This window comes from Symsagittifera roscoffensis, unplaced genomic scaffold (genome assembly GCF_963678635.1).
Source record: "Symsagittifera roscoffensis unplaced genomic scaffold, txSymRosc1.1 SCAFFOLD_314, whole genome shotgun sequence".
NCBI classification, from domain to species: domain Eukaryota; kingdom Metazoa; phylum Xenacoelomorpha; order Acoela; family Convolutidae; genus Symsagittifera; species Symsagittifera roscoffensis.
Window position 1 is genome coordinate 1 of NW_026971290.1, and position 67,964 is coordinate 67,964.

At 35.0% G+C, this 67,964-nt stretch overlaps 1 protein-coding gene across 5 annotated transcripts; it reads right to left on the minus strand.

Annotated features, from left to right (window-relative positions):
* Positions 1 to 13,915: 13,915 nt before the first annotated feature.
* On the minus strand, positions 13,916 to 54,941 carry LOC134856300 (reversion-inducing cysteine-rich protein with Kazal motifs-like). Of its 5 annotated transcripts, none has more exons than XM_063872653.1 (19): positions 54,587 to 54,941; positions 44,991 to 45,817; positions 41,872 to 41,994; positions 39,000 to 39,115; positions 23,965 to 24,119; positions 23,540 to 23,670; positions 22,956 to 23,171; positions 22,550 to 22,698; positions 21,165 to 21,337; positions 20,333 to 20,614; positions 19,908 to 20,077; positions 19,418 to 19,612; positions 18,453 to 18,725; positions 17,977 to 18,130; positions 17,577 to 17,729; positions 16,772 to 16,990; positions 16,038 to 16,171; positions 15,343 to 15,587; positions 13,916 to 14,811 (listed from the first exon to the last, which is right to left on the minus strand). In XM_063872653.1, exons 2-19 carry the CDS (start codon positions 45,097 to 45,099, stop codon positions 14,470 to 14,472), a joined length of 3,339 nt encoding a protein of 1,112 aa, XP_063728723.1. In that variant the 5' UTR covers positions 45,100 to 45,817; positions 54,587 to 54,941; the 3' UTR covers positions 13,916 to 14,469. The 5 variants fall into 5 exon arrangements, with proteins under 5 accessions (XP_063728723.1, XP_063728724.1, XP_063728721.1 ...); XM_063872654.1 differs by lacking the exon at positions 54,587 to 54,941 and adding an exon at positions 47,123 to 47,145; XM_063872651.1 differs by lacking the exon at positions 54,587 to 54,941 and adding an exon at positions 46,091 to 46,325.
* Positions 54,942 to 67,964: the final 13,023 nt, after the last annotated feature.

Consider the following 67,964-nt stretch of genomic DNA (forward strand, 5'->3'; position numbering starts at 1 on the left):
CTAAGCAGACTAGGTGCAATCCGGAAAAAAAAATTAAACAAAAAACAGTAAAAATGATTTCAGAAAAGAAAACACAAAGAGAAAATGCTTCAGTTATATTATGGGACAAGTTTCCGAGAACATTTGTTTCCGAGCAAAATCAAATCTTAAAAATGATAGCGCTTGCTAATCACATGCTCAAAATTTCCAGCAAATTAACCACGGCAGCAAAAATTTCAAAAAAACTAACAAAAAAACTTTTTCATTTGAAAATTTTTCGTTAAGACTTTTTAAAACCAAGATAACATTCTGCAAAAAAAATTGTAAGTCAATTACCTCTACCAATGGGGTCTTAGAAAAGCAATCACAAATCTAAAAGAAAACTAAACCATCCAAAAGAGCTCGGTGCAACGGGAGCTCAGCCGACAAACAAAAGAAAAACATTAGTCCAAAAAAGTTGAAAAATCTAGTTTGCAAAAAAATAGGTCCCAGCTCAAGTCGAATTTTTTTGGTAACTTTTTTTCCAAATGATAGCAAGAATCCTAGCTGGAAAACTTTGAATAATGTATATTCAAAAATTTTTAGCAATTTGTGAAATCCAGAGTTGAGCATAAAAATTATATTCCCTTTAAACGACTCAAAATTAGGACTTTTAGCCGGTAAAAAATAGTCGAAATAAGCCAATGAAAAATAGCCGAAATCAGACGAAAAGTAATACATTTAAATAGAATAAAAATTTTAGGAAAAAAAAACAAAAAAGACAATGTACAAGTTTAGAGTTAATGAAAAACACAGCAGAAACAAGTCGGAACGCTAAAAGCAACTACAATGTAAATAACGTACAAAAAAATCAATTTTACGATGTGGCGGCTAAGCCAAAAAAAAACATTAAGCAAACAATAATAAAACAATAACTTTTTTTTGAAACGGGAATACATCATGTTTACAAAAAAACTGGTTCGGTCAGATTCGGACCCAGACCTTTGTAGTCCCATGCGTATGCGTCAACTCAAGACCGAGTTTGCTGGAAGACGCAAGAAATTTAAATTTAATATGAACCGATCTTAACTTTCCCCTTCTAATGTTGACAATTTTGGTAACAAAGGTTTTTACAGGAAAAAAAGTTTTGTATCCGATTGCCATATCCTTGCTTTATCGGAAGGGTAAACAACCCGAGAACACTTTTATATAATGTTCCAAACTAAATCAATTGTAAACAAAAAAAAAACATTAATTTATAAAAACAAAAAAAAAACAAATCTGTAATCGTATTGTTAAAAAGATTTGTCCCGACTGAAAACTCTTATACCGCAACAAAGCAGCACTTTACCAACAAAAGCGAGAAAACAGTTAAATTAGCTCAGAAAAAGCAAAAGAAAAATCGAAAAAGAAAAAGTATTGCAAACTAACAACGCTAACAATTTTGTCATCTACCAAAATTATGAGATTATGCGCCTCATATCTGCTAGGTTGCAGATGTTATAAAGAAACTATGGAGCAGGGTCTGCTTTTGCCACCTAGTTTTGACAGCCTTAAAGAAAGATCGTATAGGGTCATGTAACTAATCATATAAAAACCCTACTGCTGGTGATTCGAATTCTGAAACGATTTTTAAAAATACTGTCGTAGTACCGAAAATAAATGGTTTGATTTTGGTCATTTTTGCGACTAAATTAGGCAGAGGCTGCAGAGGAGACCAATTAAAGGCTCAAATAACTCCTCCTGATAATAATTTGTTTTAGCTGATAATCACTACCGTGAACTTTTCTAATATTTCAATTGCCAATTCTAGCATCATATAATTATACCGCACAAAACCTTATTATCTGACCACTTTTCGAAATGATAAGAAAAAATGACGCAGGGGCGATGTTTGGTTCTTGTAACTTTTTCCTACAATTTCTTTTTGCAATGATAAATGTGGCTTAGAGATTTTCTGCTACTTGCTCAGCATTCGCTGACATTTTTTGATAATAAACAGTGAATTAACATAATATCGAATAGAATTCAAAGAAGAAAAGACCGGAACTGTCAGTAAAATGCAAAATGATTTTAAATAATAGTAATTTTTAAAGTTTTTTTTCCACTTTTACGTTTAATTGCATTTTGTAACGGATTTGAACTTTTTTTGTGCTTCAGTTCTTCGAGAAGGGAAATTTTTTTTCAATTTTTATAAAACAAAAATTTTGAAAAAATAAATTCAAGCAAGCAAGATCAAAACGACAAAACCCACAAAGTAGGCAAGAATTGCCATTATAAAAATGATTCAAAGTCTTTAATGCAATCAGTATTCGGCTAAGTCGTTTATATCAGTTATCGGCTAACTCGACCCATTCTAGCGAATTGTATTGATGTCTGACTTTGCCTAAAAAAATGAAATAATGAAAAAATAATACAGACCATGACCTCAAGTATGTTTTAGTTATTCAATTTTTTCCTCTTTCATCACTTTCTTCATTTTCAGTAGCACAAAAATTTCCTTGAACTTCACCCAGAAATTCAAATGACTATAGTGAATTTTGCAGAATCAAGACAGAAGCGAAGCTTCACTTCACGAGCACAGGCGAGAAATTGGCAAAAAGGCTATAATTAGTCAAAACATAGCTAACTGACAAATGAAAAAGAAAATTAAGATTCGAATTTTAGTTTAAAAAATTTTATGCTTTTATAGTTTGAAAAAAAAATTAGGATCGGTGTTGTTTGATAAAAGTAACCCAATTTGAATAAAAAAAAATGGATCAATAGGTAACTTTTTTCTTCTACCAAATCTGAATTTTAAACTCAGAAAAATCTGAATAGAATTCGAGCACGTTTTCGTGACCTTTGCAGTGTTTCTGTTCAATAGTTGAGTTTGTTTTTCTCTAAACGGGAACAATGAACTTAGCCTGAAAAGAAATCATAAATCAAACCGCAAAAAATCAAATTTGAGCGTGAACAAACTTTAAGATTTTTTCTTAAAAAAGGCAAAAAATCACCAAGACCTAAAGAGTCTTCTTTACGTTCATTACGATTAAAAAGAGAAAACGAGAAAAAGAGGACTGTTGCAGCGCAAATGTAAGCGAGAGCACAAATGCATATAAACGCAAATATAAACGAGAGTATAAATGCATATAAAATTGAACCAAAATGTTAATGCATATAGGGCAGTAGCCAAGCGTATACAGCTCCGTCCCGGCGAGTTTGGCGCCGGTTCGAATCCCGACTAGATCATTTTCTTTCTAGAACTCAAATATGCCCCAAACTTGATGGGACGCTCCGTAACAAGGTTCGATCCCCCCCCCCCCCAAAAAAAACCTATTTTAACCGTCTTTTCGCTCTAATTTGGTTCAGTCTTGATTAAGGCTGACCTTTAAAAAGAGCAATTTGTCTCAAGGACAAATACTGGCCATTTTAGCAGCTTGCTTTGAGTTATGCAGTTATTATGGCTGTGACCGATGATAAAGTTTGTTAAGAAATATCATTGTTACCGAGTTATTTTGCCGATAAAATGGTCGAATTCAATTGTTTGAAATCCGATATTTTTACAATTCGTGGAGATTGACGCGCACAAGGACGAAAAAAAAACGTTAATTAGATTTGAAAAACGAAAAAAAATTGATTCTGAATCAAACATCTGACCGAGAAATTAAGAGTATCACGCTCTTTCACATGCGCCAGTGTTCTTAGAGATACTTTATACTATAAAACAAAAGCCATACAACACAAGTAAATATATTTAAGTATTGGGTTAAAAATTATAGCCTTACTTCACCACAATCACTAGCTCGAATTTGTAATATAATGACAAAATTGAAAACACAATTTCTTATAGTTTTGTTATTTAAAATAACATTGCAAAAAGAGCAAAACTAGAAAAGAAAAACAAAATCAATTCAGATATTTTCAGACATCACAAGTTTATTTAAGACATGAAATGAGTTTAACTCAGCTCAAAATAGTCTCTAGCTCATTATCAAAATTTCTCGGGGAGCAGAATGGTTCCTTTGCCACCAAAAATTGCCAATTGGATAGATCAAAAACATTCAACGGTCCAAAATCAGGCATTACGCATATCAAAGGTGCTTAGAACTCTTTATCTTGATTTTGTTAGTTAATGTTATCTTGCTATACGAATGCTATCATCTAGACGACAAAATCGCCGTATTGCAATCTTCAAATCATTCGGTTATTTACTTACGAAGTTTTTGATACGGAGCTTCTTTTCAGACCGAAATAGGAAAGAACATCACAGAGTTTCCTGGCGTCTCATATCGTTTTAAGTCTTTCTGTTGAGCACGTTGCCGACACTGTCTTCAAACTCCTCTTCCACATCACCTTTGGCGTCTTCTATACTAGTGACATTGGCGAAATGCGCTGTATTCGGTATTACTAGATTGTGCATGTCATTTGCGGGTCTCCACTCAACAAGTGACGAAAGATTGTCTCCTGGGTCGAGGTTCGCGATTTATCTTTCTACCAATTCGGCCAGAATTGGTACGTTTCGACCGTCTCGACCCAAATTGTCTATGTTTTGACCAAAATCAACCGAGGAAAAACATTCCGACCAAGTTCGACCGAGGAAAAAAGTTTCGACCGAGTTCAACCCAGGATTTTTTCGACCGAGAAACGTTTCGACCCAGAAAAAAAATCATTTCGACTGGGTTCGGTCAAAGGAAAATTTTTCAACTAAATAAGACTTTGATCGTGTTTGACCGTCAAATAGGTTTCGTACGCTAAAAACTGTTTCACGGTAAGTTTCAGCCCTTTGTAGTGAGCACATCCGCATATTTCACACTTTTAATATATATTGAGTCTGTGTAGTTTGTAGAGCCAGTAGTGAATCGGTTTTCCATCCCATCCCAGAGAAAGTTTCTCATGATTGTACGACACTGAAGTACAAACCAATTGATCAAAATAGTGAGTTTTTCACATTTTGCCTCACTCCTAAATTATATTTACTACTGGGGAGCGGATATATATTTTTTTCACAAGTCTATGCGCCGTCCAACCCTTCAAAACGTCTCGTTGTTTGATCAAAAACAGGAACAGGAAGACGCCTTTATAAGCAGCCTTGACTACCTGGTCAACCTTTGGGGACCAATTGAACAATCTTCCCCCTAAAAAATAGGGAGGGGATCGTTCTTTTGGACGGAAGTAATATACTTCAGCAAATCCGATTTGAGCATAATACATGCAGGCCATACTGCTTGAATGAGCAATTTTAATTTTAAGGTAGCTGTGGTGATGTGGTAACGTCTCTGCCTCGCAATCAAAAGGGCGGATGTTCAAGGCCAACCATGATCCTTTCTCGTTGCTTGAGGGTGAGGCAGCATTAAGCAGCCGAGAAGAAAAATGAACAAATGCATGATAGTAGGGCACAACAGAGGTTCTCCGTAAAGAGCTGAACAGCTAGTTTGCTGGTCATTTCCCTTGTGGATAAACTCTCTTAAACCAATTTTAGGGGCAAGATTGTTCACTTGATCTATTCTGCGGCGATATTGTTCGCATGGGCTACCTTTTGTACTATTTTTTGACATTTTTGATCGACCATTTTCAAACTTTTGGAGATAGTATTTTGAGGTTTGAAGTTCTAGGCGTTATGTGAAAATAATTGATTTTTCATTAAACTTATGAACGGCATACAAAATAAATTTCAAATAATATGCTCAAATATATCTGTTGTTGTCGATATCACCGATTTGAGTTAAAATGATGGTGATTCTAATTGACAAGTTATTAGCATGGAAAACTTTCTGTTCTGATTTGAATAGGGCACAATACTTTTGAACCAACTAAATCTAAGCGCATTGATAGAATTAGTGGTGACATACCAGAAAAGCCTAGTGCCTTAATTTTTCATTTGGTGTTTCGAGGCAAAACAGTGTTATAAGTTTAGATTTGATAACAACCTTTTCTTAATAAACAATCAAGTCATTCACCTCCCGGCTTGAGGTGCTCGATTTAAGTTTGGACTTTGAAAGTTGAGCAAGTGTAGTTTTGCGACACGATTTTGGTCGAGAAAGTCGAAACATAGGTCGAGCTCATATATCACTTCTTTTTTGATGTATAATTTAAGCAAGCGTTAAAGCTCGAACATTTTTCATTTCAATCAGTCCTGATTTTACGACTTCCATTTTCTTTTTTATCCCACTAACATATTCATTCGCCAATGTTTCAAACACCAATGCGATCAAAAAATCTAGCCAATAAAAACCAATCTTCAGACTTAATTCGAGGGAGGTAACTTAGTCGGACTAGAAAAAGGTTTTTAAAAGAAATTAGACAAAAAGATCAGTGTAACTAACTAAACAAATAGTTTGCAGACATTAATTTGGTTTACTTTTGGTTTTTTTTAAAATTCGAATTCATCCCTAGTCGATCAAGGGAGATATCTTGCAAGATATTGCAAGAATCTTGCAAGATTCCTTAAAAGTAAACTCTTTAAAAAATCTTGCGAGATAACCTCCTTTAAAGATAATCTTTATGTATGCAAGATCTTTGAAGACGTAATTTTTATTCGGAAAAACAGCTTTACACGCACACAAAGACAGCCTATTAGCGTTCGTGGAAGAAGGAAGCAGTCTTAGCTACGCATACATACACACAGCCCGCCAGGTGGTTACCCCCTGAAAGCTTTTTTGTCAAACTTTATGAAATAGGCGGTTGTCTATTTATTTTGATCAGCAAGTCATAGCTTCGTCCTTTTAAAAAAATATGCGTCAAACGAGAACACAAAGTAAATGACATTGCAAGCAAATATTATAAGTAAAAGCAAAAAGCACAGAAAGAAGGTTTTTGAATTTGATAATTTTTTTAGTTTTTTCGTTTTCTCAATTCCTTTTTCCGTTTTTTTGGCTTTACCTCACCATGCTGGTTTGGAAAATGACGTTTTTCTATTGTTTTTATCAAAAATTCTAGTAGCGGCTTTTTTGAGGAACTTTTTATCAAAAGGAAGTTCAGTCAAGACCATTTTTGATAATTAGGAAACATTTGGGTTGAAAAACTCCAATTACGCAATATAAAGCCGCCACGTAGCCACGATGTTATTAGCAATTAAAGTTGTCAGCTGGTGGATTCTGCATACTTCTTGAAAAATTTAAATAAAAACATTTTGAAAGATTTTTTTTTCAAAACTTTTTTTGTTTCATTTTTTTTTTGAATTTTTTATCCCGAATCTTGTTAATAAATTTCAATGGTATGCACGATTCATCAATTCTCTAACTCTTCTGATTCAAACAAATGCAAAGCCGATCATCTCAACACCTGCGAATAAATAAACACAAAAACAGAAGGAGTCAAAATATATGAAAACTACATTTTCTTACACTTGTCTCGGTAAAAAATTAATTATAGAAAAACATGCCAGGCAAAACCTTAAATTTTACATAAAGGCGAAGCTGCGCTTTGCAGAGACTAGAGAGAACATGAAAGAAAAGTACCTCTATGTAATACAGCAAGAAACAGTAGAAATAAGCCTCGAATTAATTAAACTTCAATTACGCTTCAGATGCGATTTGCGAACTGAAAATTATGACATTCACGCACTAACCACTCAGCCAGTTCAACGGACGCTGAGTAAAGCAGAAACACTAACACTAGCCATACTTAACGCAGAAAACAGATGCTATGAAATTTCCAATGCTGCAGATTGTGATTATAGCGAGAGCGCCGCCAAATCAGTGAACACTTTTAATGATTTCTTATTTGCGAATTACAATAGAAAAAAAGTTATACTAATGCACTTCTGAAAGTCATCTGAAAGTCATTGAAAGTCTATAAAAAATATATACTAACTGAAAGTCCTCCCGTTCCCTCAAGAAAATTTTGGATCGGCCCCTGGCTGAAATCTTAACCGATAAAAATTAACCACAGAATGGTAGTTAATGGCTGAAAAATCACCCGTTTTCTGTTTTTGACCAATTTTGAGAGTGCTCAATTGTTTCAATGAGTGAAAAAAATTGAAAAGCTGTCAATTCTGTTTTTCCATGGATGCTTTTGAGGGACAATTATCTCGTTTTCTCAATAGTTCGTTTTCACCCTCACAGTCCTCATCAGGAATAACAATGAGTGGAAAGTTTAGCGGATATCTAAGTTATTCTATGAACAATCAGTTGTATCAAATAAAAACGAGAACCTGTTGCTGCGCAATTAGCACAGAATGCAAAGCCAAAAAGGTTTTAAAAAGGCTTAAAAACACTTTACAAAAAAACTAAAAAAAGAAAAACGCAGCCGAAGTCACTTTTCCACCCCACTCTTGAAAATGATCAAAGCAATAATCGAAAATGTCCTTGATTTGGCACATATAGCTTGCTGGAGGAAAATTTGTGTGCCTAAATGCTGCTTTTGGATCATCGATGTAGGCGATTAGCAAGCATTATCAAATAGTGTTATACATTTCTTCAGGTTAACAACAAAGTTAACAAATTTAATTGAATCATTTGGAATCTTGGTTCAGGAAAGCACCATTTAGGTGTTTATCGGCACATATAGTTTAGAGAAGGAAACGCAACTGACGTAACTGTAAAAGTAACCCGGCTTTCTATTTAGTTTTACTTGTATCACAAGTGCGCTTAAGAGTTGCTGTCGCATCACCGATGTAGGCGTTTTGCAAGCATTGTCAAACAGTTTTATATACATTTTCAGGTTGACAGTTCATTTAACAAAACTAATTGAACCATTGACATCTTGATTCCTGAAAGCAACATTTAGGTACTAATCGGCACATATGGCTGAACGGAGGCCACGTAATTGACGTAAATGTAAAAGTGGACTTGCTTGCCATTTAGGTACACTTGTATCACAAAAATACCTTAAGGTTGCTTTTGCATCACCGATGCAGGCAATAAAAAAGAACAATCAAAAAATTTTAGAGACTTTTTTCAGGTTAACTACTAATTTTACAAAATTAATTGAATCATTGAAATTTTGGTTCTTGAAAGCAACATTTAGGTACTTATCGGCACATATGGCTGAACGGAGGCAACGTAATTGACGTAAATGTAAAAGTAGACTTGCTTGCTATTTAGGTACATTTGTATCACAAATATACCTTAATGTTCCTTTCGCATGACCGATGCAGGCGATAAGCAAGAAGAATCAAAAATATTTAGAGACTTTTTTTTCAAGTTAACTACTACTTTTACAAAATTAATTGAACCATTGACACTTTGGCTCTTGAAAGCAACATTTAGGTGCTTATCGGCACATATAGCTTAGTGGAGGAAACGCAATTGACGTAAATGTAAAATTGAACCTGATTGCCATTTAGGTAGTTTTGTACCACAATTGTACCTCAACGTTGCTTTCGCTTGACCAGCGTTGCTTTTGCACTTTTTTGTTAACAATTGATTTAACAATTTTATTTGAATTATTAGAAATTTTGCTTCATGAAAGCAGCATTCAAGTACTTATCGACAGATACAGCTTAGTGGAGGGAAATTTGTTGGCCATTTAGGAACGCATGTATAACAATTGCACCTATATGTTGCTGTCCCATCACCGATGTAGACGACTAGCATGCTTTATCAAATAGTTTTATAGAATTTTGTAAGATTAACAACTAATTTAACAAAATTATTTAAATAATCCACATCTTGGTTGGTGCAAGTAACATTAAGGTATTCATCGGCACATATAGTTTTTGCATCACGATGTAGCAAGCCTTATCAAACATTTTTACGGGATTTTTTCAGGTTCACAACTAATTTACCAAAATAATTGAATCATTGACATCTTGGTTCCTGAAAGCAACATTTAGGGACTTATCGGCACATATGGCAATTGACGAATATGCAAAGTGGGCCTCTGTGCCATTTAGGTACACTTGCATCACAAGTACACCTAAATGTTGCTTTCGCAGCACCGATATAGGCGATAAGGAAAATTATCAAATAATTTTATACTTTTTTTCAGGTTAACAATAACCTTAACAAAAAAAATTGAATCAACTATTACCATCTTGATTCCTGAAATCAACATTTAGCTACTTATCGGCACATATGGTTTATAGGAGGTATCGCAACTGACGTAAAGGTAAAACACGACTTTCTCGCCATTTAGGTACCCTTCTATCACAAATGTACCTATATGACTCTTTTGCATCACCGATGTGGGAGATAAGCAAAAATATCAAATAATTTGTTACTTTTTTCAGGTTAACAACAAATTTAACAAAAATAATTTGAACCATTACCATCTTGATTCCTGAAAGCAACGTTTAGCTACTTATCGGCCTATATAGCTTATGGGAGGTAAGGCAACTGACGTAAAGGTAAAACAGGACTTGCTCGCCATTTAGGTACACTTGTATCACAAATGTACCTATATTAGTAATTTATTCAACAAAATTAACTGAATCATTGACATCTTGATTCTTGAAAGCAACATTTGAGTACTTATCGGCATATATGGCTTAGTGGAGTTAACGCAATTGACTTAAATGTAAAAGTGGAATTGCTTGCCATTTAGATACACTTGTATCACGAATGTACCCAACTATTGCTTTCACATCACCGATGTAGGCAATTAGCAAGCATTATCAAAAAATTTTATACACTTTTAATCAGGTTAATAATTTATTCAACAAAATTAACTGAATCATTGACATCTTGATTCTTGAAAGCAATCTTTAGGTTCTTATCGGGACATATAGCTTAGAGGAGGAAACGTAACTGAAAAAACTGTAAAAATGGACCTGCTTGCAATTTGGGTTTAATTGTATCACAGGTGTGCCTAAATGTTGCTGTCACATTACCGATGTGGGCGATTATCAAGCATTATCAGTTAGTCTTATACATTTTTTTCCAGTTAACTATTTATTTAACAAATTTATTTGAATCATTGACCACTTGATTCCTGAGAGCAACATTAGGTAATTATCGACAAATATGGCTTAGTGGAGGTAACGCAACGGACTTGATTGCTGAAAGCAATACTTAGGTACTTAACTGCACATATAGCTTAGTGGAGAAAACGCAACTGACTTAAATGTAAAAGTGGACTTGCTTGCCATTTAGATACACTTTTATCACGAATGTACCTAAATGTTGCTTTCGCATCACCGATGTAGGCAATTAGCAAGCATTATCAAAACGTTTCATACACTTTTAATCAGGTTAGTAATTTATTCAACAAAATTAACTGAATCATTGACATCTTGATTCTTGAAAGCAACATTTGAGTACTTATCGGCATATATGGCTTAGTGGAGTTAACGCAGCTGACTTAAATGTAAAAGTGGACTGGCTTGCAATTTAGGTACACTTTATCACAAATGTACCTAAATGTTGCTTTGCATCAACGATGTAGGCGTTAAGCAAGAAATATCAAATAGTTTTTCACTTTTTTTCAGGTTAACAACTAGTTTAACAAAATTAATTGAATCATTGATATCTTAGTTCATGGAAGCAACATTTGGGTACTTTATTGCATATATAGCTTAGAGGAGGTGACGCATATATTTGTAAGACAAAAGTTTGTGGACTAAATCCGGTCATGACCTGATTTTCATGTTAGCAGATAGTTTCCCGCGTGAAAAGCATCTGTGTCGGACTTCTGATTGTCTGCTGATTTCTTGTTGGCTTAGTTGTCACATCACAAAGTTTGATGTTATTTTAAGTGTTCCACCATTATTGAAAAGCTTTCAATTTTTACGTCAATGTGCACGTAATGTTGTTTGAAACAATTTTTCTGGTTTTTATATATTTTTTTCAAGCTTATTGTATACAGTTTTTGGTATCTTCAATGTTTTTTTTTTTATAATTTGCAGTCTTCTTTGTAACAGAAAAAGCAATAAATGGCCCCTCTTTTGAACTTTTTGAAATATTTATTTTTTTTTTGCAAAAAATAATCATAAGCTAGTACAACGGCCTAAAAAGTATGTTCTGATTTTCCTCCTTGTTCAAACTGGTTCAGTCACCTTGTTTGCGTTTGTTACCCGTGTTTCTATGTTTCCTAGAGCTTAGAAAATGGCTAGATTGTATCACTTTTAAAAAACATGAAACATGTCGCTGTTTTTACAGTAAACTTTCAAGTTGTAAATTCTGGCAAATAGTTTTGTATCACAAGAAGTGCAAAGAACTAAATTTTCACGCTGTAACTCTGGCACAAGTTTTTATTTTAAATCACAAGTGGTGCAAAGTTGCGTTTTGCATCTATGTAGAGCCACTAAGTAATCATTCCAATCGAATTGAGGCACGCCAAGTGGTCCCAATTAGTTCTGTTAAAATCAATTGATATTTTTCATTAGATGTTCCTAATCAACTGCATGGATTTCATTGCTAAGATCCCATGGAGTGAAACAAAATTATAGTGTTTTTTCAGCTTTTTGATTTAACTTTTATTTTTAAATAAAAATTTCATCTGATGATTAACAGATTTTTTCCCGTGTGACAGACACCCTTTATACAGATATTTAACGGATTTCATGAAGACTATCGAATGTATTTTCGTAAATAATTAAATGGAGGTTATCGAACTGTACTTCCAGAACTGTACAAATAAGAATTACAGAGGTAAGCCTTCGAAGACCACTACCGGAATTGAACCTCGAACAACCACATCATGCCACTCCGGTTCTGCTTTCAATGCTGATCCATCCAGTTTCGTCTTTCATTAATTTCACACATCCTCTAATAGTAAATTCCAGGTTTTTGCAGTAGCGCTTTCATTAAGGGGACTGAAAATTTTCTAGGAAAACACACACTACACAGATATACAGTGGCGGATTTACGGGGGGGGGGGGGGTACGCTTCTCTCCCCTCAGGGATTCGACACCTAACACCCTACTACCCCAAAATTTCCCCCTTTTGTACTATTTTGATATATCCATTTTTGGCTGACAGACCCTAGAATTGTTCTTGAGGCGTCTGTGGCGCCAATATATTAATTTTGAGGGGGGAGTGCGCGCCGAAAAAACGCAATTTTTTTGATAAATAATAACCAAAAGTGCCTAAAAACGCCGCCTTTCTGGCCTGTTTTTCAAAATTTTGCCTGCGAAACTGTCTTTTTAGTGCTTTGGGACAGCTCGGAAAATCAATTTGGTCGACCGAAAACAAAAAGTCGTCAAATTTTTCGGAAGTTTTTTTAAAATCCACGCCCCACTCGAGAAAATCCTAGATATTCCCATGCAGACATCAGTCAACTATTTCATCTCATTTCATTTTTTCTCGAAAAGTTCGAGAAATATGTTTACCCATGTTCTACTTTTTGTTATTGAAAAGAATTCATCTTAATCCAATTTTTCTTCGGTACGTTCAAATCGCGTTGAGTTCTGCTATTGTAAACTACAATTGTCATATCTATCAGCCATGAAAAATTTCATTCGTCAGATTTTATCAAGTATTCGTCATGCAATACTGCAGGGGCGGATCTAGGATTTTCTCGAGGGGAAGGGGGTTCGAAGTTTTGTCGACCTTTTTTTAGGTCGACCAAATTGATTTTCCGAGCTCTCTCAAAGCACTAAAAAGGGCCTGTTCTGCGCCCTTTGAAAAAACAACTGTCCAAAAAGGCTTTTTTTTGGAAAATTTTGATTTAAGAAATCGCCTTTTTTTGAGGCCCCTGCAATATTACTGAGGCACCTGCATCCGCCCCTGCTATACTGGGTTCTCAGGCAAAAAAAAAACACTGTTTTTGATTAGTATCATTTTGACAAGAATTTTAACTGCTAAAAACAATTTGAAATTTTGGGGGCATGAAATTTCTACAATGATGATATCATTTTTTAGTAAGATGTTGGTTGCGTTAAGACAGTATCTTTGTATGTCCTTCATGGTCTTTTCTTCCATAGTGACAGAACTCTTGTCCATCATTTGACATTGAGTTATCTCGCTCCCTAAAACTTTTCTTTTCTACGAGCAGCCAAATTTTTGCAACAGAGTAAGAAAATCAGACCGAGAGAGTAAGAAAATCTCACGTTCCTTTCACGCATTTCACCTTTTCCTGATTTGGATCTCAAAAATTATCATTTGTATAGAATCAATTGTGTGGTTGGGTTAACGAGAAAATGAAGCACCAACTTTGTAGAAACGGACAATTGAGCAACTAATTGACGTCCTACATTTCAACACACAACTTACCTGCCCTCGTTTGTTTTCAGTATTTGGAATTAAACAATTTGAGGATGCAATTAGCTTATTTTTCTTCAAATCTTTTCAGTTTTTTTACAAGTAATCTGAAAATGTTTACACAAATGGACAAATTAGATTCAGCAGCAATTTGGTTGAATGATTCAGTGCTATAGAAACGATAGACATCGCCATTTATTTTCTAATTCGAACTTAAAATAGACCAAATAAAACACAATACAAATTTGATTGAATTTATTGCAAGTTTTTGAAAATTTTGAAGTATAAAACAAAAATATCGACTTTGGTATTCAAAAGTGGGATTGGTTAAAAGACCCTGTTTGGTTTTCAACTCGCTAATCAATTGATTTGATCAATTACGGCGCGAGTTTAATTTGTATAATTTTAATAGTCTGTCGGTCCAAAACTTGGTTTCAAAGGCATTCGGTTAACTGAACAGTTCGGCTGAGTTTGTAACTAGCAGTTTGTTCATCATCTGCATGAACATTAATGTCACAAAAAGTTTGGTCGAAATGGGGTTTGTGTGAATGGTGCTCCAGGTCGAATCAGTCATCTTGACGAATGACTGTTCGAGGTCAGCGCCTGCTACAGGGAACAAGTGGATATTGCTGATGATGGAGACGTCTCGCTTGGCGAACATGGATATAAGTCGTTGGGCCTCGTCGTTGCACGCCTGCACTTGGGACGACGAGGGGTCGCTGAAGGGCACTGTGAACAGGAGAGTGACTGAGTCGTCGAGGCTCAAGTGGCCGAACACGTCACATTGTGGCTAAAGCAGAAAAGCAATCAGATAACAACGGATTCCTTCTTTGTTGATCGCATCAACGAACACAGAAATAATGTTTTTTTTAAATCGATATGAGACAATTTTTGTAATTAAAAAGTGACCACACTGTTCTAACGACACTGTTATTTTGACCGTTTTCGGATTTCCACAAAAGTAAAAGCAGATATACAAGTGCAATGTCAAAACCATTTAAATAACCGACTGGATAATTTTTTCAAAATCTCAACAAACTTACAACTGAATACGAAAACTAAATTTGGTCCAAATGATGATTACAAGCAAAAATGGAAAAAAAAGCTTCCACTAAAGAAACATTAATCATATATAAACCAAGCGATGTAATAAATAAAAATTGTGGTTTCTGCGATTCGCAAAGGATCTATGCAAGGCTATCAGACCGGTCGACGCATAGACCGTTTCTTTTATTTCCCCACAATATATACTGACATCGTGTACAACTTTGACATCGTATAATAAAATTTACTTATATTTGTTAGTAGAACTTTAACGTACCAAGGTGATCTGTTGTCTGACAGCTAGCACTACGTCCCTCACAGTGTACTGGTCGGCTGGGTTGTCCGAATAGTTGCCCCTTAGGGTTAAGTGCACCATGTCTACCAAATCTGGCACTAGGATTAGTCTGGCTACTGACCCACAAATGGGACAGCACACTCCAAATGCATGCACCCCCTGACAGAAGGCGGGGAGGGGGGCACAGGAGTCGCCTATCTTGTAGCACTGGCGGGGCTCCTTGTCCGCTGAAAAGAAACCCAGTCATGGTCCTTATTTCATTAACATCCAGACAAACTATTGTCCAGAGGTAGAACGGAACAATTTTTAAATTTCTGTAAGGGTCTGAGAACTCAATTGAAGTTCTCATTGTTGCTTTTAGCGTTTTAGCATTTTAAAAATTCGGTTGAATCGAAATTTAATTTTTTTACATTGGTTGTCATTTTACCAACTCCAATAAATCTTTTTGGCCTCCTTTTGCGTCCTTTAAGAACCGAATAAAAATTTTGCGTGCCGCGTGTGAGTGTTTTGAGGGGGAAAGTGGACTTCAAAATTTTTATTAATTTTCCGTTTGGTTTTAATCATGGTCATACATTGTTGTATGGCAAGTGGTGCGAAACTCGCTTCGCCTCTATGTTAAAAAAAGCCTCGCGCCTTCAAAATATAAACTGACAGAGATATTGTGGGAGTGCACTCACTGATCTGGGTGGCGAAGTCCCTGCATCTGCCGGGGTAGTCGACCAACACTCTGTCGTAATAAGCGGCACAGGGGGAGGAGTAGGAGTGGCCATTAGTGCCACACACCTGTCGCAACTCACACATCTGGTCACACCTGCAACACGAGAAACAACAAACATCAACATGGTATCCTTTCAGTGAAGACTAATCAGCTGAAAGAAGACTCTGTTAGGAAAAGAAGACTCTGTTAAGCACTGTTTGGCTCTTTTACCTATAAGTATGATACCCTCATGCAACCATCAAAAGACTTTCTGGGCTGGGTATTGATGCTTCACTCTGAAGCAGCGAGGACTACTCGACTGTCAACTTAATTGAGAATTAGACTGAATCAGGATTTATTCAATTTATATTTATGGCATATTTCATGAGCCCAGTAAAGGAAGCTTACAGATAGAAAGTTTTTAGCCAAGAAGAAAAGCGCAAGTTTAAGAGGATTTAAAACTTTTTGTTTTTCGATTTCATTATGGAACGCGAGTCCAAACATGAACGCGAGCCCAAATAACTTATTTACCAGACTAAAAAATTAGAGTCATTGTGATAGATTTTATTTTCTGTAAGGTTTTTCGTCATTGATAAATAAGTGTAAATGGAATGACAAGCATTTTTTTCAGAGACTCCAATAGTTGAATTGAATGATACGCTTTTTTCGTATGGAGCTCAACCCGTGAATTGAAACACGAAGATAGATTCCTACCTTCCTGGGTACGATATCTCCACGGCCCTTCCCGAGCTGGAATGAGGCAAGTCCACGTCACACCTAGATGCATGTGTGTTGCCCTGTTCGTCACACACGTGTTGTCTGCAGTCGTCCTCCCTAACACATCTGTGTTGTATACACTCGTAGTTCTTCGTCAGACACACTTCCCGGTTGGTCACACATTTGAACCCCACAGGACACATCGACCTCCAACATCTAAACCATACAAGACCGTCAATTAGTTCATCAAATTATGTGCTCTTTCCTATTTGTTAGACTTTTCTCCTTATACAAGCTCAATAATTGCTAAGACCTGATCCGAAATTTTCTTGGTTTCGTTAAAATCAGAAGTCACATGGTTTAACTTATGGTTAAATTTGTTGTACAATTTGTTGGTTGATATGTTTCGATTTACTACGTAGTGCTACGTGACACCATTACAACCAGCCTCTTCCCTAGTACTTAAAAAATTATGGCCCACAAGGCTGCGATTTTTGTATTATGGCGTCTAAAAAACTGCTGGGGGTTATGATTATTCTAGAGTACAATTTTCTGCTCAATCGTACTTCTAAAAGGGTTTACAAGAATCGATGCTGCACTTCGCAAACACACAAGAAACATGGCTGCTCGTATCTAAGCGGAGCCCTGAATTTTCTGTCTGCCATTTAACTTCTATGAAATAATTTTTGGTTCAAACATTTGATGAATTTTTTGTGAAAATAATTATTTTTTCTTCGTTCTCTTCATTCCCCCACTTGTTTATAAATATGACCGTTTCTTTAAAACTTAGCAATTTACATACCTTTTGCGGGCCTCACAGGGTCCCAGCTGGTACTGCCGGATCCCGAGTGCCTCAGTGACCTGGTCGTTGGGATATGTCCTCCCATTGGATGCACATGACGCCAGATACTCGTCATCCGCATTGCTGGGCATTCCAGTGAACTCGAAGCCATACCTTCAAAACAACTTTCTTGAAACAAACTGAATTATATGGATGATCTATATCGAAGATATATGGAAGAAAAAAGAACTCAATAAGCTAAAAGCAACATTGAAAAATTATTTGTTGATTATTCGTACACATATATTAATGGTTTCAAATTATCGTTATCATCAACATAACGACATACATAAGTTCCAAGCAAAAACTAATGACGTACTCATCAATCACACATGAGACTTATTTAAAAAACTGGTCATACTTGTTGAGGTTGTCCAGTTTGTAGTCTGTGTGACAGAGTCGCTTGGTGCAGTAGCTGACTGAGTCGAGACAGGAGCAGAAGTTGCACTCGAACATGTAGTCTGTGGCGGCTAATGATGACCTTTTAGACCTCTCTGTAGCACTCACAGTCACCACTGCAACCAAAACAATAAGAACAATTTATACAAGTTTCAAAATTTTGTATTGTTTCAAAGCAATTGATAAGATCTTCGTTTCATAGACCAGCCAAAAAGTATATCTTGAATTGTGCGAACATTGAGTCGAATTTCAGGTAAAAAACGCATGCAAAATAATTGATTGAAAATACTTTTATGAGAATTTAGCAATATTTTTGAGAGTGTACAAAATAAAGCCTCACGCAGCAAAAATCTACGTTATTTAAGTCAAGTAAATGAGATTAATAAAAAAGAAAATTGAAAAAAAAAATGTTTTGAAGCAATGTCTTAAAAAACTAACTGGATTTATCAGTGGCTCCGTTGACTGCAATAATTTTATCACTGCTGTCTTTGGAAGGAATGGGACATGTTTTACGCAGTCCCAGCTCACACTTGGCCTCTATGAGGTGTTTGGGGTCCATGTCACAGTAGAAACTGGTCTGCTCCGGGTTGATGTGTTCCACGCAACGACACACCACACACTGTTTTATACCGTCAAGGTCGTTGTTAGTGATGACCAGGTCTCCCGGCAGAAACATCATGTGGATTGTGGTCCAGGCTTGCACACTGCAACCTACAATTAATATTCATTTACTAGAGGAGAGTCATACATATACAATAAGTTAAGACAAGTAATGAAACTGTATCATGCAAAAAGCTATTCAGCTTATCGAGGCATGACCCTGAAAAACCTAAGAGAGAAGTTGCGAGATAATATCGGGTTTGAACAGCGCGAATAAAAAAACTATTACATCGGTGTTATCGTTAAGATATAGACAATTAACATCAATTGTCCACAACCGCTTTCCAAAAAAAAATCTAACAAGTACATATGATATCGAAAAAACCATACTTTAAAGTAATGTAATTATCACAAACATTTAGGTAAAAAGAGGATAAACAAAGAATATTACTGTACTAATGAAAAACTTATCAAAGTTCGACTATTTCAAAACTATCAAATATTGGAGTTTATCAATAATTTCCCGTAGCAACGATTCTCGTTAAAATTTGAACGCAACTTAAATACTAGAGTAATTATTCTTGAATTATAATTTGCCATTTTTTCGTATCATAACTTTTTTGCGGATCATTACAACTATCAGGGTCATTTTGAAATGCCTTGAGCAAGTATATGAAACGATTGAAATTATGCGACACTGTTTTGTATGCGCCATAGCATAGTAAAAAAAACGATCTCAGCGAGCTTGAGGGAACTCCACCCATCAGCCAGATACAGTTGATGTTTTGTTTGACTCTGTGTACCTCTGTTGCACTTGTTTGGCACGGTGGAGGAAGAGTAGCGATTGAATGAGGTCTGCAGAGGGGGGCGGGACACCTCACACACTTCCCTGTCTGACTCACGACACATGTTGCTGCTCGAACAGGGGTAGGTAACTTGGCTCTGCGGGTAGAGAGTCAGTGGGTAGTCCCCGTTGCTACTCTTCTGCCCACGAATCTCTGAAAGACAATACATGCATTCGACCAAATCAAAAAAACATCCAAACAATTTTGTTTTACTGATTGTTTTTCAATTTGTTCATGAGAGAGCGATGCAATTTTCCAAAATCGGCTCTATTTAATCAAAATCGGTAACGCATTTCAATGAAATTAATGTCGCAAATTCTCTTTCTTGTCAAATGGCATTAACTAGATTATCAACGTTTGAAGTAAAAACTAATCAAAAGCGCCAAAAATTATCGAATCGAAATCGCAACTGTTTAGTGAAAAAAGTTCCTTTTTAATTTGCACTCACCACTTAGAGCGTAAATAGACACACACTCCTGCTGTGCAGCTGCCTGTTCATTGTTGAACGTGTCCTCGTTGACCTTCTTCTCTCCTAGTATCATGGTGCATTTCTTCTCTGCGTAGTCATTTTGGTCTGATGCATTTGCACACTTAGACAGTAGACGGTAGCAGTCGTCCCTAAAACAATCAGATGTTTCAGCCAATGACACAAATTATGTATTAGATTTTTCTGGTACTCTATCCAAGAAACATATCACTTTTCAAATACTTTAAGAAAAAATAAAGCAGAAGCTCATTGAAAAATTCGTAATGAAGTCATTGACAAATGAATGAAATTAATACAGTACGTTTTTGACCACTGAAGAAAATATCAACAATTTTAACATTTCCGTTTGGTATTTACAGAAAACTGTTCACAAGTTCACGGCTTACCAGCAAATTTTGGACGTCTGGACCCTGGAGCAGGGTTTGATGGTCAGTGCACATGCTATTGCTCTGAACACTTGTGGGTCACAATTGGATATATCGTTCAGCGGGATCTTCAGCATATCGTTTTGCTCTGTGGTCGCTTTCTTGCTAGAAGTGGTCGCGTCATCATCTGCTCCTTCTTCCAGGTGTTCGAATGAAATGGCGTTCTCCCTCACCCACTTGGCGAAGAGGGAACTGGCCGCCTGGTCTGCTTCGTCTGTACATCTTCGGAACGTGAAGTCGGGTCTAGAACGAAGACAAAATTTCAAAATGCTAGTAGATAAGATTATATATTTTACGGGGATGTTATGTTTAAAACAGTTTTTTTTTTATATTAGATTACAGTTTCTGAAGCTGGATCGCTGATTTTATAAACTTTTAGGTGGAACAAAACAGAAAAACCACATTTTGTTTAAGTTTAAGATCATTTATCCACGAGGGATAGGACCAACATACGAGCTGTACAGCCCATCACGGCGAACCGCTGTTGTGCCCCTGCTTAAGAACTACATGCAATTTTTTTTTTGGTTATTTTTTTGGGCTGGGTAATGTTGCCTCACCCTCAAGCAACGAGCACGGATCATGGTGGGCCTCGAACATCCGACCTTTCGATTGAGAGGCGGAGACGTAACCACTTCACCACTGCTCCCCTGTTCAAAAATATCGTGTTCAAAAATATCACAACTGGGTCTTTTCGTTTCAATAAATCTTAAACTACGAACAAAATGGTTGGTAAATGTTGACCAAATGTTTCCAATAGATATCGGCAGAGTACCCAACAGTGATGGTAACTAACTGATTGTTGAATGAAGAGCAGAAGTTCATGCGTGAACAACCGGGTCTGCACTGCCCGGCCACTATGTTCTGCACACAAGAGATAGCTGGACGAACAGACTCTTTCCGGCCACATTGCAGATCGAAATCTTCCGCCAAATTCTGTGCTCCTCTACTTGAATCCTTCGAGAAAATCTACAACACAAAGTTTCCTTGTAAACAGGAGCCGTTTTTTTCTGGGTAAGGGGGTGCCCCTTAATTTCTCAGGAACTCGATACCCTCGCCAGTGTCTCCAACTTGCAACAACTTTTCAACATTCACCGTCACCCTCAATCAGCACTAGATTAGATTCATCTTGCATATATGGTTTAGACAAATTATCGAAATTGATCAAAAATTGATTCCAAGCAGGGATTGGAATTGATGTTTACAAAAGATTTAAAATACCTATCTTGTCAAGTTTTCTTTCAAAACATATAATTGCGCGAATCGGATTTTTTCAGGTGGAAAGGTTTTTTACTCCAAGTCAAGCATTTTTTTGTGTCCACATTTAAAAAAAACTGTTGAAGTCTCGAATATTAAGTAAATTATTGAAATATAGAAACACCAAAATTTAATCTCAATGCCCTTAGAGACTCAACGTCACGCCTCAGGTTTCAATGATTCGAATTCAGTTGAAAAAAATAGGAGGGGCCGTCCAATTAAAACCATTTTCGTCTGAAATAGTAGTAAATTCGGTCTTGTCTGGGTCTTAGTTTATGTCAAACTGTACAATTAGTTTTCAACTTGTCATAACAAATGGCAGAATTTAATACATAATCATGTCAAAATAACTGTTCGCAGATAAAAGAAACATTTCGATGTTTTGATTGTGACCAGTAAACATGACCAGTTTCACCTCTGCATTCCGTCAAACTTATTCCAAATAAACTCAAATACCATAATCAAAGAAGGGAATTCAGAACACCTTTAATCGAAAAAAAATACAATTCTCGTAATCCTTATATCATGTTCATTGGGATCAAAGTCTATGCCGTGTTTTGACTAAACATAAATTAATGAAGGTCTTTTCATTTTTGCCATCATTGACATTTTTGCCATAAATAAAAAAGATATATGATCGTCTACAGCCCAAGGAAAAGAAACATTAAACGTCGACAAACACCCAGAGAATACACAAATGAGGTATCGCATGAAAAATCTTTGCGTGTTTGAATCAGATTTCATGTCAGAATACTTCAAAAATGTCGGTGTCGAGAAAAATCACTTAAAATCAAAATTTCGTTCCTTTATGGCATACTTTATACAGCACTATCTGACATTTTTGACAAAAAGTATATGTACCAAAACAATGATCATCATTTAAAATTTAATTTGTCTTCAAATGAGGCTAAATTGCTCTCTTACCACTCTGCACTTGTCGTTGCAGCTCTGGTCTTCTTTAGGGAGGAGGTTGCAGCAGTATAGCCCCAGTCCATTCATGGCCGGCAGCTGGAATGAGAGACTCAGGGAGGGATCAGTGGGCACTTTGCTACCGCGGGGGAACTTGTTTAGCTCTAAAATATATAACGAGTTTGAGTGGCTTATCTTGAGCAAAAACGCCCTGAAGCTACTGAAACTTTAAAATTGTGTTATTGTAAACAAAAACCATAAGAGTGCATATAAAAATTTGGATTCATATAGATTATTAGCTTTCTTTTTAACATTTCTGAATGGGTAAAATACCTTGATCAAAAAAGAAAACGTTTCATCAGAACGAAAATAAAATTTCTGTCCAAAACAAAAATATCAAGAAAAGTGTAGTAAAATTCACCTGCAACTTTGAGACAGCTCTTTAGGTGCAGTATGGCCTCTGAGGCATCGGACACTGAGAATGAAGTAGCTGTAGTCTGGGTGTCCACACAATTGGCCTCTAGATTAGCGTAGGATATCCTCACATCCAGGGTCTGCAGGTGTTCCTTGCATTTGGCCTGGGAACATGTCCATGACTGGTAGTTGCGGCTGGCGATCTCGTCACAGCAGGACGTGTCTAAAATGGACACAGCGTGTGTTCATTGTTAATTACAAGAAAATTATTTATTTTCTGAAGTCTGCTCGAAGCTCAAAAAGAATGTGTGATAGGTTCCATAACTATTGCATCAAGCATTGAAAAGGTACAAATCAAGAGCGTTATCAACCAGAATCAGTTTTTATTTGCGACCATAACCTTCGCAATGATTCATGTTCATTGCTAATTTCTATTGAACTCGTGCTTTGTTTCATGGAGACTAAGATTTCGCGATGCAATAATCGGTTCGAATTCGACACGTTTACTACATCGATCATAATTTTTCTATGCATTGCATATTGTTTTCACGTTTTTTTCTACATATCATAAACTTCAATTAAGTGACTTACATCGGGTGCCCTTGTGGTACTGTAGCTCCTCAAGCATCTCGGAGAGGTCTTTGCCAGATGCCTCAAGACAGTCTTCCCCAATACTCCTCACTGTCTTGTTCAACTCCTCAGTAGGCTCCGACACTATGTTGCTGCAACAAACACGAACGTACTTTATCTATTAACACTTTTTCTGATCCAACATTTCACAACTTGTAAACGTAACTCAAATAATAGTACATGAAACTAATTACATGAAACTAGTCACGAAACCCTAAAACCGAAAAGTTAAAACTAATCATGACACTAAAAAACGAAAAAATATTTTTTTTTTCAACAAAAAAGCGACCAAAATGGGCATGGTGCACTGCTACTACTCTGCAAGTCCATTGTCCTGAAACAATTATCCTATATTGTTTAAATGAAACAGTAATGCTCAATCTTACTCTAGAAGTTCTTGGCACAGTCTGATACATCTGGACTTGTTATTGGGGTATTTGGTCTTGGTGCAAGCTTTGTAGGCACTCTTCAATGTGTTCAGACAGTATGACACTCCCTCTTGGCTCTTACACGTGCTCTTTATTGTATTCGTGGCCATACCCTGAAACATATAAAGTATTTTAAGAAATTAACTAAAAATTTAGCACTTTAAATTTCAAGCCAGCAATTTTATATAGATAAAAAAAGTATTTACAAAAAAAAGTCATTTAGAACCAATAAAATGTAATCAATTTACTAAAATCAAAAAACCTAGGTAGTAACAAAGATTTTTCGCATCACAGTTATCACACGGGCAAATCGACAACCTGTAGCTAGCTAGCGTGCAACTGCTAGCAACAAGTTCAATTGTTTCTGGGAAGGATAATCGCACCGTAACAGTCTGTCGGATCTGTCAAAATTAAATTGAAGGTTCGACTTATTGTTTCTGAATGACTCTGCGAAACCAATCTCTCACGTACGTCAACCACTTACCACTTAAAATTGGTTACAAATGCAGAGTCATAGCTAGCTTTGGGTTCGAGACAGCACTGTATAGTAATCAAATTTAAAATGAGTTTCTCTACAAAATCATCGGAATGGGTCGAGTGATATACCAATTGAAGCCTATTCACTCGTAATTCGAACATCAAAAACTTTTCAAAATTTTTTTTGATGTTCTGAAATTTTGGTTTGAAGTTTTTGACTTTTATTTCAATTTCGAGCGAATACAGCGAGCAAGCAGTCTTACAACAGCCTGTTTATGCTTAATTTAAGCCCTGAAAACTCAATTTTAAGAAGGTAAATATAGTTTCTGGAATTTTTAGCGCCATTTTGCGAACCATAAATTTAAAAAATCAAAAAACCCTATATTTCTCTGATAATTTTGTTTTTCTAGTCTTTTTCTACAAATTTTTTTTCCAATTTGCCAATATTAGTATGACTGTCGAAGATACCTAAATTATAGTTTTACATCAGATCCTTTTATCCCACCACACTAATTTGAAAAAAAGGTTTTGTTGTTTTTTAAAGACTATAATCGGAATATTCTGTGCTACTGTGATACCCGACTATCCTTGTTTTTAATTCAAACTGAATGGTTTGATGATTGAAAGTCCTTTTTGATTGATAGTCATTTTCCATTATATTGTTTCAAAACTTAAGTTTGAATTTTTTAAAAGCTTAATTATGTTTTGCATCATTGCCAGAACCCACCATAACTAATCTTTTTATTGACGACTGCAAAAATTTAAAAAGATGCTCCAATTTAAAAAGAGCTCAAATTTAAAGCTGAGCTCAAATTTAAAAAGATATTTTACCTGTGATTATTTTTCGAAAAGTTATTTATGGGGGGGGGTTCGAAAAGTTATGGGGGGATTGCTAATTTGGTATAACTAACGCGCGACATACATTGTGCTATCAACGCGTAAGCGGAGAGTTAATCCGTCTTAAAAAATCGTTCCAAATTTAATTGAGGCATGCTATTTGATCTATTGAATAAATTGTATTTTTTTACAGCGTGTATAGGAATGATTTCTACAATGTCTTTTGAAAATTTAACCTCTTTCTACAAGCGAACGCTACACCATAGACCTTAAAAAACAATCGGAACATTCAGGGCTTCGTCCTACTACTAGCAGTCTTGTTGATTTTTTTTAGTTTCGGTAGAAAAAAATGATAATAATGAATTTTAATGTTTGAAGAAGCCCATTTAACAAAAAATCCTCTGCTAAAGAGATAAACAAGACTGCTTGTATGTAGTCTTCTGTCAGAGTGGCTGCAGTGAGTTTTGAATATAATTTCAATGAAGTTTTAAAAATTTGAAAAAAAATTTCTTAAAAAAATTTCTCTCTCAAACCCAATGTGAAGTACACAAAGATATATTCGGACAGTTAGTACTAGCTCATTATTAGTATCAATTAGCGTCAAATTATTCAAATTGGAAAACATTTCAAGCCAAATTAATTCGCAGCATTAAATTATGCCAAGTTTCTTTTTTTCAAGCCCCCTAAAATTCCCAAAAGGTCGAAATTGGTCTGAATAAAAATCCACCAAGCATAATTAGTGTCAGTTTCTTCGAAACACTCGGAACCATAAATTTACACGCAATAAAGCAGCATACTTTTAACGGCCATACTTATAATTGAGCCTACTTAGCATAATTTTTTTTTTGTAAATTCAGATCATTTTTTTTCTCTTATTCAACGAAGTTGATCAAACTTATTTCGTCTCGTTTGAAAATCTGGCTGAAAATTGTATGTAACCTGCATCGTTTTAAGTGGTCTTACCGATGCCTCAGCAAGCGAGCATTTGCATTCGGCGTCGGAATTTTTCCTCCAATCGCACGAACACACTTCAGCGCCGACAGCATTCCAGTCGAAACTTATCTCAGTGGTATCCGAAATCACATAGGGCAGAACTGATAAGAGGAATATAGTCGCCAGTAAAATAAAACTACGCGTCATAAATAGGAAAACCATCGCTTAAATCGAATTTAGTTACAAAGGTAAAATGAGGGTAATATAAATGATCTCCTTTCGACCCCGGATAAAGTTGAGCAAAAAAGGGGTAAAATAATTTGATTATTATGATTTGATTGTCGATTTTATCGTATATTTAAAGACGTTCGTGGAAGCGCCAGTTTAGAAATCTGTCTAAATTGAAATTGAACATAAGCTGTTGTTGCCGACCTTGAATTTTTCAAGCGATTTTAAAGGCCAAAGTTTTTAAGAATTCCTACGAATAACCAGAGAACCAGAAGACAACAACAATTTTTTAACCAAATGTGAACTCAAATACTTGGATTTGAACTCTGGAATTGTATCGATTTTAAATTAAGCCGAAAAAAGACCTACTTAGCTCAGCTCGTAAGTAGATTTAACAGCATTTTGACTGATAAGTAAATTTAAAACTGCGATTCTAATAAATTAGTAGACTAATAAACACAGATTTAGACATTCGAGTGATGGTTTGATTTAGGGTACACATTAAAATTGAGTACGCCCAGACATATGAGTTCAAAATTCAATCTTATTCTATGAAGGTTGTTTGAACAAGGAACAGTAATCACTTATCGAAATATAAATGTTCTGAAGAAATGAAGCGTTTAACTATGAAAGGTGGGCAGTATTCTTGCCAAATCGTGATCGATACAACAATATCGTTAACTAAACTAAACAGCTCAAAGATTATTAATTACAGGGTCTGCACTAGCAAAATTTGTTCAAAAAGTGTTATTTTTTTTCAATTACAAAAGAAAATTTTCAATAACAAAAAGCTAATACAGATTTTGCACATTTTGGCTACAATTGTTTTCTCTCTAAATAAGTCAGGAAAAGTAACAGCTCTAATTTAAATAGTCTTGAATATATTAGTTTCTAACTGGATCGAAGTACTATAAATCTATGACTAAAGACAGGAAAGATGACGAATAGTCAGGGTCCATTTGGTATCCGAAAAAAGGGTAAATTATATCCGATGAAAACCAAATGAGATTAGGAGCGAATATCTCTACTCTATTAAATTGATCCCTGAAGGTAATCTGAACATCAAGGGCCAATAAATATCGGCAAGGATGATTGATATAGTCCCAGACCAGAAATCAGCTGGGAATAACCTGACATACAAAAAAAGTGAAACAATTGAAAAAAAGAAAGCTGACAAAATTTGAAAATGAAAATTTACCGTCAAAGATTTCCTCAGGCAACTTCAAAGAATTGAATCTGATAAATGATTAAATATTTTAAAATAATTTTTGATTTGCGACCAAAAGTGTTCAAATATTCAAAGCTGAAGTGATCAATTTGAGTTCTTTCCTCCCCGCGAACGTTTTCATGTTTTCATTTTTATTCACTCTTTGTTCTTTGTTTTTTAAAAGCCCTGGTTTGTCAAAGGGAACTTCAAAGAACTTTCTTTGTTTGTTCAAAACAAACTCGGACCGCCAACCCTTTTAGCCCGCAGATTATTTTCATTAAAAACTTACTTTAAACTGGCCTGTAACAACAAGAAGAAAATATGGGCTGATTCATTATTTTTTCCTTGATAAGTTCTCATGACCATGAAACTTAAAAGTTATAAATTTGCGGGCTCATATTAAAAGATAGCACCCTTTTTAAAAGTAAATCCAATAATAGCCATTTTAAATTAATCAAAAGTTTATTTGTACGGAACTATCCTATTTTTCTGAAGCAGGTCTTTATAGTTTTAGCGTCTTGCATGAATTGCCTAATTTCAAATATTTCAATGAGACTTTTAATCAATAAAAAAGACCACCCTCAAAGGGCGCACTTCACCAAAAATTTTCTCCTAAGCCCCCCTGAAAGTAACGCGATTTTTTCGAACCACCTCCCCTCCTACGGTTAAGGCAAATTTTGATTTGGCTCTGCTTTGTCGCCCTGCGATTTCAGAAAGCCTCAAGGGAACGCCTAGCGATTTCCGAGTCCCAGAGCTGACTGGCATAGCGCCTCTAGTACTATTTCACTACATCCGTTTTGATTTCACTATAAAAATTGGATGTACTCGATGCTTATATATTAATTCGCTAAACGAGAGACGTCGTCGACTTCACATACCACTTATACTTAAGATATTAGTTTAAAAAAATAACCATTTGTTATTCAAGTACCATAGAAAGTTCCAATGGTAGTTATATTTTCAAAAAACTCATTTTTTTTCTGCACTTTCAACGTATATATTTTAGAGTCTAGAGTCATCATCTCAAGGTTAATTAACGATTATATTTTTTCTACCATAGAAATTTCCAATGGTAGTTACATTTTCAATAAAAAATTTAAAAAATTCATTTTTTTCTAAACTTTCAACGAACTTATTTTAGAGTCTAAGTTCATCGTCTAAAATTTTAGAGTCTAAAGTCATCATCTCAAGGAATGAGTCTAACAGCCTAATTGACGATTAAATTTTTTCTACTTTACGGAATTGAATTCATCAGTTCTTCGCTTTAAATTGATCTGAATATCTGAAACATGTCACTGAAAGTTTTCCGAATTTGGTTTATTGCAGCTTGAAGCCAAGTAAAATGGCTTCAAAATGATATAAAATCCGGCTTTATCTAGCACTTGTTTATGCTGCCTGACTTTTGTGGAAAAAAAGTCTCTGGACACTGACACAACCTTTGCAATTTTTTATTTCGGCATCGGAATCACGACTAAAAGCGCTTTAATATGATACTAACTTTGACTGCGTACGAGTTTTTTTTTGAGTTACCGATAGATTGGGCTACAAAAACCCACCCTGCACCGTAGCTACTTCATGACGTACTCGGAGGAACACTTCACAAAAGCTGTAATTTATAAAGAAAATAAAATCGTTCTCATACCATTTAGTATGTTGTGCTATCTCTGCATCAAAAGAATAAACTGACAAAAATAACGTAGTTGAGGACTAAATAATAAATCTTGTTTTTTTTTCTTAATTGCAACCAAGTTTGTCTCAGAGTTATAGTTCCGAATCTCAGAACAGAACTCTGAGAAACACTTCACTGCAATTAGGAAAAAACAATAATTTTTTACTCAAACTTCGATTACGTTGTTTTTGTTAGCTGAAACTTTTGATGCAGCGATTGCACAACATGAATAATGGTATGAGAATGATATATATACTTTTAAAAATCACAGCAATTGTGAAATGTTTTCTCAAAGCGATTAAGAAAAAGCGGCTAACAAAAATATGTTAATCTTGAATTTTTTTAGGATCTTTGCTTCAATTTAATTCCAAAACCTTAAAACACGTACATTAAAAAACAGGGTAAAGTCAAACATTCAGAACATTCCGTACTACAATGAATTACAGTGTACACTGAAACTTTTACTTTTTAGTATTCAGCCATTGTTTCATTTAAAGAGTGTTAAGTCCTGACCTGATTGATTTTCAGAAAAAATTATCTATTTTTTTTGTCGAGAAAAAAACGTTTAAAACTTTTGATAGTGAATTGATCAAGAAAAATAGATCACTGAAAGACAGTACAATAATAAATGTTTTATTATGGTTTCATTTTTTTGAAGTTTATTATAATGTTTTCATTCAATCAACAGAAAAGAACAGAACAATAAATATAAGCAGGGGAGGCCGATTACTGCGCAAATTGTTTTTTCCAAATAGCGGCAAAAAAATGCAACACAAAGAAATCAATCAGCAGTTCAAGACTGAGTCTCTTTCAGTTTTAGCTAAATTTGAGTCTGAAGAGCAAAAATTCTGAAGGGAGGGAAAAAACGCCACAGTTCCTTCTTAATCTGCGAGAATGGTCGGCACAAAAATGTCAAAACCTTAAAGCAAAAGAATTTAAATATATACAGTGGTAAGGCGTTCACTTTGAAATCGTTAGATCTTGTATTCGATCCCATGACATGGTAATGATAGTGTGTGAGGGCAAGTTCTCACTTGACCTCCAGCTTCAGGTCTACCACAACCTGACCAAATTTGGCTGCAAAAGTGGTACCACGTAAAAGTTCTATACGCAAAAAAAACGGCCTTGAGTCGCAAAAAACAGCTTCGCTCAGCAAATTAACACTGTCTAGAATGTGGGGAGATAATACAAATGGACTATCCTCGACAGGACTGTTAAGGCCTACTGATAGCTCCACTGCGATTCGCAGGAACTACAATTATTATTATTATTATGATTATTATTATTATATATTTAAGATATATAATAATAGATATAAGCTAAGATATATATTTAAGCTGTGGTCAAAACACTCTGTAGTTTTTGCACAGTAATCAGGTCATCTCATGTAAATCTCGTATTCCTAACATTCCGACAGCATCAACTGCAAAGAAAACATAGCCAATAAACAGTTGGAAAAAAGGCAATGAACGTCAATGAAAAAATCAAAAAGTAAAAACCTACTTATTATTTTTTGAAAAAATCTCAACTTTAAATTCCAGAACAATTTTTTGATTGACATTTTTTTGATTAAATTAACCCAACTTGGGAAAATTGGATCAATAAATAAATTTGTTATTCCTCTGGAAAATCTCAAAATTTAAATACCAGTTTCGAAACTAAAAGTCGATCACGTTTTTTGTGACTTTTTGATTTTTGCTGTTCGATAAAGGAGTTTGCCCTCCTTTTAACAATGGAAATGAACTGAATTTAAAAAAATCAAGAGTCAAACTGCGAAAAAGTGAATTTGAGCCTGAACAAATCTCAAAACTTTTGCAGAAAAAAAAACGAAAACAAATCATCGCGATCTATATAAAAGTGTCAACTAAGTTCATCGACTTTTAAATATTTTTTAACATTAATATTGTGTGTGTGCCTCTTTGTGTTTCTCTAAATACAGAGAGAAATTTTTTAAAAATCTTTCCTAAACACCGATTACGACTGAATGGTTTTTATAACATCCAACGCTTTAACCACTTTCGAACTTGAACCTTTTGAGGTTCCAAATAAACGAGAAAAAATACACAATTTCAGTTCCCCTTTCAGTCTCTTTGAAAGTAGTGAGATCGAAAAAGCCTGTTTGTGATGTCATGACATATATTGCCAGTCATGAAGTTTTTGAGAATAAATAATTCACTAACAACACCGAACTTGATTAAAATGTTTGATACAGATTATTCGGTGTGGCGGGTATTCATAACTCAGAAAATGAAAAATCGGTTTGAGAAAACCCTAAAAAAGCAGTCGCATCAGTTCCAAGATTTGATCAATTGAATAAAGACTTCTAAGCAAACTACTTGAAAACAAGGATAAAATCCCTTGCGCGAATGGAATTGACATGTACGAATTCGAACGGAGATAGGAAAAAAAAACATTCGAAATGACCACAAGAGGCACTGCCTAATGGTCATAAAAACTTGACTTGACTTGACTTGAATGGCCTTATCCGCGAACTAATTGATATCGAGGAGTGCACAAGCTGTGAAACATGTTGGTTTAGTTGGTGATGCATAGCCTCGAAATTTTTGACAGGTAACGCCTTGGTTCTTTCCCATTATAGCATCCCTAGCAAATTTTAGCCCTCATAATATGACTATGATACTCCTGAGGGCTATGTTTTTTTTTGCTACTGGGCTGGGGCTATGATGAGAAAGAGCCAAAAGCTCAATCGTTATATTTTTGTTTTTATGTCTGAAAACATCTTAAATAATAAGTTTAAGAATTCCTTTTGGCTCGAAATTTGGGCAGTAAGAATTTGAAATAAAAAAATAAAATAATAAAGAATTATGGCACTGCCTTCTTTCATTTTTGGTGCTATGAATGTTTGGAGCTATGAGAATTCACCGATTATTCAGCCAAAATCCTCCAAAATTTGCGGAATTAGTTTAAACAATTGTTGGCTTGAATTTTACTTTTGCTGGAATAAATCTCGCGTAATTTTATGAAAAAAGAACTATCTTTTCACAGTGAAATTTTTTTTCATTGGGTGTTATCAAAATGTTTGGCATTTTTAAAAATTCAAGACAACCAAATAAAATTCTTAGCAAAATTTTTACTGGGAATCGGCAACAACAAACAAACTTTCAGCAGGCCATCGACAAAAGAAGGTAATAAAGCTTCGATTCGAGTTTCAACTGTAAAGAATGAGAAAAAAAAGAGGTTCAACTGTCTGAATTCTGAATCCGAATGAAAGAGTACAGATGCCGATAACAGAAAAAGAGGCGTGACTAGTCCGAGAAGGTTGAATTTTCAATTTATCACGCACACATCAAAGGGAATAATATTGTGCTCTATTAAAAAATAACTGTCAAGGATACAGAGATAAAAAAAAGTAATACAGCTATGGGAGCTGCATTTTTAGATTACTTTGGATTACAATTGGTTTTTGCTGTTCCAGATTTCTGTGGTCCAGTAAACAAAAAAGTACAGGGAGGGAAAGCGAGTATAGGAGTAGGAGTTATTTTCAAATTATGGGAGTACCGAGTCTTTCTTTGAGACGCTGCAGACAAAAGACTTACTCTATTCAACTGGTTGGAATTTCAGATACAAAAGCTAACTGAGACAAAGACCAATAGAACGTAAATGATGCTACAATTTTTTCAGCCGACGAGGAGCAATAAATCGCGACAAAAGAATCAATAACTGAAAGGCGTGTGTAATGTTTTTCGCAAGTGTGACAAAATATACGGTAGGCGGTGCTCATGTATCAAATGCAAACAAATGTATGCGCTTAGTTTTGCATCAGCCAGCTTTAGTTTGGTTGAAAAAATAAATCAAATATCAAGTTTTCGACGTTTTATCAGCACGAATGCAACAATTTATGATGTTTTGTTTGAGTTAAGCTGTCATAAATAAATAGAATTTAGAACAAAATTCGATGTTTCGCTCTCAAAATTGACAGAAATCGGGGTTTTGGTCCTAGGGTTTTGTGGTTTTAGCAGTCCAAATTGTAACTGAGACTCCTGGTAATGTAATTAGAATTCGCCTCCAAGTCCAAGTTGATAGAGAGAGAGAGTGAATTTCATAAATTATGGTCCGAAAGCCCCACCCAAAATCAATGGCAGAACCGTCAGCGGATTTGGAAACTATTTATTGTTGCTGCCTGGTCGCAAAGTTGTTATATCACATTGCACAAGTTAGTACCTCAAAGGGAGTTTGAAATAGGATCCGGCGAATTCCATACAAACGTGACGAAGTCTGTTTTGATTACGGAAAATTAATCGCTCCCGGGAGTTATAATTAAACGTAAGGCAGCACTCCCGCATAAATTATTTACAGATTAAAATCCAGACAAGGAAGAAAATCCTATAACCTGGTACAACCCAGTCTATATTACGACGACTTTGACCCCTCCAAATTATTGGTAAGTCTAAATAACATAGCTTGCTCTTCTCAAAAACATAAACAATACAGGGCCATATACTCCACAATAAAACTACTACGGGTTAATTTATATTCCGCATTTACAGCCTTTTTGGTTGTAAAGTAAGAGGCTATGGCAAATGGTTTGTGGAGTAATACCAGCGATAGGTTTGACTTGTTTTGCCCCTTGAGTGTCTTAAAATGTTTATGGTCCGGCAATGAATTACCTAGCCCGCAGTTCCTTGAAATCCTTCCGAACCATATGTGTAGCATTTGAACATATAATTAGAGATTCACTCTGGTCTTAGACTAAGTCTAAGAGCCAAATTAAAAAAAAGTAGGAACGCCCAGAACCACCAAAAACAAGAGAGAAATCTAACTTCGATTTCACAGATATGAATTAAAGTAAAACAAAAGATTAGCTTGAAACAAACAATTTGCGAAAAGAAAAATGAAATGGCTGTTATCGCGATTTGTTCACTAGAATATGTGAAGTCCAGGCGTTCAAATCTACGACGCGTAAATTATCATATTCATGCCTGAGTGACCGCTTCCGGGTTCTGATTGAAAAAATAGCGGCGGCAAATTCAGAGACAATCTTGCTTCAAACAGAAAACCTGCCAGGTTGACTCGCTTGAATAAGTTGCCTGTCATTAGGAGAGGTTCCCACCAATTAAATGCATAAAAATCCAATGATAATATTTTGCATTAATGCCAAGTGTTCCACAAAAAATACTGTTTTTGCTTTGCTGCAGCCCTGAACAAAGTCTGAACGAACATGGGATTTCACTTTGAAGTTGCCCAAAGTCAACTTTTTCTAGATCGGAATTTATGCAAAACTTCATAAAGATAAAGGCCAATTATGAATATGAGGAGGAGGAGCTCCTGCAAGATTCCTGCAATTCAAGTGTAAATTATTGCCAGAAATCAAATTCTATTTCACTTCCATAACATGTTACTTAGACACAGAGGCTTCACAGGAATCAGTAGCGATTTAAGTAATTGTAACTCTGATTACTTTCAACTTCGTCAAGAGTTTTAAGTGAGGCAGCTTCAAGGTGACAAAACAGTCGAATTTGAGATGAAAACCATTTTTTCAGGTTATATTGTGACTCCTTTGATATTTCCCACGAAAATACAAATCAAAGCTCACAGTTGAAAATTTAATTCACCTGCAAGCCTTTTTTTGTCAAGTTACGGGGGTTTCAGAAAGGCCAATTAGGGATGACAAATAAGTGCAAAATTTCCAATGACATTTTTTAAAATATATATCAGGCCTACTAAAAAGAGTCAGACCACCATTCAGGGCCTCGCTCCGACACTAGGAGTCTTGTTTTACTTAAGAACGAATTATGATATTTTCTAACAATTTTGTATGCGACTTCGTAAACCGAAGTTATTTTCTCCTGTTTAAAACAAATGACACACGTTTAATTAACTACAAACTAAGTCTTTTCTTTCGACATTGAAAATGGATAGGAACTTTTGTCTTCAGAATTGTTTTAAATTTAGATCCGACCATTGAAAATGGTATTCGAGTAAGTGTTAGTTTTTTTCTTCAATTGTTTTGTTCCACAAAAAACAGGTACGACAAATAATCATCAGAATGGTTCGAACGATAAACTGTATTAAGGCCCTTTAGCCGTGATTCGAATGACAATTTAAAAATAAAGTTACCAAAGTCAAAAAATCGTTTTGAATTTTCGAATTTTAGACTAAATTCGAACGAGTCAACCGAGTTTAACTTTGAGCGAATGTAATTTCGAACGTTCGTTAAAAAAATGCTCATTTAGGCTAAAAAAATTAATTCTACTAAACAAAAACTAGTTTTAGAAGCTTCGATTAGCGCATCGTCGACAACAAAAGGTTTCTAAAAAAAATTACAAAATTATTGTTAAGAAAATATGGATTCATTTTAGGAGACAACTGTTGTCAATTATGCCTAATTACTAACTTTCTACGCGATTGACTAGTTCTCTCATCACATCACGCACACAAAACGTTATTTATTTGAAGAAAAATTTACCTATTTTTTGTACTCTTTTGAATGTGGTCAGAACATTCTGTGCTACTTGCACATCAACCGGCTATTGTTGTGTTCCTTTTTTTATTGTTTTCCACAATAAATAGGTGCCACATAAATAATCGGAGTGGGTCCCTTTGATAAAAAACACTTTTGGTCGGAATTCAAACGATTAAAAAATTACAATAAAAAGGTCGAGAAAAACCGGTTTATAAACTTTAATTTTTAGTCTTATTTCGAGCGAGTTAACAAGCTAGTGAGATCTTATGAAAAACTTAATGATCTAAATTTTAGCAATCAGAATAATTCGTGAAATATTAGTTTACTCCAGTAAAGTTAAGTTTCCGAATTTCTCTAAGCGCCTCTTCAGAGAACTTTTTTGAAAAAAAAATTAAAAGTTTTCTGCAAAAAAGTAGAAAAGTTTTTAGAATTTTTAGTAATTTATCTATCGAATATGCCTAATTTAGTAATAATATCATATGTAACTAAATTATAGGCTTATTTTTAGTTTTTTTATGAATGATATTGTAACATTTCGTGCTAATTGCACAACAACGGGTTGCTCTTTTTATAACGTCTATTTTTCGATGTTGTTCATGTGTTCCTAAAAAATCAGAAACAAGTAGTTCTGAGTCGTTTTTCTTCCGACCACTGTAAACATTTCGAAACAAATTTGAAAACTCAGTGTCGAGGAAAACTGGTACGAAATTTTTGCTTTTTCTTCTTTTTACTACAAAGAAAACTACGTAAATAATCCAAAACTTTCTGATTTTTTTCCGAAAAAAGTAAGCTTAAAATTAAAAAAACTGAAGAAAATTTGAAAGAGTATTAGAAACCACTTTGGATTTTTTTTCATTTTATTTAATTTTAGAAGACATCTGTAGTCGTTTAAGGGCAACTCCAATGTTCTAACACAAAAAAATACCTAAATTTAAATAAATATGGCTTAAACATTATGTAATACAACCGGCTACGTTTGATTAGAGTTTTAAATTGTCACACAATTTGTTAGCATTTTTTTTACAGATGCTATTAAAAGTTAGCTATTGCACGTAAAAAACCTTTAAAATTTCAGCAGTACGATATAAAAAGACTGCTCATATATGATGATAAACATTTTATTGCTCCAAAGTCCCCATACGATATAAAAAGACTGCTCGTATATGACGACAAAAATTTTGTTGCTCCAAAATCCCCTAAAGCTGAAGAAAAGTTATAAAATCGATAAAATAATCGACAAAAAATGGGAAAAATGAAAATTGTTTTCATTTTAGTTTTTGTTCCGACTTTGTAACAAAATTAACGGAGTATTTGTGCTCGGGTGATTTTTTTTCAGATAAATTCCGACTTTTTAACTAGCCATTTTTGACGAAAATTTTAAAAAATCATTCAAAAATAGTGTTGTACTGAGCTTAAATTTGAAAAGATATTTTACTTGTGATCATTTTTCGTCTAATAAATCGTTCCAAATTGGTTGAAGTAAGCTTATTTGTCATGATTGATTTCTTCCTAGGAGTGAAATCTATCTATTTATTTTATTTTATTTGGCGTGTGGGGGGATGATTTTCACAGAAAATCTCAAACTTAAAAAACAATTTCATTTTTTTATTGCAATTCATTTTTTCAAAGTATTTCTGCTCCATAGACCTCTAAAATCAGTCAGAACATTCAGGGCTTCGCTCTGATACGAGCAGTCTTTTTTCTTTTTGTCTTCAACCAAAAAATGTTAAATACAAAGAAATATAATTAACGTTTAAGAAAGACCAAATTGTTGCCTTCGTTTCAATTTGGAATGATTTAACTCGCCGCTTACGCGAGTCATAAGAACGCGACATATCGCGCAATAATTATTCCAAATCAATCAAACTTTCAAACCCCCCATAGTTTTACAAAATTATGTGAACTAATCCCTCCCTCACTCCCTCCTCCCTCCCCCTCCCCAAACGAAGTTCAACCCCCTCACCATCACTTTCCACGACATGTTTATAACCGCTTGAAAATAGTTTAAATGATATGAAAGCCTGCCCAAGATTCTCCAACAACTGATGAACACCAAAATTCATAAACTCAAAACTCAAAACGTTCTTCCACAGTGAAAAAAAATCACTAAAAATGATGCTATGAAAGCCGACTTTTTTCTGTGCGTTAATTGAGAAAAACAACAATTTTCGGTACTCAGATACAAAATTAGAGCACCAATCCGGGTAATTAGCTTTCTTCTCGACACACAAAGAAAATAAACTTCAGTCGGTCAATTAGTTGCGTTATATGCAAACATTAACCATCTGCTTGCGTTTGATAACTTCGTTTGTAGCGTTTTTGCTTGGGGGAGATGCCTCAATTGGTCATTAAGGGGGGGGGGGGAGATTTTTTGAAAAACTGTCAAAAACGTTTTGTTTAAAGTTCGACTGAATAAAAAAACCACCCGCAGCATAAATATTCCGTCACTTTCTTCGAAAGTTGGAACAAAAGTGTCCTTTAGATTTTATAAGGAAAATACATCGTTAACCATTCGAAACTTTCTACGAACTTCGGGTGGAAAGGACTCCTCGTAGGAACCATATAAAAGTTTGCATAGGTGCTTCTAAAATAGTTCTAAGCTAAGCTAAATTAGTTTCATAAATAAATCATCGTCATAAAGCTAATGACATCTTTGTCACTTATAAGTCAACTTTGCTATCTCAGAGTTCAATAGTTGACAATCTGAAGGCTCGCCAGATAATGAAGCCATACTTCACTTTTTCGCGACTGCATTTGCGATTCATCGATGATAGCAAATGTCATTAAAATAAATGATCATAAAGAAACAACTTTGATTGATCATGCTCTCATTAGATGAATTGAAAAATGCCGACAGCAAGTAACTGATCAAGAAATTTGATGCAAATCGAGTTTTCAGCTACATCATTTTAGGCAAGTCAAAGCATCTATGCCCTGGCCAAAAAAATGACGTAAATAAGTCGTTAAAACATTGATAATATTCGACATAACTACCTGTTGGCTAGTTGGAAGGATACATAGAGCAATGCAAGAAAAGATCGAAAGAAACAATCGGAAGCAATGCAAACCCGCGAAATATGAAAAACAACCGACAAAAACCACTCAAAAGAGAAACTCGAAAACGTATCAACTAACGCCTCTGAGAACAAGGAGGTGTCTAAATAAAGAATGATGATGATGATGATGATGATGATACTTTGAATGGGTATTGATCTTACCTGAGAACATTGGTCGTAGCAGCTTCCCTTTTTGGGCTCGGAGGGTTCCACCATAGCCGACATGCAGCATTTGGCATAATTGTCTACCATCAGATACATCTCGGGTTCCTTATTTGCTACATAAACGGAAAAAGTTTGTAATTCAAATGTATGTTTAAAACAACAATTTTGCACGTTTTCTCAAAAAATGAGTGGCCAAAACGCCCTCTTTTTTTATACGTCAGAGGATTCGGAAAATCAATTTGACCACCAAAAAATACTGTCGACATTTTTAAATTGTTAGAACATTCACTCGCCATGCAAAAAAAATTCGAGATAAATCTCTGATATTGGCTCTTCTACAGTTTCCTCCACCTATAAACTTGATATTTTAAAGCTTTGTTGGAAATTCAGATTGTCATGAAAGTTGGCATGTGGTTTAATTATAGGCTCATTTTAACTCAAACATATTGACAAACTAGTTTTCCTGGAATTACACTGAAAAGAAAAAAATTAGAACCAGTTTTTCTAGACACGTTCAGTGGTCGAAATAAAAACTAGATTCACGGAAATGCTTGTTTGTTTTTGTTCCAAAGAGCAAGGGAAAAATGTTGTATTCGATTGTGTTTCAGCTTTCGTATCTTCTAAACTTTTTACACGTAAATTGAGGTACCACAAAAAATCATCAGAATGGGTCGAGTGATATTTGATGTTAAAGCTCATTCAATCGTGATTCGGAGGACACAAAAAATTTCCGAAAACTTTTCTCAGTATTGGGAAAAACCGGGCTGACAATTTTCTGTTGTAGTCTAATTCCAACTACTTTTGATGGAATTAGCAAGCAAGTTTTTAATAGCGAGCGACAAAAGCGTGCTCGAACTAGTTTCAAATTTGAGTACCTGCATTCAGTAAAAAGAAAAAATATTAGATTATAATGGTTTTTAATTTTCAGTCTCCACAAATTTTGAAAAAAAATGATTATAATCGATTACAAATGGTATATAATGTTACTATTTTTCGAAACAATAAAAATCATTACAATCCATTATAATCGATTTTTTTGAAAGCTTTTTTTCTCAAATTTTTGTTGAATTATAATGCATTATAATGGATTATAACCCATTTTTATTCAACAAACGTCATCGCTTCATTTCGTTTTATTTTTGTTTTGTTTTGTGTGCTTTTCAGTTGGTTACTCAACTACAAGAAGCTGAAATTTTGTATTTATAGCGCCAGGGGTGGATTGGGGGGGGGGGGGGGTTGAGGGACGGACGCCCCGTCTCCCTTCTCAGGGATTTAACCCCCTGCCGACCCGAAGGGTCCCCCTTTCAACTATCTTGAGATATCTTTTGGTGAACTTTCTAAAAGCGCCCGAGGCGCCAATATATACTAAATTACAGCGGGTAGCGCGCCAAAAGAAAACGCTATTTTTCGGTCAAAATTTTCCATAAAAATGCCTTTTTTGGCCTGTTTTTTCACAGTTTTGCCTGCGGCCCACAGAAAATGCGACCAAAACAGGGTCTTTTTACTGCTTTGAGAGAGCTCGGAAAATCAACTTGGTCGATCTAAAAAAAGTCGACAAAAATTTTGAAAATCCGCGTCCCCTCCTCGATAAAATCCTGCATCCGCCCCTGCTTATAGCTTAAACTTAAATTAAATTTGATTTTTACTGTGTTTTCATGCAAAATAGCTAAAATATAATCCATTATAATTTATTTTTTTTTGTTAGACAAAATTTTGATACAAAAAGGGTTTATAATATATTATAACAGATTATAAGAAATTTTCGAAAAAAATAAAATAGATTATAATTTATTAAAATGTCACCAAAATTGTTATCATCATAATGGATTAAAAATCTTATAAACATCTAAAATTGGCGCTTATAATTAATTATAATTTTGGTAAAAGTATAATTATAATTATAATATAATCGATTATTTTCTCTTTTTACTGAGTGCGGGTAAGCATGTCAGCGAGCAGGTGCTTTTATTAGGATCAGCAATTTTCAAGCCGTGAAAAAACCTAATTTCACTCAGAGAAAAAATTTCTGCTAAAATTTTTTAAACTTTCTAAATTTTTTTGTTTTTTTCTTTTTCCAATGTAACATTAGATATTATGCCTAATTTGATTTTGTTCTCAGCTTTCGTCAAGCTCCTCATCACACTGGCAGAGAAAACTACACAAATTTGAAGAAATTTTTTTTCACTAATGTGGTCGGAATTTGGGGTTGGTGAAAAAACAGATTTGGGTGGTAAAAAACCCAATAAAACCACAAAAAAGTTGGCCCTTAAAAAGTAAAATACTGTGAAAGGCTTTAAATTATATATAGACAATTTTTTAACAATTCCCTTTATCCAATATGCAACCTTATAACTATTATCCGCCTCTTATGAAGGACCATTTCAACGGCTAATCAAAAACTCTTATTCAAAAATTTCAATTTTATTGATTTATTTTGAAAACCAAGCCGCAATTCAAGCAACATAGAAATAAGAGCGGTTTGGTTTCATTCTTTTCGTCATAGTTTCACGCTTTTATTTCCGTCTAGTTTGTTTGCATCCAGTTTCAGAATTGCACAATACGATTCTCAATTTCTCACTTGTGTAGCAACAAATTTAGGTAATATACCTCCTCCCAACTAATTGATACGCGTCTGTTTCGGAAACACGGATTCCTTTATGCCCGAAAAGGTTGTTATAATCAGAATTAAGTATTCAAAACTTGCAAAAGGTGGGAGGGAGATTCGTTACTAAGTACAAAATTCCCAAAGGCTTAACCGTTGAATTAGTTCATTATAGGGGTGGCAATTCGTTACTGGGTACCGAAGGGGGGAAATAGTTAAGGACATCCCTTGTGGCATGGGAATATCTACCCGATTGCGGATACTCACTTGTAGGAAGTTTGCCTCCTATCTTCCTTCTCTGTCTAGACAAAGTGACGTCATTGTGTAGTGCTATGAGTGAGTTAAACTCCTCCGTCTGAATGATAGAACTATGCTGTAGATTGATATGATCTGAACACAAAAAAGGTCGATACATCAACCATTCTGGATCAAACTATAGAAATATAACAAAAAGAGAATCTGAAAAAAAAAATTTATTTATTTCTTGTTAAAAATTGCATCGATTTTTTAAAAGCGAACACTACTCCATAAACCTTAAAAGGCAGTCCAATTATTATGGGCGGCGCAATTAATAAAGCATGCAAAATGTACGAGCAGCCTTGTTATATTTGCGATGCACAGAAGCGCAGCGAAACACAATTTGGCGATTGAGCTCTTTAAAGCTGGTTATCACTCAAAACGCAGACCAAGAACCAAAAACAAAGACAAACCCATAACCAATCTAAAACCTTGACTATCAATTTTATAGTTTCATATTTTCAAAAATTTATGAACGAGTCAAACTTGATCACCCTTTGAGTCTAGGTAGAATTCAACAGGCAGAACTTCAAAAAAAACAGATCACGAAAACTGATTAAAACAAACGTTGGCCAAAAAAATCAATTACGATTGTTAAACCTTTGGAAAATTAGGTCCTTTATTATGGGATAGTTAGTTTAAGAGATCAAACAGCTGTCAAGGCAAGGATGGTGAGTGAGAATTAGCTCTTACTTAATCTCTAGCGTTCCGGTCCATAAGAAGCTTGTCAGTTGTCGGCTTTAACAAAGGTAGCATGCAAAAGCTCTATACGCACCCGTGTCGAGGTGCTCACTTTATGTTTCGACCATCTCGACCAAAAGACGGTATGTTTTGACCGTGCTCGACCAAAATTCGGCATGTTTCGACCCGTGCTCAACCAAAATTCGGCATGTTTTGACCAGCTTGACCAATCCAAATGTGCTTGACCGTGCTCGAACAAAGTAAGAAATTTTTCAACCGTGCTCGACCGAAAAAAATGTGCTCGACCAAATTCAGCTATGTTTCGACTTCGAAACAACATAAGTTGTCCAAACTTAAACGTTATTATTTATGCTTCTGTAGTAAAATTGTATGATGATTTTTATCAGAATGAATTAATTATTTGCAATTTAAATGCCTTGAAGAGATGAATTTTTTGAGCCATTTTCCCCATCTTTTGAAATACTTGTTTGAATATTGAGTCGAAAATGCCAAGAAACAGTCGATATTTGAAAAAAATTTCTTTTGACTCCGAATTACCGCGAGACAACCGATATTTTTCGACCATGCTCAACTGCACTCGAAGTATCTTTCGACCGTGCTCGAAGTATGTTTCTACCGTGCTCGAGGTATGTTTCGAAATTGTGCTCGACCCAAGCCACTGTCTCATTTATTCTTTTTCGTTCGAGCAATGACATGTGCGCGACTTTGAAAGTCGAAACATAAAGTGAGCACCTCGACGAGGGCAAGAAACTGTCTTCAAAAGGAGAAAATTCTCTTAACAAAACTCAGCCTAGAATTGGACAACTAGTCTTAATTAATTGGAGTTCCCTTCACTGACCCTCTGAGAAAAGCAGAAACAAAGTTAATATTAAAACTATTATCAGCCTATATCTTCAATCTGTCGGGTTATAGCCTTAAAATCAGTAAACTTTCAATAAAAATTCTTGAAAGATCTAATGACGCTATTCTGGCTAAAGACAATGATTTCACGGTTTCTCAGCGAAGTTTCATTTGTTCTAACCGCTTCATTTCCAAATCATTCACTAGTTTACACTTATCTTAATTGAATTAAAGCATTGTGGTCTGGTAAAAGGTCGGTCTGGTGAAAAACCTAGCCCCGTTGCAGCCATATTTCAAAATCAAAACTGAAAATTGTCCGATTTTTTAGGGAGAGAGGGAATGGTACGCCGGTAAAATATTCACTAAATTGTTAATTAGGACCAATTAACAATAAAACCAGAATTGGACTGAAGAATTGGTCTCAATAGCCAAATATAGCTAACAGACAGATTTGCAAAAATCTCAATTTTCGAGTTTCAAAGAAAAAAACAGATGTTCTTCAAGCTCTTTAACTTTCTAAAACAATTTGAGTGTTGAGCAAGCTGGACCAATAGGTATAAGCTTTCTATTTTGCTGGGAAATCTGAAAATAAATTCCTTTTTCGAAACTAGTAGTCAGTCACGTTTTTTTAAACTTTCGGTGTTCGATAGTTGAGTTTGCCTTCCTGTTAACAAAGGAAATCAACTGAACTTAAAAAGAAGTCAAAGGTCACACCGCGAAAAAGTGAGTTTGAGCCTGAACGAACTTTAATACATACGAGTCTGAACAACGTTCATTGACTCTTGATAACTCCGACTATATTTTCTCGATAATGAGACATCTTTTTTGGTCTTAATTTCTAGACTCCAAATTAAGACCAATTAAGACCTAGACTCAAAATTAAAAACAAGAGACTCCAAATTAGGACCACTTCAAATTGAGACCCATTTATTTTCAATACAGCCAAAATGAAGACCAGCTTCAATATAACCAGTCGAAAATAATTTTTCCATATCATTTCTGTAAAAAAAATATGCAACTTGTTCTGTGTATTTTTGGCTAAATTGCCTGAATTTCAAATTCGCCAAATTGTCTGTGCGGGGCCTTATATAATCTGTAACCTAACTTTCGGCTTTGTTTATATACTTCGTGCAATTTTGGTTGGTTTATCCACACCCATTTTAAAATGACGCCACATTTTGCCCCCCCCCCCCCACTAGGCGCTTTCTTTCAGGTAGACAAACTGGCAAGAAAAAACATCCCCTAGGGCATAGTTCCTTGGTGTAGGGGATGTTTAAACATGTGTTCCGATCACTTCCATAGTTCCATAGAAGTGATCGGAACAATAAAACATTTAAACATCTTAAATTGAAAGATTTGCCAAAAAATAAGCATCTATGTGAATTAATAAGCTCACGCAAAATCAACGACAAAAATTCATTAGAAACTGCTATTAAAAATCATACTGCGGTAGGACCTCAGCTGAAATGAGAACACGACTTTTTTCGAACCTTTTAACGTCTCTTCGAGATTACGTTATGTGAATATTATTCGTTGACTACGCTTACCTGTATGTAGGGGGTGAATGCATTTTGTGGACCAAATAAGCACTGTTGTCATCAAAACTACACTCAAAGGTGCCGTTGAACGAGTATGTGTTTTCATTCTTGAACTCATTTTCAAGGTCAAAGCTAGGTCGGCACAGAGATAAGACTGATAATAACCCCAGTAACTCAAATTATTAAAAATAGGGAATTGTATGTGATACCATGTTCAAGAAAACTGTTTTAATGAAGGCTGGTGGAGTTGGTTGGTAAATACAATGAAACGAAAAACTCTCAAAATCCTTTCCAAATGGTTTTTGAAAATTTCTAGCGGGCGTTATACACAAATAGGAAAGCTGCACTAATTGCAGGAAATTAGAATGGCAAAATGGAAATTAAATAGTGTAATCGGTAAAACTCGCGCTTTTCGCTTTTTCGTATCAACTATATTTAAGGTAAAAATGAACAGAAAAAAAATCAGTTCGCAAAAAAATTGTAAGTCATAATAACAACAAGTAACGTAATTAAAATCCTACGCGTAAAAGCTACTAATAAATTTGAGCCAGGCTGAATTGAAGTACAAAAGGTATTTGTTAAAAAGCACGTTAGCTCCTACGATGCATCGCGTCTCATTAAGAATTTAGGTTAGGGGGTAATCAAGAAATAATAGACAAATTACCAACTACCAATCGAGACGATGTCAAAGTGTGATCAGAATGTGAACAAACAGGATTGAAGGTTGTCGCGCCAAATTGGAGATAAGTTCCGCCAGTAGAATTAGGTAATTTAGATAACTTTGACGGTTCTTCAGATTCAGATAAGATATCGTTTTTTGCATATGAAGGCTCGAGCTGAAATAACAATGGTAATTTCACATCAAAGTTTTTTTTTCACAAAAGTTTTTTGAAAGACATGAAACATGGCAAGCTCAGTACGTTAAATTTTTAATTTAACTCCGTAAAAAATGAGTACATAGTGGTACTTAGTCAATAAGACGTACATTTTGGCCTCCTAAAAGACTTCATTCTGTCGACTTAGACCAAAAATTTAGACTTTATTGATTTTCAAACATTCAAAACGAGAAAAGTAAAGAAAAAATTTTAAAATATAGAGTCAACACTCACTTATTCAAATGGGAGGTGTTTATTCACAATTCAGTTGTTGAATTAATAATAAAATTTGGTCTCCAATTTCAAATATTTTTCAACGATGATCAGTCTTAAAGGGGGCTGTACGCAGGCTTTCAAAACAGTCGCACGAATTTTCATCTTTGTTTAATTGAAAAGAAAGTGAAATCAGCTTAAATGAAAAATGGCAGAGGGCAGGACATTTGGTCTCACATTGAGTTAATACATGCGTGTGTGTATAAATAGATGCTTACTATACTGCCTCCTCTGGGAATTTACTAGCATTGTATTGGAAAAAAAATACAAAAGAAGCGCAGGAAAAAATGAGGAAAATCTTTCAACGCTATATTTTTTTATAATCATGTACAAGTATGGCAGCGCTGCTCTTGAGCGTTATAGGCTGATGCGCATACATTAAGTAAGTTGACTGCTATCGTACAATGAGGCGTGTTTTTAGGCAACAGGAATTTTTTCAGCGGGACATTTTCAGCGCCTCGGAATTTAAGACATTAGAATAAAACGCATAAAAGGAAACCTGTGTAATTAAAAAATTTGAACAATCAAGTGGACTTCTACTGTTGAAAATTAAATTAAAAGCGCGCCTGAACCGTTTGCTCAAATATCAATTTCAAAATTCGTGTAGATATTGGTATGTAGATTGCAGGTTTTTTAAAAGTTACGTACATTTTTGAAGTTCAAATTATATCTCCGATTTTGTATCACAAATTGAACATCTAATGAAGCCAGCATCAATAATCTGAAGATTCGCAAAAACAGAGAAAACATTCAAAAATGCTGTTCAATTTGTTGATTTTTTAATTTCTCGGATGTTTGGTCAATCGAACATGCTCACAGGTAAGCTTAAAAAGCATGATTGATCTACAAAAATCACGGATATTTTTAAGAGGTTAACGGCTGTTTCCATATGGATTAAAAGCAAGAGGTTTGATAAAGATTTTACAATCTTCAAATTAAACTTTCGAAATACAACTGTTTTATCTTGAATGCAACACAAAAATGTGAAATAACCTCCAGCAATATGTTCAAAAATTGAAGATAAACTTGACATCCAGCTCCACCCTTTTCCCACAAGTGTGAAATTGTTAAAATTAGTGTTTTCACACTTTGAATAATTTTATTGTTGCACATGCAATATGTCCAGCACAGAAGGCGGACATGCCAAATAAATTCTTCCACTTTTCAATAATTCACGTTAAAAATTGATGTAATCGACGGGCTCTTAAAAGCAATTTCAGAATCCCTGTAAACTGGAAGAGTAATCACTTCGATTTTTAATAAGGTAATGCATGTCAAACTGGCCATTTTGCACCAATTAGGCCGTATTAAAGGAAGCAGACATCAAATATTGGTGTCACATCTAAAATGTTCCGATTGCCTCTATTTTTCGGGGAAATTTTCATCTAAAAGGACGTGGACAATGTAGCACGACACTATTTTTCATATGCTTCTTCATGCTTTAACAGTGTTTTGCTTGGACAACTCTGCTTTCATAATTTGAATTTTCTGAAAATTACATATGTTATCTTGAAAACAAGCTTCAGAAACACAAGGACTGCCAAAATTATATTGGGTCATTTTTTCGTCTTTAATGTGTCTTTTGTTTCAAATTGACCTCAAATTCAAATTAAGTTCTTTTAAAGAACATAGCCAACAAACTTTTGAAAAAATGTCAAAAAACTTATAAATACCTGCCCTTCAAGGTCTTTGAAAGAGTTTTTGTAAATAAATTTAAATATTCAAAATACGGAGAAAAAATGAAATTAAAATGTTGAACACACACTTAAAATGTCTTTTCAATTTTGAGCTCAGGTTGTCAATACCTTTCAGATGGAATAACAAACTTTGTTCAAAAATGGCTTCTTAAAAAAATCAAACTCATCTGCAGAAAAAAACCACCCCGAGCATAAATATTCCATCACTTTCTTTCACAATTGTAACAAAAACTGAATAAAAAGTAACTATTTCATTTCGTTTGGAAACCTAATAACTAAAGTGAATTTTAGAAGCTCGAAAGCAACTTTCAAAACTTTTGCTATTCGAGAGTATAATTTGTCTTCTTTTGAACAAATAAATCTGAGTAATTTAAAAAAAAATAAATAGTAAAACCGCAAAGAATTACTATTTTTATTGACAAAACGATTTTTTTTATATTTGCCATAAATTTGGGGTAACTTTCTTAAGAAGAATGTTGCTTTGACCTGAGTCAACACAGAAGACAGGAATTATGGCGTAGTGAGTTTTTTTGGTGCACAGTTTCTAAAAAACTCGCAGTTTTATAGAAAGTCTCGCAAGGCATCATTTGCGCTATCACATTGAAAACTTTCGAGTCAAAATTTTGCTTTCGAAAACAATTAAAGCAAGGATAGTCGGTTGCTGGGCAAGTCTGTTTTTTTCAGATTAGTGTCGTTTTTTTCGGCGTGGTGTGATAAAAGAGCTGAAAGAAAAACTATAAATTAGGCGTATTTGACAGTCAGAGTAAATTAAGCAAATTGGAAGCAATTTTTGTAGAAGATTGCAAGAAAAACAAAAAACATCATAAAAATTCAAACTTTTTTCAATGTTTTAGCAGTTTTTTTTTTTAATTTTTGAAGATTTTGATTCCAAGAAGGCGGTAAAGTACTCAAAAAACTAACAATACTCGTGTAAAACTAAGTTTTTGTTTTAAATTACGCTATTGAAAGCTTTTAGGCCATTGAAATAAGCTATTGTAACCTGCTTGCTCACTTCCTTGCGTGGAAAACAACAACAAGAAACTAAAGCACACCCAAATGCAATATTCCTCGCCATTTTTCATGTAGTCGGAACAACTTACCGGTTTTTCATTTAGCATTCAAAGCTGAATTATACTAATCTGTTAATGGAACGCTTGTTATGAACACATCAACAAAAATGATTGCCTGTCTTTTCAAGTGCACATTAATTCCAGATTAAAATTGTAAGTCAACAAAATTCAATTACTAAACAAACAGCAGAGAATATTCCGACCAATTAAAAAATAGAAATTTTTTTTAAAAGTTTTCTTCAGATTAGTGTCGTTTTTAATGGGTGGTGTGGTTAGAGAACTATACGTTAAGGTAGAGAATTAGTGAATCAAGCATAATCGACAAAATTTGTTTTCAATGTTTTACCGGTTTGAACACCAAACAAAATAATGGAAAAAAAAACATTTTTTTATTCAATAGTTTTTGTTTTTGAAAATCTTTTTTATCATATAAGCGCTGAGATAAACGTACAAAATTAGTTTTTAGATAGTGAAACAGGAAAATTTTTTAGCGGTAATTTATGATAGTCGATGATTAAATGATAGCTGATTTTGCGTGGAAAAAAAAGAAAAAACTAAAACACACATCCGAATACAAAATTATCCGAATACACAATAAAATAACGAATTATTGTATACTATTAACTATCAACCATCAAAAACGTGAAAGATGAAATTTTAGTTTTTTTTGTAACGCAAACAACTCTAAAATCAATATTTAACGGAAAATCTTATTTAACATAAAACAGTTGCGTAAAATTTACAAACAAGCAAAGAAACAGGTCAATTGTTTGCAGGAAACTCAGTGAAAATTTACAATTTCGACTGCATGCATGCTGATTGAATTTTTTGCAGAACATTACGTTTGTTTTTTTTTGTCAGAAACTGAATTTCAGAAGGATAGAGCGCCGCACAAGTAAGAAATAATGTTCCAACAGCTATCATAGCAAAAATTAAATAAAAACTTATCAAAAACAGTGAATATTGGAAACTTATTAGCAACTTTTTTCATTTTTTTTCGCTTTCAAAAAAAACAAACCCCCATAAACCCACGAACGTGCACACAAGGTTCGATTGTTTGATCGCCTGATAGGCTGAGTTTTTTTCCGCTCTATATAAAAAAAAATCAGTTTTTATAAATGGAAATTGTTACGGTTCAGTTATGCATAAAAACAAATTGCCACCACAGTTTTTTCTTATTTTTGTTAAAATTTGACAAAAAAATATCTTATGGCTACTATTTAGCTTCAAAAAATTACCTCGCTCTCAATGATATTTGCATACTACTTGAGAGCTACTCAGACAAACAAATCGTAAGAAGCTTCACAAAAACTTGGTTCAAACAGACCAGGACAAAAAATATTCTCAATACTAGAATATGCTTTGCGCTGACTTCTAAAGAATTAGTAACTATCATCAAAAAATGTTCGGTACTTTTGCTAAAGCTAATCAACTCTTACAAGAGTGGAAACAATATCCAAAAGCAATAAAGAGCTGTTTTTTATCCAGGAAGAATATGCGAGGGTCAATGAAGGTATATGGGAAAGATTTTTTAAAGAGCAACGAAGATAGCCAATTCCTGTGGAAGTAGCACAGGCTGTTGCGATCAGGTTCATAAAAAACATATTTTTTTCTTCAAACTAGTTTCGTTTTAAGTATGTGCTGTGATGAAAGAAAAACATGAGGTATAATCGACAAGTTGTTTTCAAAATTGAACGACAAACAAAAAAGTCAAAATTGTGAAGCATTATATTAGCTCTGTTGCTGAAATTTGAATCTTGAGTTAGAGGAAAAATTCATTGAAGTGTTTGAAAAAACACAAATATCCCAAAAAGGTCAACTTATTTCAATTAACTGAAAATTTTTTGCAGCAATTCATAAGAAATTTGGAAAATTAGCTGAAAAATTGTTCAAAGAATTCTTGAAAGGGTTTGAGATCTCAAATACGACCACCCATTATTGTATCCACCAAACTAATTGAAAGATCATATCTCAAAAAATGATTTTCAAATACTAGTTTTTCTGGAATCCGAATCACGATGAAAATGGGTTGAATATGATACTTCAATTGCGTCTAGTCCGATCTTTCTTTGAAATAGTCAAAATTGGCACCTAAAACTCATCTGCTGCAATTGAGTTCTTACACCTTTTCAAGAGTTTTTTTGGACACCCTTTCAGCTAAATTTTCAAAATGTTAATGAACTGCTGAAAAAATTTTCTGCAAATTGAAAACTATGTTTTTTTTGGGGTTGTTTGTGTCTTTTTTTAATCATTTATTTGTTTTTTGAATCAATTTCCTAGTTAATTGGAATCTTTTTAGACTTATTAGGCCACACTGTTCTTTCTAGACTTATTCTTTTTAGACTTTTTCCAAATATTGGGCCGCACCAGACTAAAATTTCTTATTTCCAAAATTGTTTCATGAACTCCTAGTATGTTCAAACTTTGGTATGAGTGGGGGCAACTGGTATGATGGGGCTAAACTCGTTTTATGAGCGCTTGAGATGAATAAGAGTTTCCCGGCAAAATAAAAAACAAATATTTTGGCATTTATCTGTTGGGCATAAAATTGCTTTTAGAAGCGAAGCTTAAATACTTAAAACATGCAGACCAGTCTTGCCATTTACAGTTATGTTTGGGACTCTGAGGAATATTGAACTCGGTTCGACTTCTTCCAACCCATTTCGACTACTTCAAAAAATCTCGCAGAGTTGAGTAAAGTATCATATTCAAACACTTTTAGTCGTAACTCGGATACCAAAAAAATTATCAACCAGACCGGAGGCCTTACCCGGAGTTGATTTACTTAGGTTCACAAGAGCTGATATAACCAGCGCTGATTACGCTATGACCAAAATTTAGGTTTACTTTGGAAGCTTCTTGTAGCACCTTCTTGGCAATCAATTTTTTTTATTCATAAACATTTGAAGAACAATTGGAAAAAAATGTTGTCAAACCTTTCGATTTTATTATTAAAAATATCAATGACGCTCACCAGGGTTGCACTGTAATTAACACCTCTGTTATTTACACTGTTATTAACACTGTTTTTTAACGTTATTTAACAAGGCCTGTTATAAACTGCACTGGCTGATCTCTGTCTCAAAATGTTGAAGCTTGTACCTACCACAGCGGGCTTGGAAAGAGCTTTCTCGACAAGGGGTTTTGTTCAATCGGACTTGCGAACCGCCTCAACTCCAAAAAAATTGGGAAACTTGCTTTTTGTCTCCGTGTACTAAAATCTGATTGAATATAAATCATTGTTTGGTACGCTGCTCCAACTTTTATCTTTTTTAAACTTTAAAACTTTATCGTTATTAACAGTTATTAACGTTTTTTACGTTACAAAAGTCATAAACCCAGAATGGGTGTAATTAATGCAACCCTGACGCTCACACCCTGGCATCACACCACAAACAAAAAACGACTTAACTTTAAAATATATTTTTTTTAGTTTTAATTATTACTCTTTCTGGAACCAAAGATGGAAATTAGCAGAAATAGTACCAAATATACAAATTTTATGTCACACTGATTGAGGTTTATTCATGCAAAAAATATTTTCTTTGTTCTTCAACTTATATTCACAACTATTCGAAAAAAAAATTAACAAATAGTCAAAATCATTTAGTCTTTGTTGTGCACAAAATTGTTTGAAAATCATGCACAGAAATTCAATTGAAATTTCAAATGGATTTTGGTATGCTATATGAGAAGCGCAGAACGCTCTCGGAAAGCAAGCGCCGAGAAAAACGGACGCCAAAACATCAACTAAAATTCACAAATAATCATCGGAGAGAGTTAAGTGATATATCGCATTAAAAATCTTTGAGCCGTGATTCAAACAAAATAAAAAATTTAAAATTTTTTTTCCTATTGTTGAGAAAAACCAGTTTGAAATTTTTTATTTTTCGTCTAATTTCGAGCTAGTAAAGCTAACGAGCACGCTTATTTATGCTTAATTTAGGCCATTCACAATAGCTTATTTATGCAGATTTTTAGTTTTACTCGAGAAACAGTTGTTTTTGGAGATATTTGATGCCATTTTGAGAATCAAAAACTTCTAAATTAGAAAAATGTTGCTAAAGCAATTGAAAAAAAATAAAATTTGAATTTTTGAAATTATTTTAACATTTTTTTCTGTGCTTTTTGGTCATTTTTCTTCAATATCTGTTGAACTGTTTGCCTCTTTTACTATGAATGTCGAATATGCCTAAGTTATAAATTTACGTCAGATCCTTTTATCACACCACTCAAAAACAAATGCAATAATTTGAAAAAAAAAAAATTTATAGTTTTTGAAGACTATGTTAGGAACTTTCTGTGCTACTTGCAGTAACCGGCTATCCTTTTTTTCAAATGGTTTGTTTCATTTTTCTTTGATGAAATTATATAAGCGAAAGCCTAGAACCTAAGTATAACGATAGTAATGGTAAATTAGGTATAATCGAAGAAAAACGTCTCAAAAGATTAAAAGAAAAAAAATTAAATTAAATGTTCACGGCTTAACTTAAATAATAACAATTAGACTATTTTAAGCCTATTATAAGATCTACTCGATCATTTCAATCGCTCGAAATTAGATTTGAACTAGAAAAAATCAAATCAGAGAATGTTTTTGGAAGTTTTTTACAATCGTTCGAGTCAAAAATAGGAACAACAAGAATGCTAGTATCAGGGCCGATTCGTGAATACCCAAATATTAAAACTACCGATCAATTATGAACTTAAATAAAGTCGATAGGTTATACAGTGCTGATTTAAATGAACCGGACAAAACGCGTTAAACTTGAAATTTAAAACCCGTTTTTCTCAATTTGGGTTGAGTTTAGGTGAAAACTTATGAAGACAAAACTTGCTGGAAATTTTAGCAGAATTATTATGGTGTAATTTGTTTTGCCAAATTCGGGCCCAAAATTATACCCCAAAAATGGGTCATTTTGGCACTTCTTTGTTAATCAGAAATTACGCCAAAAACACCCAGTCGATCACATACATAATTATATCAAAGTGAGCCCCTTACGTAGCCAAACAAACTTTATGAAAAGTATAATCTCCAAAATATTGTATAAGTTAATTTATTTTTGTTTGATAGACAAAAAAGGTCATTTTTACTATATAAATTACCAACTTTTTATTTTAAAACAATTTTTAAAAAATTTGCAATTTTTTTTAGAGATTATAACCTTCATAAAGTTTGTTGGGCTACGAAAGGGGCTCACTTTGATACAATTATGTCTGTGATCGACTGGATATTTTCGGCGTAATTTTTGATTAACTAAGAAAAGCCAAAATGACTCAATTTTGGGGTAAAAGTTTGAGCCCGAATTTCGCAAAACAAATTACACCATATTAATTCTGCTAAAACTTTAAGCAAGTTTTGTCTTCATAAGTTTTCACCTAAACTCAACCCAATTTGAGAAAAATCCGTTTTAAATTTCAAGTTTAACGCGTTTTGTCCGGTTAATTTAAATCAGCACTGTAGATAAGACAAAAATCAAATGTATAAGCATCGTCAAAAGATCTTCCAAGCAAACTGCTTTGACTCTTGTCACTATTTGCTGCAAATTTTCAGCGTTTTGGTCCTATTGGCACACAAATTTGCATGTTTCTGTTTTTCTTATTTTACACCTCCAAAAATCTCAAATTAGCTCAGGAAATCATTTCAAAAAATTTTGATATAACAATGAAAAAAGAATTTTTGAACTTACCTGAAATTCCTGAGCAATAATGTTTGGTACACAGGCGTTCTTTTATTCTACAAAAATTTATTAGTGAAGCTTCGATAATTCGGAAGTAAAACCAAACAGGATAGCATTTTAACGTAGGCAAAAAACGGCAATCAGCGTATCAGATAAAAAAGCCCTCGTTGCTTGAAATAATCAGTGCTTAGATAATTTCATCTCGTCTATGCAAAAATCACTCAATACAGATAGATATCATAAATAGACAATTGAAAAGAGGGTAATTTTAGACGGTGAAAATGACAAAATGGTGAAGTGTAGACAGTATTTTAGGGAAAAAGAAACGGGCAAAATTGGTTACATCTTTCAATTTTCTTCACGTATTTAATCACGCGCGCACTTTTTTCAACGCTACATTAGACTGTGGATGGGCAAATGCGATAGAGCAAGGGTAGTCAATCGATTAGTCTGAGGGCAGAATGGAACCGATTGCAGGATAAGTCTTCAGTTGAAGCAGATAGTTTCGCCAACTGACCATCAAGACAGACAAAATTCGAAGAATTTTCAAGACAAAAGTCACAAATATCAAAGAGTTTAATACATATCAAAAAGTTAAAGTTATTTAGAATTTCTTAAACTCAAAAAACGTTGATTAAATGAAACAGTGGCTGTAAAAACAATTATTAAAACTTTAAATCAAGAGTAGAAAATAATTTTTTTTGACCATAATATATTTTTTTCATTGATAAATGGTCTCTGAGGACCGTAACATATTCTCTTCTCATGCGCTACGCAAAATGTCGGCGTTGCGTTGCATTGTATTGTCCGTGCGCCTGAGGGGTTGGAATAAAATAGAATCGATGTTATAAATACAGAAAGTGACATTGAATTTCCAGACTGCGGGCGCCATTTCCCCATGTCAACTTCACCTATCCTACCAACAAATTAGGCTAATCTCTAACCTACGAAGCATTTGCAAGAACGCATAATTTGTTTCACTCAATAAAAAGCTGATAAAAACGATTTCTGCAAAAAAGTCAAATGTCTTTGACTCAAATGTCTTTTTTCTCAAACAAAAGATTCAAGTAATTAACACTTCATATCAGTGCTTTTAGTTTCTTTTAAGTTGTCAGTTGATTGTTGGATGAATTGCAAGTCGTTTTTGCTTTCCTTTCATAATTAACCCTTCATATTAATGATTGTATTTTTCTTTAAAGTTTTTGGATGAGTTGCAAGTGAATTTTGCTGTGTAGATTTGATTGGGAGGAGTAAATTTGTGGCAAATTGTGATTTCGACTAAAGTGAATAATTGTCTGTTTGCCTGTTAATTTGAGTGACACATTTAGCGCATTTGTCCATTGATAATGTATGAATAGCCCTCGAATTCAATTAATTTATCCCCTTTCTGAAGCAAAGACACGGTCAAGGGACTCTAAATGTAAGCACACTCCGCTACTCACTCGCCACTGGCAACAGGAAGGGGCAAGTCAGGAGAACAAAGACAGTCAAAATAGACGGCAGCTGCGTCAGCCGAATATACCACTAGGATCTCAAATTGATTGACACTAGTCTAGTTTCAAGTCCAACCCATTCCCCCCTCAGACCAGCCAACTCAACCTAACTGGAAATAAAAATGTCATGTATGTTACAATACCAAACCCCTTTCCAATTACTAAACCTAACCAATGAAAACACTGAACACATTCGTCATGGTAAATCGTAGTGGAAGCCAAAATATTATCCTTGCGTGTTGAATTTCTGAGCTTTTGTGTTTTTGTTTGTTTGTGCGGCTTGATTATTCTACAGTTACTTTCTCTGACAAAACAAAACGTCACAAAGAGAATGCGGAAAAAGAAAGAAATGGTTGAATATTTCAACAAGGACTTTTGTTTTCGCTGTTTCTTTCTTACTTTTTTGAGACTCGAAGGAAGATAATTAGAAAAAAAATGCTTATATAAAAGGGCGAAACCCTGATTGTTCTGACTGCATTTTAAAGACCATTTAAAACTTTTGTGGTTGAAAAATTGACTAAATTGAAAAAAAAGGAAAACAAATTTTTTCTTTTTTTTTCCGTCAATTTATCCTGCACAAAGGGTTTTAACTGAATCGAATAACCTGTTTTAATTTTTTGAGCTTTTTGGGGATCCTGATACCCTCTTATTGATAAGAAAGTTTACAACTCATTCATTTTACACAAAAACGGAAAAAAACGGAAGAAAATCATTAACAAATGCAGAAAAATACTCCCGGGTTGACCAAAAATGCTTGTCCTACAATTTCCATATATGAAAAAATGCTTATCCTACAATTTCCTACAGTTCATAGACTGAGAAAATTGTAGAAAAAAACTCTAGGATAAGCATTTCATGAATGAAAAGTGTAGGACAAGCATTTTTTCATAAACCAAAAAATTGATTTTTTCAAAATTTTATTTCTCAAATTTTTTGGGATGTGTTCGTGACCGAACACAAGTGACTAAACCCATGGTGTACTCAATACTAGAGTTCCCAAAAGGTTGATCGCCTGTCATTGACAATGTATTGGAAACGATCTGAATCGTAAAAGTGATTACTTCACAAATGATATAGTGAATATAGATTTTTTTTTTCAAAATTGAAATTTCAACTTATCAAACATTGATCAAGGCATATATAAACATGCCATACAAAAAAACAGGAGTTTTTAGCCTATTTAAAAAAGTTATCTAGAGAAACGGAAAAAACTCCAATTTTTGTGCATCGTGGAATACGTTATGCAAACAAAAAATTAAAATTTGCATGCAAATTTTTTTTTTGGAAAATGTTTGTTTGAGTACAAAATTCGATTTTAGTTTGAAAAAAAACGAAAAATATTTTGAGGCAATTTCAATTATATGACTAGCATTTTTCCATACATTTGATGTAGGCAATTGTATGACAAGCATTTTCGGTGTGGAGAAATGTAAGACAAGCATTTTCGGTTTATGGAGGTCAACCCGGGCTATTAGAATCCAAAGCCAATCAGGTTTTGTTTGACTCTTTTCCTTCGTTTCTCCTAGTATACTTAACAAAAATTGAGGAAAATTTGCAGTCACATATCCTGTCAAAAAACTGAGTCAAAAATTCTCTTTGACTTTTGTAATTAGAAAGAAGAAGTATTTTGAAAGAAATCTAGAAACCAGACGGCAATTAAATGGTTAGAAAACTTTCAGGTCTGATTTTTGAAACTCATAACACTATGAATTTAACTTCCAAATGACACTCCAGAGAAGAAAAGATCAACGATATCACCCGAGCATTGTATGTTGATATCAGAAAAACTCATTTGAATGTCACTTGATACATAATGGGCGATGAAACCAGGGACATTTAGAACATTTCCTGGTCCACAGAAAATGTTTGATTCCTCTAAAACCGCGTTGATGTTCGAGTTACCTCGACCAACGTTTTCAATCGCGGTATGACTTCTTACTATCTGTTTCGCGCATCGTGCACTTGATCAAAGTATGACTTTCTTTGCATTGCTCGATAGGTTTTTTGTTATTGGGCTCATTTTGATTTTTCCTTGTTTTCGCTTTTTCTTCCGGTGTTTACCTTAGACTAAACGTTATTGGGACCATTCCGCGTCCATCTATTGTCCGAAAGCTGTATTTTTGTGACTGTTTTTCTCGCGGTGATATTGAGTGAATGCAAACGTCGTCGCCGAATCTAATTCCGTTCAGTTGCTGCTTTTCGTTTTGTTCGCGGTGGTTCTTCTTGGAAGAGTTGGTCCAAATTGTGTCCTTTATTATCACTATTTTCTAGTGCTCCTTCCGCTGGGCTAAAGTTAGATCATGGTGAGTGAGGCCTTCATCGATACTGGTTGAGGTGGAGCTAGTGGCTCTGGAACTGTGTCTGGCGGAGGGTCAGGTGGTGGTACTGCTAGTGGTGTTGGTAACGGCGCAAAAATCGGAGCAAAAGCAACTGCTACTTGTGCACTCGGAATTGATAATCGAGCTGTTGTAGGTGCGCTCTGGGTCGTTTCATTGTCATTTGTCTGCTGCTGAATTTCTTCGAGCAGCTTCGGCAAATAGTAATAGAACAATCATGGCTTACTTCGGTATTTTACTAGCGAAAGATCCATCACGACTTTTGTCGCATCAATAAGTTCAACGTCTTCTGGTTGATGCTGCGATCGGCTGTCTTCTAGTTGTGCGAATGATTTCTGATCATAGTATCTTCTGTATCTTTGGAATGAGGACAGTAAATTCTTTTTTGTTTCTTTGAATTTTTCCAGCTTTGCATCTGGCATTATTGTGACGAAATCTGATTCTGCTGTTACTGCTTCTATTGCTTTTGTCGGAAAGCAAAAAAAGAGGTTTTGTAAGTTCTCTTCAGTGGAAAAGTTAGTATAGACAACATCCGCATGATGAATAATATGATAAGTTATGAATAAATGTTGCCATTGGAACATATTTGCGCCAATCTCACCATTGTTGGTCAATGTTTAGCCTCAGTTTTCTTTTAAGAGGTCGATCTTATTGTTTAACAGTGCCAATTGACTGTGGATTTTTCAGCGTCGCGTGGTTGATTTCAATTTCGAGCATGAGTTGTCAATTAATGTATAAGTTTTAACATGAAAGTCTTTCAAGACACACTATTATCTATTTCGGTATGTAAATATTCATGAAGAAATTTTTTGTGAGCTCTCGTACACCAGTTTCTGCGCTAGAATTGGTCAATGGTGCTGCAAACAGGTATTTCGAGAAAACATCAATTCCATTGAGAACGAACTTGTACACTGATGACTTCGGAGGTCCAACGATATCGACTTGCATTACGTCTCCTGGTAAACACTGCAATGACAATTTTGTTTGAAGTGGTGGAATTCGACAGTTTGCGATTGCTCTTTTGAGTTGCAAGCACGTCAAAGAGTTCTTTATATTGTTCGCTAAAAACTCGGCAGTATTGTTTATGCTTAGCTTGCCCCGTATCATCGTACAATTTACTGTAGTGAACTTCGTCTTCGATTTCCAGCCAAATCAACCGCATGGCATTATTCTTCTTCCGACTGTTTTCGTATGCGAGGTTTGGAATTTGTTCATTTCGTATCCAATTCTTCACATCTTCAAAATCGGTATCTTTTCTGGTTCTATTTTCAGTTTCAGCGTTTCATGACTTAAATTCAGATCTTGAAAGAAGTTCGGGATCGGGATATTCAACTTCTGAAATGGGCGGTCTCGTGACTCTGACAAAACCTTGTGGGACTATCATGTCGGTATCTTCTTGGACGTTCAACTCGCCGAGACAAGTCTTGTAAAGTCCAAGTTTTTGCAATTGAGCTTTTAGAGTTTCGTCAATTGTGTTGTCCGTTTTCGTAAATGCGTCTTTCTCTGACTCAACTAGGCTGAGTGATGCGTCAGGTACTTCCGCTGTCGTGTCAATTTGTATTTCTCGCACCGGAATTTTGTCTGGTAGTTTCATTGAAAGTGAATCTGATGGATCAATTTGCATTCTAGACAAAAAGTCAGCTGCATAATTTGCTTCTCCTGGGATATGCGCGATTATTATATTGAAAGCCATGACTCGATCCAAAAATTCCAGAATGAAGGGCGTATTGTTTAGGCCTGGAAAAATTGCCTAAGGCTTGGATTGTCAGTGAGAACTATCACTGGTTTTCAAAATTCCTAGATGAGATGAAAGAAATTATCAAGAGCGAAATAGAGCGCAGAAAACTCTTTATAGTAGAAGGACATTGTCATTTGTGCTGCGCTGAATAGTCTTGAACAAAAAAAACTGGTGCATACGTTTTCATTTCACCGTTGTTGTCAGTTTAGTCTTCAAGAGTTAGCACAAAACCGGTACCATGGTAGCTTGCAACACAAAGCAGTAAGTATTGAAACCCTGGTTTTGGCAAACGAAGTGTTATGTTCGTTGCTTGTATAAGGTCATGTTTTCACACTTCAAGGTTTTTATGGTACTCGTCTTTTATTTGGATTTCGCCTTCTTTTTTAGTCAAAAAAATAATATAATTTTTTGGCCTAAGCTTGGCTGATATTTCCTAAAAAATTGAACAAACCAATCAGTCTTTGCACTTGAACAAAACTCATCTTTGATTTCGACCTCTTTTCTCATTAGACAAAAAATGGTATCAGTTTTCGGCCTAATCTTGGCTTATATTCCCTAAAAAACTAGGAAATTAGGAAAATTAGGAAATTTTCAACGTTCCTTGAGAAAAAAAAAGCCGCAAAGTGTTAAATTGCGGCAGTTTTATTTTCTCTAGGCAAGTTCAAATTTTTTCTCGTTCTGCCAATACTCTTGCTGGTGTAGCAAAACTGCGTGGAAATTTCTTTCTTTGAGTTCCATTTTCAGCTTTGTTTGGTGACAATTTAAGTACGGACTTCCTTAAGCGTTGAAAATTTTTCGAAAGTGATGGTATGAATTCATCGAAGTTATTTACAGCACTTCCTATGTCATCCATGAACTGAGTACACAAATCAGCTGCTAGGCATGGGTCAAGGTAGTGGCGTATAAATGAACAAAATCCCCTGACGGATTTACTTACACCATGAGCGAGGCATTTGTAGACGTAACTTCGCCATCCGAAGTTAAATGTCAAAACTTGGACTGAAAAGTCATCTGCCCTTTGCACAAAGTGATAAGCTTCAGAACAATCTAACTTGGTAAACAAATTTTTCCCGGCGAAGTGCTTCGTTGCATCAGTCATGTCTGAGATCAGAAAGTTGCTATTGATGTAATCAGTCTTGGTTGAGTGATTTATTCGCCTAAAGGTAATCAACATTCATAATTTCCCTGATGGTTTTCTATGTGCAAACAGTGCGCTACTGTACTTTGAATGCGATAATGTCATTATCAGTCCAAAGTAGTGCATTAAGGCAAGTTCAACTAAAAATGTATGTCGCAAAAGTATCGGCGTCGATGGTCATTGTGTGTACAGGGGACGTTGGTGCTCCGGTGACAGCTTTATTTGTAAGTCCGAATGAAAACCCTTGTCAAAAATGTCAGAGTATTCGATCAGCAAAAACTATCCTTTTGACCTTTGGTCTTCAGTCAATACGGAATTCTCCCAAAGGAAATTTTTATTGAAGTTCAATCTATCTCGAAAATTCACTTTGGGTTCAAGTTGTCCACGACGTTTAAAATGAATTGGTCGTAAATGTCAAGTTGAATTGGCGGAAACAATTCCGGGTTTTCGCACGTTTTAAACCAAATGTTATCATATTCAAGTTGATGCTTCAGTTGCTGAGGCTTCTGATGTTCACAAGATTGTTCAATAAGTTCATTAAAGCCCGTTTCAATGTCATCTGGATGATTAATTGTTGCATATTCAATCATTTTTGGCTCAATCGAGAAAAAATTTTGTTGCTCCGGTAAAAGTCAGAATGGAAAACTTCCCAATTTTAGTTGTGAAAGGCAAAATTATCTCATTTTCACTAATATTAAATGTGGTGATACATAAAAAGTTATCCTGCAGAACTTCGCTAAACGAGAAAGTGAATGCGAGTTCGCATTTTTCTTCGAATTCCTCGGATGTTATAACTATTCCCGTAGTTTCTTCCATGTCTTGACACGCGTTCTGTTACTGGCATTTCACAAGAATGGTCTGATGTGGAGCTATAATTTGACGTTTGGTTAAGATCAGTGGAAATTTTTTCATTCGATTGATTCCTCTCGGCTCATTTGGAGATTATATCTGGAAAATGTTTCAAGTTGTATTTTGGACAAATATGATGGATATGGTGTTTTTTATGGATTGGGTTTCCTAGGACAGTTGAGTTGGCTGCATGTAGAATGAGGAAAGATTCTACAAATGTCATGTCTGCCAATCTAAATTCTAGTGTAACCTCAGTTTCTATTGATACCAGTTGTCGTCCGGTCATTCTTACTTTCTTGAGTTTAGGTTCGTTTATTTGAAGAGGGCGAAACTGTTAGTTTTTCAAATCCTTCGGAAGGTGATTCTCTCATCACGTTCAACTGATTGTTTAATTAATGTAATAGATGATTTAGGTGATTTTGATGATTTGGGAGGCTGACTCGGTGGCTTAAGTAGTTTTTGGCTTAGTTGGGAATGGGAAGGACTGACCTCGTCCCTGCGGTTTCGGTCTCCACCAGTACTGGTTTGCTGTGTGGTTGAATTTACCACAAAGCTCGGAAAGCTTTGCTGATGATTGAACCATAGGTACGAAAGGTCCGTTAGGCGCTTGAGTATCACCTTGTATCGGAGTTGCTACAAATGGTTAATGTTGCGGGTAGTCTGCGAATTGCTGCTAGTTTTTGATTTTGATTCATCAGCTCAATTTGCTCATTTTTGTTATTGGCTGGGTTCTGATGATGTTGGCATCACTGATGATAAAGTGTAGGTGCGTTTGGTTGCAAGTTCAGCTGGTTATTACCAAACTGAAATCGCTTCTGCCAGATTCTTTGGCCTTTTCCTCCTCTTACATCTCTTTGCTGTTCCAACCCTGGGTTTTAATTCTATTGATAACCACTAAATTTACCTGTTTGATTTCTGTTTTGTTTTTGTTCTGAACACGCATACAGTTTTTTTTTACTGCTTCTATCAACTATCTTGATTTGTAGATCACTTTATGATAGCGCATACAAGAATTTCTGAGAAATTCTCGTTTACTTCGTCGAATCCGTCTTCAGGGTAACCATCAGTTCGAAAAGTTTCACGAATCGTGATTTGCTTTTTTCAAGTTATAAATTCCTGAACGTGGTAGCAGAAGGTTGCTCCTTAAGTTTTGATCTCAATTAGACTGACCTTCCTTTTATGAACAAACGTTTGCTTTGTTCACTCCAATGGTCATTTACTGCGTCTAATCTTTCTTGCTTCCGAGCAGTTTCCGTGTGGAAGCGCGCCGATTCTATCGTCGCATCTGCTGCTACACGGTCAATCGGGATTAAGGCTGGCAAATCTGGTAATGAATACGCTCGATGCGTTTTTTTGATAGGTTCACCAAAAATTTTCAGGCGTAACTGCACTTGGGTTGAATCGAAATTGCTAACTTCAGGACCTGTACTACTTCAGACTGGGGATGATAGAAAAGATGATAACAGATTCAGCACTCATAAAATTTAGGGGTGACGCAAAAAAACTGCTAGTTTGGGTGAACTTGAATCATCTAGCGGTATTTGTTTGGGTTAAGGCGCTGAGTCGGCTGTTATTATTATCAGAGTGTGCTAAATAATTGGTTACTTATTTTTCTTCTTTTTTTCGGCGGTGTACTTTTTTCTATTCACAATAATTTACTGCGTTTGTTAGAGTTTTGAGTTATTTTGAGCTAACTAACTGTTTTGTCTTGGGATACCTATCATCTACTTCATTTTCTGCTGGGCCAGTAGCTCGTTTGACAAACCATCTTACTTCAATCAATAGTAGCGATGCTGTAGGTCACGATCCGCATCTTTGTTCCTTCAAGTTGAAAACAGTTAGTAGGAGTTGATGACATGTAATAGTTATCTTCTTTCTCCCCTTTCTGCCTCAGCTGATCAATGATGGTCGCTCTGCTACCCACATCTAAGCCTTGCTGTGTGAAACAAGTTGTTGTGCTCTGTTCAGCTTCATCGAGTGTCTGTGATTGAATTGAGCCTCAGCACGTGTTTCAATCCTGAATTATAGCCTTCCACGCTGTCATTATGTCAGATACAATTTTTCCTGTTTGATATTTTGTCTAGCGCTGTTTTAGAGCTGTTACGTAATTATTTAGTACTACCGACTATCCGTGTTTTTATCGTTTTGATCTGTTTCGAGCGGTAAGGCATTACTTGCACTGTGTAATGCTTTGGTCAGGCCTATTCCTCTGGACAGATTTTTTACTCAGACCATTCTCGCGGCTACTGATGTCCCCTATTTTGGAATCAGAAAAAAATTCTTACAAGCAACTAGTTTTTATAGAAAAACTTAGAAGACAAAAAACAAACAGAGTATACTGATTTCGGTACAAATCTCTCATAGATTTTTTTTGACGATTATCGATGCTTCGGATTTTTCTGATTTTACGGTAACCAGAAAAAACTGTCACATGCAAGTAATTTTCATAGAAGACCCTATAACGCATGAAGAAAAAACAGTGTATACTGATTCCAGAACACATCTCTGATGTTTTTTTTACTCAGACCATTATCGGAAATTCTGATTTCCCTAATTTTGAAACAACAAAAATTGTCACATGCAAACAGTTTTCATGGAAGGCCCCAGAGGGCATAAAACAAACAGTATACTGATTTCAGTACCTACCTCTGATAGACTTTTTTACTAAAAACTTTATCGGGGCTTCTGATTTTCCTGATTTCGGAAGCGGAAATAATTGTCATATGCCAGTAATTTCAACGGAAGGCACTAGAAGGCATAAAACAAACTGAGCATACTAATTTCAGTTCACATCTTTGAAAGACTCTTTTTCACTCAGACCATTATCGGGCTTCTGATTTCCTTGATTTCTGAATCAGACACACTTTTTACAGGGAAGTAGTTTGCTTGGGAGGCCATAGAACGCGTAACACAAACAGTGCATATTGTTCTCAGTACCCATCTCCGATAGATTTTTTACTCTGACCATTATCGTGGCTTCTGATTTCCATGATTTCGGAATTGAAAAATATAGTCACATGCAATTAATTTCCATGGAAGGCCCTAGTGGGCATAAAACAAACACAGTATACTAACTTTAGTACACATCTCTGATAAATTTTCTCTACTCGGACCATTATCGGGGCTTCTGATTTCCCTTATTTCAGAATCAGAAACAATTGTCACTTTCATGGAAGGCTCTACAAGGCATAAACCAAACAGAGTATATTGTTTTCAGTTCAAATGTCCGATAGGTATTTCAGTCTGACTTTTATCAGAGCTTCTGATTTCCCTAATTTGGGAATCGGAAACAATTGTAACATGAAAATAATTTTTTGGAAGACCCTAGAACGCATAAAACGGACAGAGTATACTGATTTCAATACACATTTGATTGATTGGGTGGAAGGAACATTTTGATTGATTGGGAGGGTGGAACAAAAATCTTAGGCGAGGGGGTTAAAATAGAGAATGGGTGTAAACAGGTGTTGTTTAAAGGTGTTGAATAACCCCACTCCCCCGTCTCCGTTCGATGGGGGGACTCTAACTTGGGGGGAGGTTGGGTTAAGATGGGATTTGAGCAAATGCGGATGGGGGCGAAGTGATGGGGGAGGTTAGTTTGAGTAGGTTTAGATTGCGAGTAGGCCGTCCGTGTGTGACGCAGAAATGTTGCAAGTTTGTTGCAAAACAATTGTAAAGATTTTAATCCGATAATCAATTATAACGGATTTTAAGTGGATTATAATCCATTATAATGGATTTTAATGGATTGTAGTTTTATGGAAAAAAGTCGATTTTAATGACAAAATAATCGATTTCGTGGTCTAAATTTGCAGCAATAATGGATTAGACAACAATTTTCCAATATAATCGATTATTATCCATGGAACTCCGGTGCGTGAAACAGGCCCAAAGAATTTTGCAAGCAGAAAAATTTAACCGAATTCGGCCTATAAAGCAGAACACTTTATAGAGCCGCAGATAGAGCAGAATTTTAAACATACCGCAGAATTAATCGATTTTTCTCAAACATTTTTTTTTCAAAATCATAAAATGAATTCAGCGCTATAATTCTCAGAAGTAACAAATACGCATCTATGCTCTAAGTGACTGAACTTTCAACCAAAAACTGCTTTATCTCTTAGCAATACAAAAACTTCATCTATCCGCAACTCAATTTCGTTTTTCAAGTTGACTTTTTTCTTGGCAAGCGACAAAAAAATATATATTTTTTTAAACAAAAGCATTATTAATGAAAATTTTCATAGAGCAGAGAAAGCAGCATTTTTATAAAGCTGCAGAATTTGCTTTCTTTAGCAGCAGACATCTTTGGGGCCTGTGAGCCAACGATAGATGGAATAATAAATTAATGTTCGAACAGCACAAAATCAAGCAACAGAATAGTGACCACCGAAGTCATGCCAACGTGTTTGGAGCTTTTCAAAATAGGGTCGGAGTCTATAATAAATTAGAGCCTGTTATCGCCGCGAAGCAACGAAAACATTGGTCATACAAAATGAATGCGACCGATTGGCTAGCCTCCATTCAATTTGGTTTCATCATGAATAAAATCTTCAAAGCGCTCATAAACTAGTCCAGAGCATGACCGAATTGGCTATTTTCAAATTCCCAGAAAATTGTAAAAAACGATCGGAGGTAAAATATCGTGTACACTTTCGATTCGAATGTGGTATAATTTTTTTTGTTAAAATCTATAACTTCAATTGCCGAATATTGACTGAATAAAAAACCACATCAAGCATAAATATTCCGTTTTCTTCGAAAATCGGAACAATTATGGCTCATGTTGCGCTGCAGGCTGTTAACACTGCAATTCAACAACATGCGTTTCAGCAAACTCTGGACTCGGCTACCAAAAATCTTACAGTTTTTGCTCATATTGCTCAACATTATTCAAGTGTTCCGAAACATTTCATGTAAACGATCATTGGGGAGGGGGGCATGGCTTTTTCACGAGCCATCTCATTACGTCATGCTCGACAATTGAACGTGCTCATTCCTTCAATATCTAGGACCCGCGTTGAGGACTCGTTAACCCTGGACATGCTGGCTCTCTGAATTGAAGCTGGGCTATCTATCACGGCCTTGGGCAACGAAGGTCTCAAAAAAATTTCGAGAAGGCTACAAAGAGACCAATTTCTTTTGTATCTACCCTCTCTGCAAATTATGCAACCCGTGCATATAATTGCAATTAATTGATTGCGTTCTACTGTGGTATATAAATCAGTTAAAGTATAAGCCAACCGAAAATACGTAAGTCATATATAATAGCTATGTAACAATTATGTAGCCGTTAAGAAAGTTTTGCAAATTTTATTCTTATGATGTAACTTTTCGGCTGGCTTATATACTCTGCGCATTTTCGGTTGGTTTATACTTCGGCTCGTTTACTAACACTTGCAATTAACTTTATCAACATTTTTTTTAAAAATACCCCCACATTTCTCAGAAAAAAAAATTACTTCTATTTCTGATATTTTGGTACTGCAGAATATGCATTTTTTGATCTTCGACAAAGTTTTTTAACCCAAAATCGGGAAATGCAATTGTTTCTGATGTCCAATAAGTTTTTGACCAGCCCTGCGCCCTAGCCTCAGGACCAGAGCAGGTCATAAATAAATTGTCTTTCCAATTAACAGCAATTAATTGATTGCTCCGTACCAATTAACTGCAATTAACTTTATCAAACCGATTTAGAAATACCCGCACATATTTCAGAAAACAAATTACATTTTTCCTTCCGACTTCAAATTTGCTTGAAAGGTTTTTCAGTACTGCAGAATTAGCATATTCTGTTCTTCGGCAAAGTTTGTTGCCGCGAAACCTGGAAATG

Excerpts from the sequence above, each read along its gene's own strand:
- LOC134856300 (XM_063872653.1), bottom strand. The coding sequence starts at position 45,099 with ATGAGTTCAAGAATGAAAACACATACTCGTTCAACGGCACCTTTGAGT. Across the intron at positions 22,699-22,955 it reads GAGCTGTCTCAAAGTTGCAG|AGCTAAACAAGTTCCCCCGC; the intron begins GTGAATTTTACT and ends TATATATTTTAG. Across the intron at positions 18,131-18,452 it reads CGGAGCCACTGATAAATCCA|TGGTGACTGTGAGTGCTACA; the intron begins GTTAGTTTTTTA and ends TTTTGGTTGCAG.